The sequence below is a fragment of the Callospermophilus lateralis genome, chromosome 9 (genome assembly GCF_048772815.1).
Source record: "Callospermophilus lateralis isolate mCalLat2 chromosome 9, mCalLat2.hap1, whole genome shotgun sequence".
Taxonomy (NCBI): domain Eukaryota; kingdom Metazoa; phylum Chordata; class Mammalia; order Rodentia; family Sciuridae; genus Callospermophilus; species Callospermophilus lateralis.
The window spans coordinates 19,806,826-19,878,914 of record NC_135313.1 but is presented as its reverse complement, the minus strand read 5'-3'; positions in this window follow the sequence as shown (position 1 = coordinate 19,878,914).

Below are 72,089 nucleotides of genomic sequence, written 5' to 3'. Positions count from 1 at the left end.
GCTTTCATTTAGCTGGGGTGGTTTGCAGTCAGAGCTGAGGGGACGTGGTCAGAGCCTCAGGCCCTGTGTGTGGTCATTCAGCGTTGCTCTGTTTCGTGGCCACAGCCCATGCTTTAAATGCTGGCCAGACATCTTGTAATGCATATGGCACGCTGTTATGGTCTCTGTGGGGATGGGGAATAAGGTGTGGATGAGTCAGTCAGCTCCAAATTCTTGACCAGAGGAACAGTTGAGAACACACGTCTGGAGGACAGTGGAATTACGTTAGGGGTCAAGCATCATTATCCTGTAGGATATTTTATTTTGGGGGTGCATTTCTTGAAGAATGCCATTACTTTCTCTGTAGATCCTAAACATGATTGGCTCTAAGGTACAAGTAAATTAAAAGACTAAGCTGGGCAGTAACTATTAGGACCGTCGGGTTTCTTGTGCTTAGGCAGAACTCTGTCCACCCAGAACAAGTTCATAGATGATCTTTTCAAGAGCTGATTGCCTCTGCACCTTTGGGGAAAATCACTGGCTGTAAATGTGGGGCTCTGATTTTGAATTCAGTGTTCCATTTCATTGATCTCTTCATCTCTCTTTGCACCAGGAGTTCTAGAACAAATCCTGAAGTCAGGTAGTTTTAAGTTCTCCAATGTAGTCTTTTCCTTTGCGAAGAAGTTTTGACTATTCTAAATTCTTTTGTGTTTGCCTATCCCGTTTAGAATCGATGTGCCGATTTCTACAAAAAAAGTCTGCTTGGGTTTTGACCGAGTTTTTGTGTATGCCTGGGATTGAGCTTTAGAACTCTTAGCACATACACACAGATATTGAGGACAATTGGTTTCCATGCTGATTGAAAGCTATTAAGAATAAGCACTTATGTCGAATCCAAGCCCCCTGGAGGCAGGGTTCTTAGGATTTAGTGGGTAATAAGATTATTTACATTAAAGGGGAAATCTCACTGTTGCCCAAACTCCTACTATGAGCCAAGTTCGTAAAAGATAGGTCACATCTATAAATCATTTAATTATTATAAGAAACGCATGGGGTAGGCATTCCTTGCTATGCTTTGCAAATGAGGAAACTAAGGTATGAAGAAGCTGGGCAGTGAAGCCAGGGTCTAGTGGCAAAGTGGTAAAATTGTCATTGAGACTCCGCCTTGTCCAGCTCTGCACTGTATAACTTGCCCCACCTCAGGGATGTTTGAGTGCCCCAGGCCTCTGCCTGTGTCCCAGGATTCACAGGAGAATGTGTGGTGGGCGCAGCAGGAGGGGGATGGTCTGAACTCAGCACTCCACACTTGGCTTCTGCCAGTTTTCCTGGGGCCTGCTTTACAGATTGAGGTTCTGCTTAAAAAGCAAAACCCAAACAGACCAACAACAGCAAAGCTAGGCGTGTTTGTTCCAGTAACTTTGCACATCATGCTGCCTTTGAAATGAAGATTTCTCTCATTTTCTCCTGGATAAAGTTCCTGGACGCTTTGGGATGGTTATGAGCATGTTGTGGCTGGCTGGGGCCAGGGGCGGGATGGTGGGGCTGCTTCTTCATGGGAATTCCAGTCTTCTCCTCCTCGAGCCTGTAGCTGAACACTGCTAGTCCCCTGGTCTGCATTCACTCTGGATGTCAGCCCAGCAGATGAACGTGCTTGTGGACAGTCCAGTTCTTCCCACAGTGCCTGCTTGATGGTCAGGATGGTTCCAGCCGTGCACCCCCTGAGCCCTTCTGTGTTTCACAGGCAGCTCCTCCTGGGTCTTTTTCTTCCCTGTTTCTTCATTAGCCTTGCCCTTGGCAGACACCCCATGAAATTCTGCCATCTTCATCTTCTCTCTCTCTCTCAGAAGTTGGAAAGCTCTCTACCTGAATTCCTGATTTTCTCCTCCTTGCCAAAACCCAAAGGCCCACATCTTCCCTGTACCAAAAAGTGCTGGCCGAGGTTGTTTGGACAAATCCAGAAATGACCCTGAACCTTTACTCCACACTAGAATGACAGGTTCTCTCCTCCTCTACCACACCCCAACACAAGGCTGCTGCTCCCACCAGGAAAGGTTTCATGGCTTCTTTTTCTTTCCCTTTCTCTATCACCCTTCTTCATGAATACTTTCCAGTTACTCTCTCCCTATTACTTTTATGGAAAATTAATCAGATAGCTAAATTCCCAGGAAGAGGCATGGGGAGGGCATTTAACCAAGACTCTGGCTTCTAGGCAGCCATCACACTTGTCTGGGTAAAAGGCTCTCTCTTTCACCTTTACACTCTTATCAGTTTCCCCACACTCTCATTTGAGAATCCCTGGGTTTTGCTCCTTGTTGTATTATTTACTAATTTCGTTTTTAAAAAATGTTTCCTTTATCAGCATGTCAAAGAGTTATCTGCATTCCCATATTTATTTCAGTACAACTCCCAGTAAACAAGATATGGGAGTGAAGGAGTCATTCATTAACAGATAAAGAAAATATGGTGTGTGTGTGTGTGTGTGTGTGTGCGCGCACACACACACACACACACTCACACACACACTCTGGGATATTATTCAGTCATAGAATAGAATGAACCCTGTCACTTGCAGCAACATGGATGAAGGGAGCACATCACGTTAAGTGCAATAAGCCAGGCACAGAGAGACAAATCCTCTATGTTCTCACTCACATGTGGGAACTAAAAAGTGATCTCAGAGAAGTAGAAAGTAGGATAGTGGCCACCAAAGATTGGAGGAGGTAGTGGAAGAGGAGCTAGTAGAGAGGGAGTAGTTAATGTGTACAGGGGTGCAACTGGATAAAAGGAATAACTTCTAAAGTTCTATAGCACCATATAACTGCACTTAACAACATTATATTATGTACCTCAAAATATCTAGCGGAGAGGATTTTGAGTGTTCCCAGCACAGAAATATTGTGTGATTGAGTAAATATGCTATTTACCTGAATTTTATCATATACATTGTGCACACATGTTAAAATATCACACCATATTCCATAAATATATATAATTATGTGCCAATGAAAAAATTATAAGAAATTTTAAAAATGTTTCTTTAATCAGGTCAGGGGTCAACAATGCACATGATATATGTCCGCTGAGAGATGCTTTCATGACTGGTGAATGACTGTGAAAGATGCTGGGCTTTCTTCAGGCAGATGTGCATCCACAAACCCCTTTCCTGGTTCAGCTGGGATTAGGGTATCAATATGATTATGGAGTTTCATAGGTAAGGACTAGTGCTGTCCGTGTTGGTCCAGATGTAGGGATTGAACTGGAGGAGTCCTTGAAGGGCAAGATGGAGGTCACACGAGGGTAAATATAAGTCTACAAGGGCATCTACCCAGACACTAATGCTTGTAAATAAAACCCTGGTGATTCCATTCTAAGTCCAGGTGTGGTGGAACAAATTCATTTATATTGATTGATGATTGATTGGTTGGTTGGTTTTGACTTAAAGAGTACAGGTTGGTTCTGTGCTTTAGGCAGTAACAGATTTCCCAGAGCATAGACATATGGAATTCTTTTTTCCAGAGACTTAAGGGAACAGAGGGGACTCTTTTTCTACTGGATAAATAGGACCCAAGGGCTATTTTTTTTTTGACTTGGGCATATTTTTTTAAACGCTTCATCTACTTTTTTTTTTTTTAATTTACATTTTTACCCCCACTCATACAACTTATTCTTTCCCTTCAAAGATCAGGAGGTGCCCCCCACCCTCTTCTTAGTCCACTCTGAGAAAGGCTTTCCTAGCCTCACCCTCTAATGGCCGGGGGACCTCTCGGGGGCCCTGCAGAGTTCTGTGAGAACAAGCTTCTGTCTTTGTTGCTTCTCCCTCTTGTCATCTGCTGGGAGATGGGAACTGGGCTGCAAGATAGATCACACCACAGACCCCTCAGGAGTCAGCCTGAATTGGGGGTGGGGAGGGAATGGGTATACACTGGGTGTCCACAGATTTGTCTCATTGTCTCAGGAAGTGGGACTGGGAACATGTAAAGCAAGAGGAATTTTAAAAAAACAAAAACAAAAACAAAAACAAAAAAAAAACTCCTCACAGACAGAAATTCCGACTGGATGCACCAGGAAGTAGAGAAGTACGAGGGGTTACTTTAAAAAGTGGGAGGGGCATTAGGAGAAGTGGGTGACGAGGGATGAACTTTCCTCTGGGATAACATCTGCCCAACACAGGAGGAACGCAATTCAGTCAATTCAGTCCTAAGTCCCTAGTACCTGTGCCAGGCGTTCCTTGACCTCAGGGAGGAAAAGCCAAGGAAACAGCATAGGACCTTCTGTGTTCCCTTTTCTTCCATGTTTCAGGGTGGTTCCCTCTAGGACTTAGGGAGGAGTACAAAGGGCAGAGCCGTTCTTTTTGGGAAGAAGTGAGGGCAGGCTCTGTAGTCTTGAGCGCTGGGACTCCAGGAGAGGGCATCCTGCGTTCTCATCCCCACACACGTGCACCTGCAGGGAACAGGACCCCAGGAGAGTTTCCAAGGCACCTATGAAAGGCTAAGGACCTGTGGAGTGTTGAACAGTTAGAGAAACAGAAGCAAGACTTTGTGGAATCTCAAACTGTTCAGCCTGTAGTTGAGCTTTCTAGATACATGCAGCAGAGGTGGAGGAGATACAAGCTGGGCAGGTAGGAAAGGCCCAACACCTTCCCACAGCTCCACTGCAGCCCACAAAAGAAATGCACTCTTTATATGCCGGGCTCCCCTGTCCAAAATGCCAGGATCGGGGGCTGACCCTTTCCCCCCACAGTCAGCCTAGGCCTGCCAGGGACAGGGCATCTTCTCCCAGGCCTACTCCCTTGTCTGCAGGCTTGTCTTCTTGAACATCATTCAATGTCTTGACTTGGGGCTTAGGAGGAAGGGAGGAACATCATGGTTCAGGACATTTTTACTGACTCTCTGCTTCAGTTCTCCATCTTTTGAAATGTTTTTCCATCGACAGGTTAAGATAGCCCCAGAGAAACAACTTGGCATATATGTTGTCAAATTTTGACTGAGTCTTCTTCCTTTATATACTAGTCTTTCTTTCCCTGGACAGTAATATCTGAAATAAAAACACAGTTTGGAATCTTGAAAGCCTCTGAACTTCTTTCCTAGAGGTGGGACCCCTTTGATTTGGGGTCTGACTACTCTCTCTTCTTGGGCGAGATTTAAAATCCTGCAAACCCAGACACCGACTATGAAGTTCACAAGAACTTTGCCACCTGGGTTCCTTTGTTATATACATAGCTCCTCAACAGTGGTTTAGTCCATGAGGGGACAGGGGGTGCTGGCTGGAGCTTCCTCTAGGCACTAGTGCCCCCCTGGACTGTGGGCTTCTCTGGGATACTAACCTCTTGCGCACTAGCCTCCTATTCAGTTGACTGGCTGATCATTCCAAGTCTAGTTCAAGGCTCAACTGTAACCTTGGAATGCTTCTCTTTGGGAGAAGCAAGTGTCAGGTTTGCTCTTGTCTTGGGTCCAGGTGGAGTCTGCTCTCCTCATAGACACTAGGCCAGTGGCTCTCACACTCAAGTAAACATCAAAACCTCCCAGGCACCCACTAAGATGAAGAGGGCTAAGCTTACCACTCAGGCAGTGGAACTACACCCAGGCGCATGAGCATTAAAACATTGTGCAGGTGATTTTGGTGGAAGGAGGCTACCACTGGACTTCAATATCTTGTCTCTTAAACTCTGCCCACAGAAGAGTTCTTATGATGATCATACCTTATGATGTCTCTTCTGTGCTCTGAGCATTTGTCCCTCAGCAGTGGTCTCTGAACAATACCTTCACTGACACCTTGGTGGAGCGCATGGCCCTGGAAATCTGTCTTCTTTCTTGAGGACCAGGAAGAGTGGTACACAGCCCCACTGGGAACAAGGACCCTGCAGCCACACTGGGCTTGAGTTATGTCTTTGCCAGCTGAACAAACTTAGGCAAGTTTCTAAACCTCTCTGTGCTTCAGTTTCTTCTTTTGTAAAATAAGGATAATACTACTATCTGCTTGATACAAAGATGAGCACAATTAGTATTTGTAGAATGCCTGGATCAATGCTTTTCCATTGTTAAAGCATTGCATTAGGATTTGGTAAGTAAAATAAATATCCCTAAATTTCTAAAATTCTGATGAGCATTATATATATGAAAAAGTATCATCTATAGCTATTATACTACAGCTACCACAGCTGTTACACTATTATACAGATGTTTCTTGACTTACAATGGGATTGTGCCCTGATAAACCCAGTGACAACAACATTAAACAAAAAATGCATTTAATGCATGTAACTTACCCCATGTCAAATCTTAGCCCGGCCTGCCTACAACAAGCTCAGAACACTTACTTTAGCCTACAGTTGGGCAAAATCACCAAAACCAAAGCCTATTTTGTAATAAAGTACTGACCACCTCATGCAGCTTGTTGAATACTGTACTGAAAGTGACAATGGTTGTATAGGGACTGTCATGCCACTGTACAGCTGAAAAGCCATCCTACATGGGATCTGTCTGGATGTGGGAGAGGCTGTTGACGTCGAGAGGAAATGATCTGTGAAAGCCACAGCTTGGTGTTAGCATGGCCAGGCCTGGAGTTGGCCCTTCTCACCCACAGCTATATTGGCTCTGTTTTTTCCCAAACTGCCTGTCTCAGACCCTTTCTTTCTGTTAGAGAGAACGCCGCTTTTTGTTGTACGGTTGCCTATAGTAATAGAAAATTTATAGAAATCCTGCTTAGATTTGAGACAACCATTAAGCCCCTTTTCATTCTTCCTCCACCTCTGTCTCAAATCGCAAGCATCTCAAGTTATTGTCACTCCAGTCTTGATACGAACATTTTACTCTTCCTCTTGTCTCTATTGCAGGGAGAAAAGCTTATGGAGTTGGGGGGTGGTGTGCATGACACATCAGTGGGATTTGGAGCTGTGGGTCTCCTGCTCTTGGTACCTGCTACATTAATCCCCACCTGCTTCACCATAATCTACACCTTGTACAAATTGAGCTGAAAGAGTCCCAAGTCCTCTATAAGAAGTTATGCATGGCTTTTCCAGATTATACTGTGGGAATTGTGAAAGCACACAGCATCCACGTCTGGAAGTCATTGGATGATCCACTTCCTGAGTCACTGGCTTTTGTAACTTACTTCAAGCAATGCATGTCTGCATAACCTGGTGCTTTGGACTAGGGTGCTGGATATTCTCATAAGGGATAGAGGTAGATGGGTTAATTTCATCTCTCATCTTATCTCCTAGTTGGCACACCCACCTTGTCCACCTCTCCTGGGCTTTCTGCTCTTCTTTGGCTGACTCAGGACTGAATGCTTTGACCCAAAGACAAGTAAAGACATAAGGTAGACGAAGCATCGGTCCATCTTGCTTTCCCAAACACGGGGCTCATCTGCTTTTCCTCTGGCTTCCTTCTTTTATTTAACCGAGGTTCTTCAATGCCCTTCCTGCATTAGGCATGCTTGTTCTTGCTCTGCTGTTCCATAAAGAAGACTTTTTAAAATGCTGCTGGCATGGAGTATAGTGCCAAGGATTCAAAGTGAGACAAACTAATCTGGTCCTTGACCTTCACGGGTGAAGATGTACCTGATTGCAAAGGGACTGTGTAGACAAATAATAGACTAAACTTCAAACACAAAATTCTCTAGGGTTGGGAAATTTGGGTCCATATTGAAGTCATAAGTCAAAATGACACAATATCAACATTGGGTAAATGAAATTATTTATCTGGTAGGATATATACTTGTGAATGTTAGAATGAATCTAGGGAGGAGAGAATTAAAGGAATTTTCTAGACACCCAGGAACTAGGCCAGGTGCTTTTTAGCACTCGTGCCCTTAACCCACATCTCCAAAGTCCTGAACCCAAGGGCATTGGGTGGTGGTACCACTCGGTAAGCAAAGCCTGGGTGATGAAAACAACTTTCAAAATTAAGATAAACAACAGTTTATCTGTTATTGAAAATTTGGGTGTCAATATTTTATCCCCATTACTTTAATCACAGTTTAACTATAATAAAGGAATTACATACTTAAAGAAACTGTGTTGATAGTATTGCAAATTCCTTTTAGAGTGGTAAAAATAATTATTCTTTTTAAAGATCATATTTTCCCAAACTATAATTTCTTACAAGTAGGGCTTATCATGTTGATGAATATTGACTACAGGTAAAGGATTATAAGCATTTATGGGTTAGTCACAGAGGGATAGGGTACCAGGAATATTATATTCATCAAATATTTTAAACTATATTATTTTGAAGATATGACAATAGCTTTCTCTTGGTACAGAGAGATGGCTGCCCTTTCACTTCTCTCTGAGCCTTCCCAGATGATGTGACTCTCCCTCACTCCTTCTTTCTGGTAGTCCTTGCCCCATTTCCACCCCAAGGAAACTCCTTTTAACTTATTTAATTGACCTAGTTTTTAAATTTCTTACTCAGATGGTGTATTTCAGTGCCAGGCTCTCTATACTAGAATAATCAGGTGTTTGGGGCTGATGCAATGAATAGTCTCCTAAGGATAGAGGTGAGAGGTCAAATGGCTTAAGAGTTCATCGAAGGGCTCTGGCCAAAGCTGTCCAATATGGCATCTGAGTGTGCCCATGAGTGCTTGAAATGTAAAAAGTTTAACTGAGGGTTGAATTTTTAATTTACTTTAAAAACTGACACACATTTCAGTTTTTGGAGAACTTTTAATAAGTTTGAAACAATTTGAACATGTTTCAACTGTAAGTTTTATAAGATCTAAATATAAATCAAATATTTGTAAAAGCCTTTAGCATTTGAATTGAGATATGCTGTAAGAATAAAATACACACCAGATTTTGAAGATTAGTAAGAAAAGAAGAATGCAAAATATTTTATTATTAATAATTTTTATATTGGTTACATGTTGAAATGAGAGGATTTAGGATATATTGACTAAAATAAATTGTATTAGAATTAATTTCAACTGTTTCTTCTTACTTTTTATGTGACTACTAGAACACTAAAAATTATAGCTGTGGTTCACATTATGTGTCTATTGGGTAAGTCTGGTCTAAAATGTGCTATTAGCCTATTTCATGACTTCCCAGGTGTAGCCAAACATATTGGCTATCCCTAAGGCAGGGTTTAGGGGCTTTATGTTGAGCCCCCTTCAGCTGCAGAAAATCCATTAACCTCGAGTTTTATTCTTTGAATTAGCTTCCAACTCTACACTTGCATAACAGTTGCTTTGGGACCTTTGAATTTTCTTGCATAACTTTTTGTTCTAAAAGCTCACATGTACAGTTTATGCTGATTTTTTTTATTCATTTATTTATTTTTGAGTTCATGTCTTGCTGTGTTGCCTGGGTTGGCCTCACACTCCTGGGCTCAAGTGACCTCTGTCTCATCCTCCTGAGTAACTGGGACTACAGAATTGTACCACTGCATCTGGCTTGTTCATGCATTTAAAAAAATAGCAAGACTTTCAGAAAATAATTAATAAAGGTTATTATGCATGGCTACTCTGAATTTCTTACTTCCTACAGATGATGATTGGGATGGGGAGAAGTTTTACTCAAGTACATACTACTCTTCAGTGCCATCTCCAGACCCCAGCTGGTCAGTCTTCTTTCTGTTACATTACACTGGAGGTGACTGGGGCCAAAAACATGGCCATGGGCATTATGACAGATCATTACAAAGCATCAAACTAGCTGGCTATTAATGAAATCCAGATGATTGACCACAAAACACGTCATTCAGAAGGTCGACTGGCTGGAATGGAACATACAAGGTTGAAAAGTGGCAGAGCCCAGGGTAGGAGTTAGGAGGCTAGAAACTGAAATCCGAACTCTGCTCTGATTGGGTTAGGTCATTGGGTAGGTCATTCCTCACACCCAGCCTCTTGCTCATCTATCAAATGAGAAGGTCAGAGCAGAAGGTCTCGAGGGCTCCTCCCTGCTCCCACAAGCCAGATTTCAATCAATCTAATCTCAGCCTCTTCCTGACCTCCAGCTGCAAAAACACCAAGGCACAGCCCCCTGGGCCTGAGAATGCTAAGGTTACAAGCCAGCAATCTTGTCCTGTGAGGCGTGAGGTGCAGTGACTAGACAGCCAACAGGCTCTGCATCTCTGCTGCTCTCAGTCCTGGGCAGTGACCTCCTCCTTCCACGACACACAGCTTTGCATACACTTTTGTGCATCAATTACTTCTAATTAATGGATATTAACACTTTTAAAAGTTCACAGTTATCAGTATTTTTATTGCAAAAATAATGTCTGTACTTTTATACTTTTAAAGTCCCTTCTCCTTCCTCAGATCATTTCACATACAAGAGCTGTCAATTTTTCCTCTTTATGGGGATTTATTTTGGTCGATGGTGTGAAGTGAGAAGATAAATTCTGTTTCCTCTGCATAATCAATGGCTCCCCATGCTGTTTATCAAATCAACTCTCCTATTCCTTCCCTACCCATTATTGACAATTGGCGGTCATCATTCTAGCCTGCCCTGTGTGTGGCTGCTGGGGTGCAGAAAATGGGGTGAAAGTAAAATGAGTTATCACTGACATACATAATGCTGAAAATTTGGACATAAATGGAAGAGTTCAGGTAAATAATGAACTATTTCATATGTCTAATTGGACTTTGAGTTGAGACCAGCTGGGTACACGTACTAGGTGAGTAAGAAATCATCTCTGGAATCAAGAGGGTTTTTCAGGGTTGACCAGATGTTTATCACTGAATGGACAAATGGCCAGGGAGTCTGGTTGGAGTTTGGGTTATTTCTTCCCAATACAGATATAGTGGCTTTTCTTCTGGGTTGGAAGTATGGAGATCAAGTAGTTTCAGTTGGCACAAAAGGTTCTGGCAGGAAAGGAAAGCCACTCCACTGGCTCCTTGGAGCTGCCACCTTCTCTACAAAGTAGGATGCTATCTGCTGCTCTGAAGCCACAGTCCTTTGTAAAAGGCTATGTGCTAACACGGGACACTATAGACTTTCTAGATCTTTCCATCTCAGGGAGGTAGGGGTGCAGAAGGACATCTGGACTATGAGAAAACTTCTAAGTCCTCCAAGTTTATCATGTCTGAGCCACAGAGGGTGTACCCCCTATTCCTTTGAGGTTAGAATTTGCTTTAATTATGGAAATAAAATCCAACACACCCTGTTCACCCAATATGTGTTGTAAGGGGCTCCAGGAAAACCCCAATGCTGTCAGAACAGAGTTAGTAGAGACTTCTGGAATGACTTGGTTAGTGCCAATTGGCCACCCGGCTGCTTCTTTTCTCTGTTTACTCCTTTTCAGAAGTTGTTAATGTCATGCTGGGCATCCTTGAGTGTGCTGATATCAGTCTTGATTTTTGCATTATGTTTTCTCTGTGCTGATGAAAGTAGGATATTTGGAATTATGGGACTTGGGATTGATGGAGAAAGAATCCCCTAGACACAAAACCTCTAGTTCAGAACATGGGCCACACTTTGCTAGCTTGCTCTCTGCATAGATCTCCCAACTTGCCTCCACCCTCCATTTGTTACAGTGTCCCTCCCTTCCCATTCAAAAATCTTCCCAAGCTAATCCCAAACAAGAGAATGTTCCATCTGTCTTATGCACACACCCTGCCTAACCCAACACCAACACTGTAGGTGAAAAATCTAGAGGAATGATGCCCATTTTGCATAACATCTTAAACTTTTATGATTTTTTTCTCTGCATAGGGCCTCTTGGCCAGATTCAGCATCTAATCACTGCATTCAAACACACTTCATAGTGCCTGGCTCTGATGCTCTTAGAAATATTATTCTTTGTAAGTGCCATAATTAAACATTAGTTAAGAGTGTCATCTGTTTCAGATAATTTAGTTACTGATGCGTGGATGGTCAGAAGAATGACTCAGAAGGCATTTTAAAATCCTGATATTACTGAGATAATAGAAGCTCTGCAATGCCTGATGGTGAGGATTGGGAAGAAGTGGAGGGAGCAGGGTTATCTGGGGGAGGGCTTCACTCTCCGACCCACTTCTGTGCCCTCGGGATTTAATAGTAGAAAATGGACATTATCAGGATTCCTAGGATTTCAAGTAAGAGCAAAACTGGATCTGCAATGACCTCTGAAACTGGGCACTCCAGGAGTGGTACTGGTGTTGGCCATAGCTGGCTCGAGTTTCCCAACCTTCTTTCTCTCTGTGTTGGCTCCATTCTTAGGAGACTTTATTCCAGGGAAGGCCAGAGTACTTCCAGCAGCTTAGTCTTATTGCTCAGAAAACCCAAAACAAAAAGAGAATTCCTCTTTCCCAGAAGCTCCTTCTCAGGGGCCCAGGTTGGCTTATGGGCTTCTTCTGAAGGATCAGCTGCTGGTGAAATATGGCTTTTACTAACCCAGCCTTATCAAGGTGCCTAACTCTAGAACCAGGGGCTAAGAGCAGCCTCCCCCAGACCATGTGGATGGCTAACTTGGGGGAACCAGGATGCTGCTCTCAGGGGAGAAGATGGTGGGCAGGAAGACAGCCAATGTTCACTTCCACCGCTGGTAACAAGGCATTCTGATGAGACTTTTCATTCAGCTCTGGGTGAATTTGGGATCAATCTTTACCTAGAACAAACAACTTAAGTCTCCAGAACACACCAATGATGCCAGGGTGTTTTCAGAAAGATTGTCACAAATAGGTATAATTTGGTTGAATTTCGGTCCTCTCCACGGCTCTGCCCTCCCTCTTTCTATACCTGATCATGTGAAGACTTCATTTCCCTCCCTATTTTTACCCCAGCAGCCCCTCACAACCCATGAAACACAGAACAAAGCCCAGTAAGGAGCAAACAAAGCATTTTGGGTGCTATCTCATGCCCACTGGCCTTTCTTCCCCCACCTGGACTGTGGCATGCCTATATGCCACCAGGTTGCCATGTTTTCTAACACATTGCCTGACTCGGGATGCCCACAGGAGAGATGGAGTTGGACATGTTAGTTGGTCCCCTCTGGTGTTGCTGCATCCTGTTACTTCCCAAAAGAATCTATAGGAGGCAATGGAAAAAGTATTTCACCGGAAATTTAAAATTTTAGTTCTAATCCAGGTCCAAAACTTAGCTGGGTGATGTTTGGAATATCTCTGGGACAATGTCTTCCTCTATGTTTGATTACAGTGTATCTTCTTCAAATTAAACATCTAAGATCCCTTCATGATCTAGTGTTAATCCATTCCAAGAATCTGCCACACCACCTTCAAAATTTTCTTCTGAAAATTAGAGAGCATTGATATAGCTCATTTCCTAGACAAATTTCCAAAGAATAGATATAAGGAGTCAGGAGAAGGGTTTCAGATCCAGCCCCTCCATTGAGTGATTTGGGGTATGTTGTTAGCCTCTCTGATTTACTTTTCTCATCTTTAAAAGGGGACAAGAAGATGGTCATGAGAATTAAATGGATTATATCTGAAGACTGCCTGAAACACAGTTGGCGTTTGTAAGATTCAGCTATTCCTATTGTTATGTAATATATAAAATAAACAAGATGTGTTGTAATTTAGGAACTCAATATCTAAGTGCATGAATCATCTGTTCTCATTGTTGGTAGACATAATCATCACCATCATCATCATCATAGTCATCGTCATCATTAACAATTGTTGTCTCTGGGATATTGGAAGGTACAATCATTTCCCCTCTTTAGCACTCCTGTGTGCTTTAACTTTTTTCTATCATCATAATTGTCAGACCAGTCAGCCTCTGCAGAAAGAGGTCTGCTAATGACCCCCTCTTGAAACGCCCCATTCTAACTTAACACTGGATGAGACTGAAGTAGTGACAAGGACATCACTCCCCTCAGTTGTATACTTGTACCTGCATTAGATATAATGGCACTGGATTTTCTTTTTAGCAGCAAGTCATGTTTGAGGCTCACATTTAGAGCTAAAGAAATCCCTGACCTGTTTTCATAGACACCATTGAAACTATTTTTTAGCATCCAAGTTGCAGCTCTGAAGTTTTCTGTCTTCTCCAATCTACATTGCATTCTGGAATACATATTGAAAATCCTTCAGTACAGAATGAGGAAATCCTGACACTTGGCATTTGATTTCAGTTAAATATACCACATTTAATTTACTTACGTTTGAAAAAGAAAGTGAACAGAAGCAGTGAGACCCTGAGCTTGGAGCCAAATGGAGTTGTGATGTTTTCTTCTGAGACTCTGTGCCTTTCTCCAGGATTTAAGGAGTGATTTACCAACGTCAAGAGGGTTTTCATCTGGTGAAGTTGGTGAGGCGATTACTTCAACTCAATAGTCTTGAGTGCTTGGCCTGTTTACAAGATCTCATTATGTCTTTTCTTTATCGCTTTTTTTTTTTTTTTTGGTGGCAAATGAAAGCTATCATTGAACAATGTCTGTTACCTTCCTCCCAACTCCAAAATATCACAATGAGTTTTCATCTGGAGACATCCCTTTTCCATAAATAAATCTTCACATACTACTAGTATTTGGTAGGATTATACTGAATAATATATTCTTGTGGCTAAGTATATTAACTGCCAAAATTGAATTCCCATCATTCATTTAAAAAGAAGCTCTCTGCAAGTTCTGCTAGTCCTCCATTTCTAAGGGAACTGAAGTGAGATTCTTAATGTCCTTTATGTACATATCAAAACCACAATAAGGGCTTTATTATTCAGTCCAGTTTTCTCCATTATATTCACTATGATATAATGAAACACTTGCATGTACACACACAGAGAGAGAGAGAGAGAGAGAGAGAGAGAGAGAGAGAGAGAGAGAGATAAAGCATTTGCTCTAGTTTGGATCTTGAATGTCCACTGAAAGCCCAATGTGTTAGAAGCTTGGTCTCCAGGGTGGTGCTATTAGATGGTAGATGAACCTTTAAGAGGAGGAGCCCAGTGGGGGGGTCTTTAGGTCATTGAAGGTTTTCCCTTGAAGGGGACTTTGAGATCTTGGTCCCCACTTCTTACTCTCTCTTTTGCTTCACATCCAAGAGGTGATTGGTTTTATTCTATCGCACACTGCTCCATGATGTGCTGTCTTGCCACAGCCCCTAGTCATAAACTGAAATCTCCTAAACTGTGAGACAAAACAAGACTCTTTATAAGTTAGTTTCTTAGGTATTTGTTACAGTGACAGAAAGCTGACTAATACAGCATCTGCATGTGTATATACATAACACACAGTTATACTATATATGTATGTGTATACACACACACACACACACATACAAAGCTAAACATGTATATGAAATTGCTGAAGTCACATTATTCCATGTTGATTGTATTCTTGTAATCCACCTGTAATTTATTATCTTCCATAATGTAAGTGGCTGATATTCTCAAAAATAGTTTGCTTATTCCATTCCCAAGATTATATGATTAATTGAAACTACAAATGGGAAACAGAAGCACAACAAGAAAACAAAAATAAAATCAATTCAGGTGAATTGATTCCAATGGCAAGAATCAGGTGTTCTTTAAACTTCCTCTCAAAATTTTAATAGGCTGTGGACTCAGAGAGGGTGGGTGATGACTTTCAGTATAAATTAACCAGGCACTTAGGGTTACTAATGAGGGATGCTGGCTTGCTTGTTGGCAGGAATGATGCAGAAAGAACCCGAGAAAAGACGGTCGTAAAGGAAGACAAGGAGAAAGAAAATATCCAGAATAAGATGAATAGGAAGGGAGAAGACAGAAGAAGGGCTACAATTTTACATTCCAAGGAACAAAAGGAATCTAATGATGAGGCAGCTGACTAATATAGCATCTCTCTCCCCTCTCTCTCTCTCTCTCTCTCTCTCTCTCTCTATATATATATATATATATATATATATATATATATATATATATAAAACAGTTCTACTTTACACATACATACACACACACACACACACACGCACACACAACTAAACATATCTTTAGGCTCGGGGCCTGATTTTTTCTCTGGCTATCACTGTATACATGGGCCAAGGTAGATTGTTCAGAACTGTCACATCTTTCTGATCTTCTAGAATGGGATTTCTGGATGTCATAGAAATTCTTGCCTCTTATATTCCTGGCTGAATGGGTCAAAGTATTAATTAACCCTCACATATTCATTAAACTCTGCTGGAGAAAGAAAAAAAGATAAGCCAAGTCTTTTTCTTCATGAAGCTTCTTAGCTAGATGAAGAGCTAAAACCTATGGCAAAAGATGTGTGAGCCTTCAGACTGTAGTGTGTGCTAAAGAGGTGAATACAAATAAATGCCCAGCCGTGCAGATGGCAGGAGCCCATGGTGAAATCTTCTACACAGGCAATGCAGAGGGGAGAGCATAAAATTTAGGTTGGGACATGGGTGTCCAGATCCCGGTCCTGCCACTTGTTTTGAAAGCTCAGTTTTCAGGCGTGTAAAATGGTGCCTCTGGTGTGTACTTTGAGTGTTTTTCCAATACATTGTGCTGATTAATCGTCTTGGAGATTTTGTCAATGAGAAGCATTGTACAAAGCAAACTCTCCCATCATTATTTTGGAACCTTGGCGAGAACGTTCTCCGATGAGAATCCTCAGAGAGGTGGGATTTTCATGCCTTGGATCCAAAGGAAGCTGTGAATACCAAGGGAGGCAAGGCATTTCCATCCGACTGAAAGAGGCAAGAAAAGGTTCCCAGGAATCTAGATTCTTCTGGAGTCTTCTGGCATCTTGTTCCACTTTGCTCCTTCCTGAACATCCCAGATGTACAGATGTGCAGACATACAGCCTGGATGGATGAGCCAAGATGATTTCAGGGACAAGCAGGTCAGCTGGCTCAGCCTATGGGAAGAATTTTCATCCCAGAGCAAAAGTCTCTGACGCAAATTTTCTTGCACTTACTCACCCTTTCGTCTTGACAATGGGGTGGGGAGTGTAACTTGAAGAGTCCAAGGCCTGGGTCCAACTCACAAGGTCAGGGAGCCATTGGAGATACATATGGAAGATCTTAACAGGAGAAAATACTTGGTTTGGGCCTAGAAAGGAGGAGAGTGCCTCTAACTCACGTTATTAAAATGTCTTTTCTCTGCACTTTCTTTCATACCTGTTTGGTTCTCTGTCTCTATTGTACTCAGTGTGGGACTGGGAGGTTCTTCTCAGGCGAGGGGAGGTTCCTGTCCTCCCCTCTCTATACTCCAATCATGACCACATTGTTTTGCAGACCAAGGATCAGAACAAAGTGAAGAAACTTGCGATGTTGTCAGGATGCATAAACAGGATTAGGTGATTTAGGTGGAATTTGTAGGAAGATGGTTTGTCTTCATTTTGATAATCATCAACACTTCAATGATATTAAAGTCTTCAGAAATAACACCAGCTCTGTTTTTATGTTGACTTTCTAAGAAAGAATACCTAATTGTCAGCTGTTCACAAATGAGAGACCCAAGGTTCAAAAGATGAAGTAAATTGCTCACATAGTAAGAAGCAGTGAACCAGAATTCCAACTTGGGCAATGGGGTACCAAAGTTGAAGCTCTTAAATACTATTTCTAGTGTCCTCTGATTGACTGATGATAAGTCCCCTCCCAGATATATTTTATATCCACCACTTCCGAGAGCATCCCAGTCTATTATGTACCCCCAAACCCATGCGACAGCCCTTTTCCCAACTAGTGTGAACAGGGCTTCGAACCTGCCAGAGCTCCGGCCCAGATCATGGACTTTTGATGCAAAGAACAGAAAAACCAGGGGGTTGATTTCTTTAGCCTTAAGGGAGTACTTCCTCAGCTCTCTAAAAGTGATGAGAAGAAGTAGAAGAACAGTGAAAACCGTGAGGCAAGGAGGGACTTGGGTTCTGAACGCTGCATCCACAGGTCATCACATCACCTTGTTTCCATTCACAGGTCATTGTGCCATTTGGCTTCGCCTCCCCCAGAGATCCTGAATTTCCCACAACTCTCAGCTGCTGCTTCCACGTCACTCTCTTGACACTAATGCTGATAGCCTTCATATTTTTTTCTATGCCACCAGTACTCCTACTCCCAGGACACAGCACTTCCCAGTCACCAGAAGGTATGTAGTGGGAATGTTCTGGTTATGGATATTGCATCAGAATAGGTCTGGGGATGAAACACCAACAGCGTAAACTGAGGGCAGTTGAAATGAAAGGAACTGTTTACAAAATTTTAGCTCGGTGAAGCAACCTAGAAGCAACAACAATGGGATCCTTTTACCGCACCAAGGTCTGGAGGGGCTTGCTTTTCCAGAACCCAGCAGAATAGCTGTAGCTCCTGGCAGGAGCTGTGGTCTTCAGCCCCGAGGCAGTGACTGTTGGTCCATGGATCAGCACTTGCCGCCCCTGGAATATATATTCCAATCTCTCTTCCTCCCTGTGCCCTGTTGGTGCCTCTACTGGTAGAACCTAACCAAAGCAGATGGCAAGGGAACCCAGTGAAGCTTTTCCATAAAGCTCAGCCTCCCAGGGAACATGTAGGATAGAGAATTTATAGATAGAGTCCGTGATCTGGCCAGAATTTATAGATAGAGAAGGGCAGAATTGATCTGGAGGAGGAAGACATGAAAGAGCGCATAGATATTAGCAATTCTTTCTGGTGTAAAGGTCTCAGGCCTACTTTTCAGTACAGCTCACTGAAACGTGTAAAAGGGTCTGTAGACTCAGTTGCCATCTTGTCATTTTGGAAAAATTTTGGATTTTTATTTTTATTTTATTTTTTGCCACTTGAGCTTTTTCACAGCCTGGCCACGGCAAAGCTGTCTCCCTCTGTGTTCTCTGGGGACTTCACAGCTCTGTCTGTTGACATTGTTCCTCCCCAGGGTGGCGAAGGAGCAGGACTCCTTGCCATCTCCTCCTGCTCCGTGTCCTGAAAGACTTGCCTAGTGAAGGTCTTTGTTTCTCTGACACCAGTGTTGTTGTGGCTCCCTCAAAATGGAACCCGAGAGAGAGTTTGAGCTCTGTTTTTTCTTGCTTTCTGCCCTCCTCTGAGCCAAGTTGAGTCACAGTGATCTTATGTCAACCTACTCCATCCTCACATTTCTCTAGTTAAGACCATCAATTCTTTCATTCTTCAAAGTGTGGTTTGTTGACCTGCAGCACCACTAAGGAACTTGTTAGAAGTATAAGATCTCAGGACCCAGCCCACATCTCTGAGCCAAATCTTGCCTTTTACAAAATTCACAGGTGATTCCTATGTACATTAATTTGAGAGGGATTGATGTAGCCAATATACAAGCCTAAAATGTACAAGGCTGTTTTTACTTTTTTCCCCTCAGAATTTATAGTAGCTTGAAAAGTTTCCTCTATTAATAGAGGAAAATTTTGAGATTATTATTTGAAATTTATGTTAATATCACATGTATCCAATAGTTTATATTTTTTTTCAAAAAAAATTTAGATTAACAGATTAGAGTCTCATGAAACATATGAGATGTTATTAATGATTTTATCTTGAGATGTTATGAAATATATGAGATGTTATCATGATTTTCCACATGAGGATCTGAGGCACTAAGTAAATCTTAATTTGAATGAATTAAGTAATTCATTCAGAATGAATTCCAAGATTGTAGGCCTTAGAATTCATTTTGCCACACATGGAAAAGAAAATCCATCCTATACCTCTCCCCTAACTTTTCCCATATCAGTATTTCTCAATACTTGGTCCACAGCCAATCTGCCTCAAAATCACCTGGGGTGAGGGGTACTTGTTAAGTAGATTACTGGGCCCATCCAAAGACATAATCCTTATGATCTTTGAAATTTGAGAATCATTTCCTTATGTGGTTAAAATGGCCATATTTAAGAAAATGGGAAGAAGGAATTTTAAATTGGGTCCACATCAGTGGGACTTAAGCCTATGGAGATTCGACTGCAGAATAGGAATATTTTCTACCAATTGCCCAACAGGTGAAAACTGCCCGAGGAGTTGAGAGAGACCAACAGAGAGTTGGTTATGACAGTAAAGACCGGACAGGCCGTGGGTGAGGCAGTAAAACAGAAAGGAACCCACTGTGGAAAGAAGTGAGGAGGACGTTCTGCAGGATGGGGAAGAGAGGGATTAGAGAAAGTGGCTGATTGGGGGAAACCTAATGAGAGAGAAACCATAGGAGGTGGGGGTGCAAAAGAAAGGATGAGTGAGAAAAGAGAGAGGAGAGAGAGAGGGAATCAGATGGGTAGGCAAAGAAATGTCAGATAGAAAGCAAGAGATAAGAATGGACAAACTGAAATCTGTCAGTTCTTTCCTTTGGGGTCTCTGTGTTCTTTGGTCTGGGGTCTCAGGATCTGGTGATTCTTGACTCTCACTGCAGATGGTGGTGACTGGACCCCCAGAGCTGTAACTCCTAGACAATGTCCTTGAGATTTCCCTCATGTCTGGATCCTAGACATCAGGTTAAATGGATCACTTGTTGCATTTTATTAAATCCCTGACTATAACAAAACATTTTCATGTTTTGTTCACAACGATCTAAACAATATTTTAATAAAATAAGAAAGAGAGAGAGAGAGAGAGAGAGAGAGAGAGAGAGAGAGAGAGAGAAATGAAAGACACCCAAATTGGAAAAAGTACAGATGTCTGTATTTGCTAAAATAAAGTAGATGTGTAGAAAATTCTAAGAAATCTGAAAAATAGTACCAGAACAAATACATACATTTAGATGTGTCTCAGAATATAAGATCAACAAAAAATCATCTCTCTACTTAATAGCAAAGAACATTTGGACAATAAGTCACAAGAGTTCATGTATTTTTAAAAAAGACATAAATTATCTAGGAACAAACTTTATAAAGACATGTAAATGAAAATTAAAGAACATTGCTAAAAGAAAATCACAATTAATGAAGACATTTACTTCATAGATTAGGATACTTAGCATTTTTAAGATGTTAGTTCTTACCAGATTCACTTATATACTCAACTCAACGCTAATCAAATATTATTCCAGTAATATTTTTTGTAGATTTCAAAAAGCTGATACTAAAATTTGTGATCATTAAAAAGTGATCAAAAGACTTGAAAAAAAACTCATCAAAAATAATTACAGATGGAAAACAAACATATGAAAAGACACCCAATATCACTTGTTATTAGGGAAACGCAAATTTAAATAGTGGAAGAACCCAAATAAGGAAGTGGAATAAAATTGGAGAATTGTGCTACATTATTTTAAGACTGACTATGACCCTTCAGTGTTCAAGTCAGTGTAACTTTGGAGTGAGGATGGACACAGGCCAGAGGAGCAGAATAGGTAAGCCAGACATTATCCTACACATGTGTAGTCAGGTGATTTTCAAAAAAGATGCTAAGATATTTAAATGGCCACAGAATAGCCTTTCACAGTGATGATGACAAAATTGGTATCTATATATAAAAAAGTGAACATTTACTTTATGTCACACTATACAAAAGCACTAACTTGAAACAAATCATAGACCTAAGTATAAAAGCTTAAAGTTAGAATCGTCACAAGAAAACACAAGAGAAAAACGTTTGCAACTTTGGAACAGGAGAAAAATTAGTAGGATATGAAAAGCAAGAAAAGTAAAAAAAAATTAATAATTAATTTAAGATTAAAATTCTTTTGTGAAAATAATTAGAAGACCAACACCTCATCAAGGGAGATAACAGATGGAAAACATGCATAGAAAAGACACTTAATGCCACTTGTCATTCTGGAAATGCAAATTTAAATAACAATAATAAACCACTACACAACTATTAAAATGGCTAAGGCCCCCAAAACTGACAATACTAATTGCTGCCAAGGATACAGAGCAAAACAAACTCTCATTTGTTGTTGTTAGGAATGCAGAGTGCCACAATAACTTTGGAAGAAAGTTTATAAACTCACACAGTCTTACAATCAAGCAGTTGCACTGCTAGATATTTATCTAACTGAAAACTTATGTCCACACAAAACCCCCTAAGATAATTTTTTTAGCAGCTTTATTTGTAGTTGACATAATTCAAACAACTAAAGACATTCATCAATAGATGATTAAAGTAAAAAACCCATCAACGCACTGGGATACTGCCCAGTGACAGGAAGACATGAACTAGGAATCTATGCAGCAACGTGGATGAATCTGAAAATTCATCTTGTTAAGCTGAGGGACACAGTGTTAAAGACTGCACTGATGGAATATTCCAGTGATATGACATTCTGGAAAAGATAAACTATAGGAATGAAGAGTGAGTAGATCATAGATCAGTGGTTGACAAGGGTTTTGGCTAGGAGCTGAATAGATGAAGTACAGAGGACTTTTTTTAGGGCAGTGAAAGTATTCTGTGTGATACGTCAGTTGTGGGTTCAGGGCACTATGTATTTACCAAACCACACAGAACTCTGGAGCATAGAGGGTAAACCTTAATACATGCAAATTAAAGAAATTCAATTAGGAGATCCGGAGTTTCCAGGATGAAGGGCAGAAAGTGATAAAAAGAATCTCAGTGTATTACAAATGTCTGACATAACCTCAGGGAAGGGGGTTGGAGGAAGTGCTGACATAAGTAACTGGAAATGAATGAGGCCTGTAAGACCAGAGACCAAAGGAACTGTACATAGTGCGATAGTCTGGTTGGTCACGTTGTTTCCAAGGGATGTAAGGATTAATAATTTTGGAGGCACTTTTCCTAGACATGAGATGAAATAATTATGTAGATGGATAGAGGCTGCTGATAGCCTGGTTCTCACTGTTGGAATGGCAGCTACAGAGAACAAGAGCGGGGATCAGAATGAGTCCTGGGGTCTGGGTCAGAGTTGGTGCCATCAGCATGAACTTGTGCTTAGCTAGCTAGAAAGGCAGGTATGTAGGTACGCTCGGGCTAGTGTACACATGTGTTTTTTCTCAGCTAGCTCTGCTGAGAGATTCTAAAAGCAGTGACACCCATGTAGCACTGAGCACACTTGACACCCAGATCTTAGTGTCCAATACCATTCTCTAGACAGAGCCAGATGGTTCCTTGAAGAATGGCTAATGGGCCTATGCAAGGGGAGCCTTGAGCATCACAGAGTGCCAGAAAATAAGCAAGTGCTCAGTGAGCAAAATGATGGGCTGTGTCCAAGGACATAAGGAACAACTCGAAGAGCTCCCGATGGCCAAATCTGGAACAATTTGAGCAACAAAATAGGTAAAATAATATTATAGTATACCTAAAGTGCAAGATACCCATCTGAGTCCATATTGATACAAATAATGATTGACTAAATAAACAAATGACAGAGCACAAACAATTTTCCCATGCATATAAATTCCAAATAATTTATGTAGTAACTTTCCCCAGGACCAAGGAAGTAGAGTTGAGGCTCTGATTCTTTAAGTGTGAGCTGCACATCATGATTTCCTTTTAAAGGGTACAGTATGGAAATGGGGGGAAAGAGAACATTTATAGGGGAGAAACTGGACAAATGGCCCCTCAGCCAGGTGACCAAGATAAGCATTAACAGTGATAAGTCATGCTGATAACATGTAGCATTGGTGATGTGATGAGAACAACGCTTGACCTCTAGCATCTTCTTCCCTGAAACCCATAAGTTCAGTCTAGCAATGAGAAAAACCTCAGCAAACTCAAAATAAAGGACGTTCTATAAAATACCTGACAATTCCTCCTCAAAACTGTCAAGGTCGACAATAAGGAAAGTCTGGGAAACTCAGTCTTGAGGAGACTAAGGACCCTGATGTCCAAAGATGATGTTGTATCTTGGATGAGATTCTGGAAAAAGAAAAAGACTTTAGGTAAAAACTGAGAACATCTGAGTCAAGTGTGACCTTTAGTTACTAATGATGCAGCAATATTCTACCTTTGGTTTGACATATTTGCCATATTAATATGTTAACCATAGGAGAAACCGGGTGTTAGGTATTTTGGAACTCTTTGTACTGTCCTTTAAACTTTTTTTTTCTTTTCTTTTTTTTTTTTTGCAAATCTAAAACTATTCTAAAATTTAAGTTTATGTTTACGTGGGCAAAGAATTTGAAGAGCTGCTTCCCATAAGGAGATTAATAAATGGCCACATGAAGATGTGCTAGGAATCTGGTAAATGCAAATTGAGTCTGTAATGAGCTCTCCCTACCCACCCATGGAGTCACTTAATTTGAAAGCCCGTCAATGTCAGGTGTCAGTGAGGAGGCGGAGCAGTGGGAACTCACACATAGCTTTGATGTACAGTACAACCACTTCAGAACACAGTTGGACAGTTTCTTTTCTTTCTTTCTTTCTTTTTTTTTTTTTTTTCAGTACCAGGGATTAAACCCAACGGTTGCTCAATCACTGACTGAGCCACATCCCCAACCCTTTTAATATTTTATTTAGAGACAAGGTCTTGCTGAGTTACTTAGCACCTTGTTGAATTTCTGAGGCTGCTTTGAACTTGCGATCTTCCTGCCTCAGGCTCCCGAGCTGCTGGGATTATAGGTGAGCCCCACTGCACCTGGCTAGTTTGACAGTTTCTTATGAAGTTAAACATCTGCTTACTCCACACTCCTGTAGTTCTACTGTTGGGTATTTATCCAAGGAAAAATGGAATATGGGCGCATAGAAATTTTGATGTGATGGTTCATAGAAACCTCATTCATCACAATCTCAATCTGGAAAGAATCCAAATGTCTAAGAACAGAGGAAAGGATCACAGCCACATGTGTGCCTCTGTAACAGAACATGACTCAGCAATAGAGAGAAACAAGATATTGATACATTCAACAAATTTGGATGCTTTTCAAAATTATATGTCAGCAAATGAAGCCAGTTGCAAAAGTATACGTACTGGGATAATTCCACATGAAATTCTAGCAAAAGAAAAATCAATCTTCAGATTGCAATAGTTCCCCCCCCCCCTTTCACACACACACACACACACACACACACAGGCACATACATATTTATCATGAAAACTTATAACTCTCTACACTTAAATAGGCACATTTAATAACATATACATTACACTTCCCATAAATTTGATTTGAAATTTAAAAATGGTGTCCTCTTTTTAAGAAAAGAATTTATGATTTAAAATATTTAAAAAGCCAACATGCCTGACTACAGTTAGACCATCTCCTGGATGCAGCACCGGTGGCTTTGTATCTTTGCTTTGCATTGTTCTTTTTGTCTGGAATGCTCTCCTCCCTTCTCCCTGAGTCCTATCTCTTCTTTTCTCTACTGCCCCATGTGCTGCTGCGTTCCTGTTTTTCTTAATGTGTGTGGTCAGGGTGCTTGAAGACAATAGGCAGCGTCATTCATTTCTTTATAAATATTTGTGGAGCCCTATTATGGGTCTGGCACATTTGATGCATAACAACCCCCTACAGTCAAAGAGCTCACAGTCTGTAGAAAGACACAGGATGGAAGGAAGCCCTTCTGGTTTTAAGTTGGCTTGCGCAGGCCAGGGGATGTGGAGATTCTGTGGAGTAATAATCATGTCTGGACTTCAGTGACAGCTTGATCCAGGCTCTGGTCCAGGCTCAGTTCTAGGTTGCTGCATCTGCCTGTGGGAGCCACACTCCACTTCTCCTTCAGTAGTGTCTCCATGTTTTGGTCTCCTTTCTGCAGCCTCGGAAGATAGACTGTGAGTGAGATGGGGGTGGCATGGGAGATGAGTTCCTGAGCTCTTTCCACCATTTCCTGTGCTACTCGCCCTTCTCCCTGCTTTCTTCCCCAACAATTAATTGGTAGAAATGTGGAAAGCACGAACTCCACAAGGTGCCAGCAGGTTTGGGCTCCCGTCGGGAGATCCAAGAGGCCTCATCCGCTTTCATAAGAATCAGGAAGCAGCTAATGGAAGAGTCCCTTTGGACATGAGTGGCTGAATGAGCAGGTGTTTTCTCATTGATTACCGACTTATGGATGTCCTCCAGGGGCCAGAGAAGCATACCCACCCCCAGAATTCTCCAGATGTCAGAGGCTATAGGAACTCACAGCCACGGCTCAGAAATTTAGCTTTTGATTCTTACAGTGAGCCTAGAATGACAGGACCCCATCCCCAACCCTGGGTAGGAGGAAATGAATACTAGGGGTGTCTGGAAGAGGAACTGAGGAAATACACATGTCTACTTTTAAAGGGACACAACCTAAAGGTGTGGGAGAGGACACTGCATACCGAGGCATGTGGAAGAGGTTGGAGATCATTGCTGAGGGGTCTTGTTCCAATCCCAGACCCCACTGCAGCGGGAAGGGCTGTGGTCAGGAAAGAGACCAGCCAGTGGAGGCCCAGGCAGACCTGTCAGGCTAGATTTATCTGTAGCTGCCTGTTCCCTGCAAATGCCCCCCCCCCTCAAATTCTTCTTCATCACCTTCTAGGTAGAAAGCTGGCTTTTCTGAAAAGTAGTTTGAGAGGTTAAAGACATCTATGGAATACTTAAACGTCCCAGGCACTGACGAAGGGTTGTACCCAGGAATCTCTTTTAGTTTCCCATAAGATAGACACTATTTTCCTATGAGATTCAGAGAACACAGCTCTTGTTACTTCAGGCCGGGTTTTGATCCTGGGGGTGTTAAATTTGAGACCTGGGCTCTCCACCATGCCACGTAGACTGGAATTGTGGCATCGTTACAGAAGGAGAGACACTGGGGGGCTGTCAGATGCTGGGAGACTGACAAAGAGCAGACAGAAAGAGGGTGGAGTCAAACTCTGGGCCTTTTCTCTTGGGGAGCCATTGGGTGGAGTCCGCAGACTGGCAAGGTGCGCCTGTGAGCCACAGATTTTTCTACCAGAATAACCAAACATCAACGTGTCGGCAGAAAATAGGCTCTCTGTGAAGTTCATTATCTTCAGAACCATTCGGCCTCAGTCTTCTTCCGTTCCCACCTTTGACTTCTTTCCTCTGCTTATTTGGGTTGGCTTCTCGGCCCTTGGACTCTCACTTTCAGCCAGAGACAGGGCATCCAGTGCTGGGGTCAGGCATGTCAGCTTTTTAGATATTTTAAATCAGAAATTCTTTTCTTAAAAAGAGGACACCATTTCTAAATTTCAAATGCCACTTCCTTGCTATGTGATGTTTGGCAAATTGTCCCCTTCTTAAGTTCTGAGGATTGCATTATGCCACGTTATATGTTACGTTATGTTACATTATGTTGTGTTGTGGTACAATCTTTTTTTTTTTTTAAGAGAGAGACAGAGAGAGAATTTTAATATTTATTTTTTAGTTATTGGCGGACACAACATCTTTGTTTGTATGTGATGCTGAGGATCAAACCCAGGCTGCACGCACACCAGGCGATCGCACTACCACTTGAGCCACATCCCCAGCCCGTGGTACAATCTTATTCACAGTGTTCTTATGAAGACTGATGAAATAATCTGTTGCTGGGTTTCTAGCTGGTCTCCTACCATATTTCTACCAGTCTACCATGAGTCCTACCAGTCATGACACATAAACTATCTAGGTAACGTCTTTAAACTCAGAGACTTTTATCTCTCACATGTCCCATAATCCTGTTCTTTTGGACTGTCTGTTTGGAAGTTCTAGCAGGGGAGCAAGGCTGCTTGTACACCCTTGACCTAAGAACAGTGGACACTCTCAGGAAGGTCATCCTCTCACCTGCCTCACCAGCCAGATCAGCCCTGGTGATCAATGGGTGACAGATGTCATAGCCAGATCACCTGCTCTTTTCAAAATGTCACTTTTGGACTTCTTTTCCCCCAGAATTCTTCTCCAGAGGAATCCAGTTCAAAATTATTAAAGCAGTATATTTTTTTTTCCTCTCATCCAAATTTTCTTCCAGCAAACTCATGATTGCATGATGCTAGCTATGTTGATCTTTCTCCCCCACCTCCTATCTCAGGTGGTAAAAGAGTGTTGAGCCAGTAATGTGAAGGGTACTACGGGCAAATGGATTTCACTTTTTTGCACCTTATTATTCTCAGCTACAAAATGGGAAATAATAGGACCTTTTCCATCCACTCCATAGGGTTATCAGAAGAGCTCAACAAAGTTTATTGGGTAAAATATTTAGAAAACCTCAGAATGCTTTGTGAATAGAAGACATTGTTATTCAAATATAGAGCTTCTAAAGAGCTTTAAGTTTTAGCTCTGTGATCATTTAACTTTGATGTGGAGTAAGCAACCACAGGGTCTCAGTGGCATACAACAATAAACATTTGTTTCTCACACATGTGTGGGGTTGAGTGAGCCAACTGGGCTTGCTTCCACATCTGAGGGGTAGCTAGAGTCTGGCTGACCATGCTGAGCCTGGCTGGCTCAAGGTGGCTCTGTGTTTCTCAAACTCCTCCAAGGATTAGTGGAGTAGACCAAGCATGTCTTATTTCAGAATTATGGTAGAAGCATAAGACCCTAGCCAGGCACACCTGGTTCTCAAAGTCTAAGCTTGGATTGGCACACCATCATTTTTATTGGCCAAGGAAGTCACATGGAGGAAATCAGGAGTAGGGGTTATGCATCCGCCATATTAGAAGATGTCTGCAAGCTTCCTGAGAGAGTGGATACAAGAAGGTGTGACCATTGGGGCCATCAGTGCAGCCTGCCAAACTCTGTTTCCTGCCCAGTGCCCAGGACAGCATTCTTTGGACATCTTGTAGAGGCTCAATGATTTGGAAAGAAGGATGATAGGCTCATGCAGGAAGACAGAATTTGTCACCACTATTATATCAGATGGTTCCAGCTAAGACCCAATGACAGAACTCCTTCCTTCAGTAAAGGCTTAGAAGTGAAGGATATGAAGTGAGCAGTGTCAGATTTGGTCTGCTTTTATTTCTACCCATTGATTTTAAAAACAAGCCTAGATACGTTCTTTTTGCCTCAAGGTAATTTTACAATAGTAGGAAAATGCGAATATTTCCTCTTTCCTTCTAAGGATTCCTATAGGTAGCTCCTCTGAGTTCCTGAGGATCTGGAAGAGAAATACATGCATCCTAGGACTAAGGAATTCTTGTTCACACTGTCTCCACTCTCAAGTCACGTTCATCCCTACAGTGCTTTCTTTAGGGCCAATTATGTTCCTTAGGATACCAGATCCTCATAAACAGAAGATTCCAGCCACTGTGGGTTCCCAGCAATGAGATTTTGCCTGGCAGGTTTATTTGTAAATGACCTCAAAGAACTGAGTGAAATATCTCGGGGCCAGAAATTCTGGATTAGAAAATTTCAAACAAGAACAGTCTCTTCAAAGGAAGATGAGGATGAGAGAGTGTGAAAACATGAGGGCAGGAGAATGAGTGAGAGAGACTGATTAATGGGCCAACATCCAGGGCTTCAGATGTTCCTGCAAAAGGAATCTCCCCAGTTCTCTGAGCCTAAGAAAATGGTCTGAAGCATCTTTGATTGGGTTTGCATGCATTCATTAAAAGTCGTTGTCAGGGAGGTTTGAGGTGTGGGGAGCATGCACATAAGGATACAGCACACACACACACACACACCACGCACACACACAGTTGTATGTACACACACACACACACACACACACACACACACACACACACACATAAGCAAAGGGCTTGATATTTGTGTTGTCCAAAGTTTTTCTTTTTATCCCTGGAAATTAAATCCAGGTTCTTGAGTCTTGCCGTTTTGGCTACATTCTTGTTTGCTTTTTAAATTAAAATAACGTCTTCTTTAAATATAAATCAATAAATAAAAAGAGTAAAAGAAAAGTAGCAGAGCAGCTATTAATTTGCATTGAACTTAAAATTTCTCTGTTCAGAGCTTCAAGTCCGGGAACTCAGAAACTTGTTGTGAACTCACTGGACTTGAGAAAAATCAACCTCTGTTAGGGTTGCAGGGGAGTGCCTGAAAGGGGCTCAAGGTGGGTCACATGGTGGTTTTATTCCTAGTTTTTTAAAGGAATCTCCATACTGCTTTCCAGCATGGTTGAACTAGTCTGAAGCCCCCCCCCCCCGCAACAATGTTCTAGTGTATTATTTTCCCCACATTCTCACTAGCATTTACTATTATTTGTATTCTTGATAATTGCCATTCTGACTGGAGTTAAGTCTTAGTATAGTATTTGCATTTTCCTAATTGCTAGAGATGTTGAACAGTTTTTCATATATTTGTGGGCCATTTGTGTGTGAGTTTTTTTTTTTTTTTAGCAATGTTTGTTTGGTTCTTTTGTCCATTTTTTTTGACTGAGTCATTTATTTATTTTTGGTGTTAAGCTTTTTGAGTTCTTTATGTATTTCAGATATTAATCCTTTGTCAGAGGAATAGCTGGAAAAGATTTTCTCCAATTCTGCAGATGCTTAATCATTTCCTTTGCTGTGCAGAAACTTTTTAATTTGATGGCATCCCACTTATTTATTCTTAGTTTTATTTCTTCAGCTTTAGGGGTCTTGTTAAGGAAGTTGGTGTCTGTAACCAATATATTGGAGGTTTAAGCCTAAGTTTTCTTCTAGCAGTTGCAAAGTTTCTAGTCTATTTCCTAAGTCTTTGATCCACTTTGATATGATGTTTGTATAGGGTGAGAGACAAGAATCTAGTTTCATTCTTTTACATATAGATATCCAGTTTTTTCCAGCATCATTTGTTAAAAATCCTATCTTTCTCCAACATATGTTTTTGGCACCTTTGTCAAGTATCAGATGACTGTAAATATGTGGGCTTATTTCTGTGCCTTCTATTCTACTTCATTGGTTTTTAAGTCTATTGTAATGCCAATACCATGCTGGTTTTGTTACTATAGCTCTGTAGTATAATTTGAGATCATGTATTGTGATGCCTTTTCCAGATTGCTTGGCTATTCTGTGTTTCTTATTCTTCCAAATAAATTTTAGGACTTTTAAAGATATTTTAATGAAGAATGTCACTGGTATTTTAATGGGGATTGCATTGAATCTGTAAAGTGCTTTTAGTAACATGACCATATTGATAATATTTATTCTGCCTATCCAAGACCATGGGAGGTCTTTCCTTCTTCTAAGGGTTTCTCTAATTTCTTTCTTCAGTGTCCTATAGTTTTTATTGTAGACGTCTTTCATCTTCTTGGGATGTCTAAATAAGTTTTAAATTAGTGACCCTTAATACATAAAAATATGTTCAACTTTCAAATATCCTAAAATAGATAAACATATGTTCCAAGAAGTTTCTCATATAAGAAAAATGAAAATTAAATCTAAAATGAGATACAATTTTTCACCTATCAGAATGGGAAAAAATATTTAAAATGCTTAACACAGACTATTGACAAAGCTGTGAGATGCTCTTGTTGCTAATTAGAATCTCCTCTTCTGTTATATCCCTGTCCAAATTTGTAAATGATCTAATCAGGAGAAAGTAAAAGACAAAACCAATTGAAGAAAAGTTACCTAAGTAATTGGCTTATGCTCTTAAAAAAGACAAGGTCATAAAAGTCAAAGAAAAGATTTAGGAAATAAACTTCTAATAGCATAAGTCCTAGCTTAAGTTGAAAAGCCTAAGAACGAAGAATGCACATGTCTGAGGGCATGAGAAGACACATGTCACAACTTAAGCAGAGAGCAAGACCATCCTTCCTCCACCATGCTGTTCTCTGAAGGCCCTTGAGCTATTAACTGATACCCACCTGCATAGGAGAAGGCAATGTGCTTTATTCAATCTACTGATTCAAATGTTAATCTCTTCCAGAAACATCCCCAGACAGACACACCCTGCTTTCTAGGCATCTTTTACTCCACTCAAGTTGACATATAAAATTAAGCATCATGAGCCAGAACAAATAATGAGTTGGAAATAATTAAATCATTGTGCAAGGGGTTATATAGACTCAGGCTTAGTCTGGAAGGTGGGAGGGATGTAAAATGCATACAGTCATCAAGAGGCTAGAAGTACTAGAAAGAACTAGATAACCTTAACTCTATTATGGAAATAATAATAATAATATCACCAATTGTTACTGGAAATGAACTCTGGTGGGATAAACTATTGAATTGATCAATGAAAGACTTATGTACTTAGTGAAAAATTAGACTTCAGAGATATTTGTTGAACTTGAGAAGAGCCCTATAGTTCCCGATTGTTTATAGAGTGCCCACTATTATAGGTATTGTGGATCCAAAATGTTGGGAGGGGTATAAGAAGTAAAGTGGCTGTGGTCCAACCCTTTCATTAATAGATGAGGAAACAGCCCACAGAGACTGGACTGGCCTCAGGTGACATAGTTTGGGGCGCAGCAAAGAGAAACACCTGCTTGGATTGTGAGGCTTATCTTTTCACTGCACTGTCCCCATTTTTAACCACCAAGAATTGAGGAAAAATTGCAATATAAGAGACAGAAATTGGAAAACTTATGAGTTGCTGTTGCAGATGCCAAACCTTTATAGGTGCAATTTACTGCCAGGTTGCTATTTTGGCATGGACTGAAAGAAACCAACCTAGGGGAAAAAAGAACATTTCACCATTATGTACATCTCAACATCAAAACACAGTTACTGTGCTGTTTTTAAGAGTTCACTACCCCAGTAGATGTTGTCCATGTTGGTCTGCATATTTGCAGACCTTGAATTACTTACTCTATGTTTAGGTGATGATTTAGGGTTCGATTATCTTTCATTCCTGTTTGGTGAATATTAGTGTCATTTATTTTTGGAGTTTCCTCCACAGTTATTCCACTTGCTCATTTCACTTTTCTTTTTGGCCCTACCCATTCTCAGTTAATTCCGCGCAGTAGGCCCTCTGTGGTTGTGTTTTGTCTGAGTATAAGTATGTGGATATGAATAACTAGTGGAGATGAAAAGTGTCTACTCAAATAGCATGCTCCATATTAGCCTTGGCTCAGTCCTGCAAAGCCTCTTCCTGAAGTCATGCTCCCTGTTATTTACCTCCCTAACTTACCCCAACCAGAAGAATCCAGCTCCAAGAACAGCTTCTGCACAAGCTCTCTATGCATCCAAAGTTCTCCCTTCCAATCTGGGGTCACAAGGTATGATGAGTTTGGAGTCATATCGGAGTTCCATTCGGGCTCTATGCTTTATTACTTGTTAGAGTTGTGGACAATCTTAGATGGGAGAACACAGGAGGTGATCCTAGTACAGGGAGGTGAGCCAGAGAGCCCCTTGTTGATCCTATCCCCTTTAGCTTAAAGTGCTATGGATCTTAATTTAGACTATTTACTCTCCTACATGTGGGACACATACACACACACTGACACCCTCTTACACACACACTCCCCATATGAGTAGACATGGAATGCTATAGAATATTCAGAGTTCTGTGAGGGAAACTTCCTGGAAGAAGAATAATGGGAGATGCACTTAGAAGCAGGCAATAGTTTGATTGACCTGGCTGTTAAGACCTCAGTAAGAATGCTTTTATGAACATTCCATTTACCCCCAACTCAGATTAACTGTTTAGTTAGCAACATGTCTCCTGTTAACATGACATTTTGGACAAGAATCTTTTTGGGAGTTTTATATAAGCTATAAAGCCTCTTCCTAAGAAAAAACTGACATAAGCAATTCTAACATAATTTTAAGACTTCACAGATCCTCAAAGGCCATGTATGATCCACCAGGTTAAAGACTTGTGTTTTAAATACAGAAAATATCACAGCCTTTTAAGAGTAGGCATCTCCAGATTTTGAAAGTCTGGCATCCTTTGATAATGCATCTTATTTGTGTACTAGTTTGACATAGCACAGTTCCCCTGAGTCTGAGCATGTGGCTGTAGGTTGATTCCTTCCATTTGAGCTTTCCTACCTTGATTTTGAACTCCAGATATCAGAACGGTACCTTTTCTAAAGTCATGTGTTCACTCCCAAACTCTTTAGCATTGGGACTTTGAGGGTGAACTATAGAGTAGAATGAAAGAGACAGGAGAAGAGAACTAATTATAGAGATCTTGTTAGACCTTTTACTACAAATAAGTGTTTTATCCTTTATTATCAAAGATGTTTGTATTTGCACTTCTAGTATGGCTCTTTTGAACAGTAGCCACCTCCTTTTTGATCTTTCCTGGTCTCTCTTCTCCTGAGTGATTTTTTCAGGGTAGGACAAAATGAGCCAGCCATTTGGAAGAATCAAACCAAGAATTATATCACTAGCATTAAAATATCTCAAGGGTAGTTTAGGTAGCATACAATTCCTTGACTCAACAAGATCATAGGATCACTAGAGTATAAGTTCCATGCAGTCAAAGACCATGTCTACTTCTATAATTCCTCCCAACAGCTAGCATTGCATGGCACATGGTTTCTACCCAATGCATGTTTTGAGCAGATAAATGTACAGGGAGATGAATTGGAGACTTTTATTGACTAAATTAACTTTGAAAATAACATAGTGAAGTCATTAATCTCCATCTGCCAATCCAACAAAGAGTGATGAAATGCTTTTTAGGTGCAGTGGCTCTAGAGGTTATCAAGATGAAACAGATTTGGACCACACCCTCATAAGTTTACAATCTAGTAGGGATAAGAGGCACAAATAACTATAATACTAGAGGGAAAATGAAAAGGAAAGGGAAATATTGCACTATAATTCCACCTTTATCAAAAAAGTTTCAATTACAGGGAACTTCACTACTAATGAAAGTCATTATATATTGAGTGCTTACTATATACCAAACACATTTCATTATATTTCCATTCAGGTGTATATTATTATTGTACCATTTTATAACAAGGAAATTGGGGTTCAGAGAGGTGAAGGAATTTGCTCAAAGTCTAATAAATCTCCTGTATTTTGACCCAGTCCACATATAAACAGGTTTATTGCTAGAACGATCTTGATGGTCCACTGAAATGTGTATCCCCTACTTCCCATTTAGTGCTAATTCCACTCTCCCAAGCCACAAAGATCAAGTCTGTCATTGCTAAAAGAACTAATTAATGACTTAAATTTGCATCAAGTTTAGGAATCAGCAGTTCCTTGTTGCAATTACAGTTTAGGCTGCTACCCACTGAATTTTCTCTCTAGCTCACTGTTCTTTCTTCCTGATCACTCACCCCCCACCCCCACACAACACTGTGCTGAGTAATAGTACTGCAGCAATCTGGTAATTTCTGTTTTTAGACTCATTTACCTACATTGCAATAAATGCCTTTGGATTTGTGGCCCTTTTTTTCTTTGGTCCCCATCTCCACTTGTCTGGTTGTCTCTTTGCTCTCTTAACAAATAGTTGTTATGAATTGTAAGCCCACTGCATTGCAAACTCAGGGCTGGTAATGGGCATAAAAAGAGAAAGATGTTTCTTTTTCTAAGAAGAATATAAACTTATTTGGAGACTAACATGCAAAAACTCATAATAAAATAATGTAAAAATGTAAAATAGAATAAAAAGTATTAATGAGGAAATGTGCCAAGTGTGGCACAGCAGAGCATCGCTTAAGCTGGTCCCAGAGATGCCAAGCAAGTCTTCACTGGGGAGGTGGTACTGGGCTAAGGTCTAATGGAGGACTTGAGGCTGTCTAGATTTGGAGTATTCTGGTGAGAGAAGGAGCATGTGTGATGCCCAGGGTGTCAGACAGCATGAGATAGAGCAAGTTCAAACCCTTAGAGGGGTTGAGTCATTGGGAGAAATGCAGAGCCCGGGGCACATACTGGGGCTGTCCTGCAACAGGCTTGTCTATCATCCTGGTGGCTTTTACCCCAGTAAGTCTGTAGAGACACTGAAGGGTTTTAAGCAGCTTATCTTTAGGATTAGCCTTATGCTTTGAAAAGTTCTCTCTTTGGGAATGGCATAAAGCAGGTGTAGTGAACTTCATGGGGAGAGTTTAGAGACTGTTGAATTCCAATAAAAAGATGTGAAAAGTCTAAAGCGGGCAGAAAAATAAAAATGGTGGGATGAAGAGACAATTTGAGAGACATTTAAGAGGTAGATGAGATGAGATTTGGTTACTGGTTGTATATGGGGAATTAAGAATTAATACTAGATTTTCCTTTTGGACAATAAGAAGTCTCTTGGTTATAACAATAGGAGGGGGAGGGATTTGGAGGTGGTAGGGAGGCATGATAAGTCTGATATTTGGCATAAGTGTGACCTCACTTCATTGCATGTTGACCTTCAGGAGACCTCTGTGCCAGGAGGAGTGGGGTCTCGGTGGATGGTCCTTCCTTATTTCCCTTCCTTTCTCCTCTTTTTCCCTTCATTTTTTTCTTCTCTGTTTCCTTTTTCTGCTTTCTTTTGAGAATGAAACTTAAGAATATTTATATTCAGAGGGAAGAAAGTAGAAAATAACAGCTCAGTGGAGGAAAGGGGTCCTGGGGCTGTGGCTCAGTGGTAGAGCACTTGCCTCGCACCTGTGAGGCCCAGGGTTCGATCCTCAGCCCCACATAAAAATAAATAAATGAAATAAAGGTATTGTGTCCATCGACAACTAAACATTATTTAAAAAGACAGAGAGAGAGAGGAAAGGGAAGAAAAATTCTCTAGTGTGAGATTCCCTAGGAGGAGAAGGCCCAGGATAATGTGGGGGCCGGGATGGTTCTCGGCTCATTATTCCTATCTACCTTTCTCTCTTCAAAATTGATTCTCCTATTTTTTTCTTCCACTTTGTTTCTTCTACCACAAGACAGGGTGCAAATAAGGGCTGGTGCGTGTGTGTGTTCACCTCTGCATGGGCGTGTGTGTACGTAATCGTTCACAGAAGCTCACATGTACCCATCCTGAAGATCTTCAAATTGTTCCCTTCAGATCACGTTGGTCCCATTTCCAGATTGGAAGCTTTAAGGAGAGGTAGGAAGGACATTCTTGCAGGAAGCATTCTGAGCTCAGAAGAAAAGACTCCCACCTCTTGACCAATGATGTCTGCTAAGAGCAGGGGACTCTGTCTCCTCCCTGCCACGAAACAAGAGGATACATTTGGTTAGGTGTGACGTGGGCTTCCTGCTGCCCCAGAGAAACACAATGGATGGGGTGCGGGGGCAGCAGGCACTGTTAGATGGAGAAGATCCAGGGCTCCCTGGCCAGGGGTGCTGAGGAGGGAGTGACCGTTGGAGTGCAGTGGTCCCATGGTCCTAGCAGGTACTGCCGAAGCATAGCGGGCTAGGTTTCTGACCCAGTTTTCACTTGGACAGTCTGCTGGAAACAGCTAGTCACCGGGCCACTGGGTTCTTTCCGAAGAACAATAATGAACAGCGGTTTGGGGTAGGTGGGGGTGGGGGCTGGTTGGGCAAGAAAATCAGAAGCAAATGTAGGTTCTAGGGCCCAAGGTTCCAATACTGAAGAAGCCCCTGTCTCAAAGCTAGGACAACTCAACTTTAAGGGAAGAAGAAACTGGACATACAAAAGACACAAGCACTAAATAAGTTGGAGCACTCCTTAGCTACTCCTTAGAGAAGCAGCTCATCATCTGTAGAAGGAGATGGAATCCTCGTCTGATCTTGCCCCGGCTGTCGAGAAGCATGGCAGGCAGGCTCTCCATGCCAGGATTGTCTGAGTGGACATTATGCCCCAGCCCCCTTTTCTCAGGGTTTTATTGCAGCTGGTGCTCAGGAAGTCGGATCTCTGCCTTCCATTTCTAAAGCTTCTGCAGAAGGTCCTCAGGTTTCAGGGTCCTGTGGAGTCTGAGCCTTATGAGGACATGAGACAACAGCCCTCAACCAGCTCCACTCAGACCCACGGATGTTGGAAAGGCTGGATCCATGCAGAAGCGAGTCATGTTTCCCCACCTAAACTTCTACAGAGTGTCTATAAAGTCTGGAAATGTAGATAATGTTATTTTGTTTTAGTTTTACAGATTTAAAATGTCCTTAGCAACATAATGTCTATTTGCCTACATTCCTAGGGTTTATGGCTGAGTGAGGATGGTTGGTGGCATTCATATTGTTGGGGGGTAGATTATTTTGTCTAGTATTTATCTTTCCATTCACTCAGCCAAACAAACAATGTGTTTGAAACCATATTATGTGTGAGGTATAACAGAGGACACAGCTGTGCACAAGATAAACTGCCCTCAAGCAGTCGACAGCATACTAGGGAGGGACGATGCTTACACTCGCATAAACAGTGCGAGGCGGATCCTGTGTGTCTGCACTCATCGCAGAGTGTGGTCACTGCTCAGGTTAGGGATCTTTTTACTTTATCAGTGGCACGAAACCAACTCTAACTTATGCAAAGAGGGAACGATTTATTAAAAACAAAATAAATTAGTTACTGAAAGTAAACAGGGAATTGATTATGGCTCAATACACCCACTAAGCCCAAAGGCGGAGCTGGCTTCAGATGCAGAATTATCCAGAGACTTGTGATGTTGTCTGGATTCTGCCCGAGAACGAAGCCAACATGCAGAGCAGAGCAAGGTGCTGAGAGATGGACTCCCTTCAGGGCCTGGTCCTTACCCTGCAGACCTCCTTCTCTCAGCTTCCATCCAGCCGATCTTTGAGAAGACCCGGATTGCTCTCGTATGGCTTCATCACCAGATCTGAACCTACCCCTCCTCCTCCTCGAAGTGGCCGTGCTGGGACAAGTACCCCGTGTGAGTGGAATGGGGGAGAAGTGGAATGCTCTAAGACGGGGAGGCTGGTCCAGCCGATGACAAATACAGCCTACTCTAAGCCCGACTTTCAGGAATGTCCATTTGTCAACAGATAGTAGGGGGAAGATGGGATAAAGAGAGAGGAAGTCCCCACAGAGAGAAAGACAAGGCACAGGAAGAAGGAATTTGGGTGACAGTGTGACAGACATGGAAGTGACTGTATCTTGGTATTCATGGAGGGGAACATGGGGTTGGAGGGGACATTGGGGAGTCCTGGATACCAGCTAAAGAGTCTACTCTTTATGGGAGACAGACGTGCAGAACAATTAGGACTTTTTAGAATATGGATTTAAGCCTGGAAAATAAGCCTGGCTTCAGAGGGAGGGAAGGGAAGGGAAGGAAAAGGAAGAGAAGAGAGGAGAGGTCCAGGGTCACAATACCCCCTTCATGGTTGCTTGGACCTCTTGGGTGAGTTGAAATGGAAGAATTGAAGAGGTGAATGATGGAGGAATATTCCAGTGATCCAGCTGAAGGGCCACAGGAGAGGGTTTGAACTGGGTGATGGCAGCAGAACTGGAAGGAACAGACACACTATGGCCAAAGTGTGTCCAACACAAAGACTGAGGAATGGAAAGGAGTTGAATGGTGTTGATGTTTCTCACCTGGGAGATTGGCAGTGAGCAATAAGACTTTATCGTTACTTCTGGCATCTCTCATGGATGTGTCCAGCAAAAGACATTTCCACTTAAAGCTATTGTGTTAGTCAGCCTTCTCTTATTATAACAACATACCTGACATAATCAATGTATAAGGAAGAAAGGTTTATTTTGGCTCATGGTTTCAGTTCATGGTTGCTTGGACCTGTTGCTTTGTGCCTGTGGCAGCACAGTATGTCATGGCTGGAGTGTGGGGTAGAGTCAAACTATTAACCACACTGTGGACAGAAAGAGGAGTGTGGCGGGGAGAGAAAGAGAAAGAGAGAGAGAGAGAGAGAGAGAGAGAGAGAGAGAGAGAGAGAGAGAGAGAGAGAAAGAAACAAGAAGAAGGAAGAGGAGGAGAGGGGGAGAAGAGGAGAAAGAGAAGAGAGTAGAGTAGGGGAGGGGAGAGGTGGGGAGGGAGGGAAAGGAAGGAAAGGAAAAGGAAAAGGAAGAAAAGAGAGGAGAGATCCAGGGTCACAAATCCCCTTCAAGGGATCGCCTCAAACTATCTGCCTTCCATTAGGTCCTACCTCCTAACTTTCTACCAATCCCTAATAGCACTAGGGACTTCAACACATGGACTGTTGTGTTGGGGACATTCAAGATCCAGACTACAGCATTTATATAGAACACTGTTTATTTCTAAGGACTGAGTTTCTGATGCTTTTGCTCCGGTCAGGTTCTCCCTAGATGCAAAAAACTCTTTTTCTTTTCTTCTTTCTTTCTTTCTTTCTTTCTTTCTTTCTTTCTTTCTTTCTTTCTTTCTTTCTTTCTGTGTGTCCCTTAGCAGGAGTGGTATGGACACAACTAGCTGACTATGTAGGTTTTCTCAGTCAAATGCCTTCCTGTATTCACCTTCTTGTCTGACCTAGAACAGATACAAAATTGAGGTTTCTTCTAGCTCTCTCCCAGTATTGGAAAAATATTGATTGTTGCATTTCTCATGACTAAAACACTCAGGGTCACTCCAGGGAACTGGGCTGCACGAAATAACTATATAAGAGACAGAGATACCTTTTTCTTTGGGGGGTCCTGTGATGGCTCCTCTGACCTTAAGGGTCTGCAGAAAGAGAGAGCGAGCACCTGCTGAACCCTGTTATTGAGGAGAAGCCATTCAAATGAGGCAAGGGGTCAGGTTTCAGGGGGCTGAGTCTAGCTTCATGATGTCTGCTGTCAGCAGGTTGACTGACATCTAGAAAGACCACACCCAAAGCAGAGCAAGAGAAGGGGACACACAAAGGGCATTTCCATGGAACACTCTATACCAAACAGGGAAAAGGGGTTATATAACAAAGGAACAGGTGAGCATACCTCAATTCATGGAGCGACACACCTACATCTGAAGAAGTGTCCTCAAACTTCCGGGACCAGGCAATGTCCAGGTCCCTATTAGATGTAGTAACAGTCAGAGCCTCTCCCGCTTGGGGAAGGAGAATGAGAATCATTCAGACTGACTCCCCACAGTTGATGAGCTGATCCTGGTTCTTGATAAAAAATTCTATGTTTTACCTGAAAAAGGGAACTCAGATGAGAGTGTTGGTACCAGGCTTTTACAACACATTCAAAGGCAGCTCTATCATTTCTGCCGGGCCACAACTGAAATGAAAAAGGAACTGGATTTGAGCAGACAACCTTCAACTAATTTGAACACTAGGGATTTGGATATCCTTCCTCCAAGGGCTCCAGAGGCCCAGCAGATGCTGGAACTCCTCACTTCTGCAGGTAGTCCAGCGTGCCGTTTGGGTGTCTCAGAAGGTTGCAGAATTCCATCCTTCTACAATTCCATTGCCACAATTTCTGTTGGACCTGGAGAAAATATATGTATGCAGGCAGGAAGATGCCGTTGTGTCTCACAACAGGAATGTGGCAGGACTTAGCTTCAGATGGAAATGTCTTGGGATAGGAAGAAGAAGGTAAGAAGGCATGGCCTGTGGTTAAGGGGCTGGGGAACTGGCTCAGGAGGACAGGTGGAGGTGCCGAGGTCAGCTCATTCTGCACTGCCAACACCCAGAGAAGTGGCCCGATAAAAGGGTACCAGACAGAGGCTGGTGTGGGCTCTGGGGAGGGATAGACTGTTGTTGTAGCACAGGGGCTGGCCGAGAGGAGTGGGAGAAAGGGTAAGCTCCAGGGCATGGGCCCATTGGATAAATCAGGTCAGAGACAGGGTGTCCCTGAGAGATGGGCAGGAGCAGGGAGGTGCTCGATCTAGAGAGAGATGGACTGTCAGCTCTGAACAGCATCCACACAGGGGAAGGAACACCGATGTGAGGACATCTAACCAGGAAGGTGTTGCCACCCCATTCCCACACCCATCCCACCTCTGCTTAAACCCACAGAGAGCTATTGGCATGTGGATAAGATACAAACCTGTCTTCCTATTACTGTCCTTGAGAATAAGACACCTCGCTCAAACCAGACCACTCTCCTTATTCCCACTTCTTTGCCTCAACACATCTTTCACGGCTCCACTCACTGTCACCTTAGCCATGGGGACTTTCTCTGTGACCTTGACTCAATATCCTCTGTCCCCACTGGACTCTTCTTTTCTGGTCTTCCTCTCACTCTGCCTCAAATTAACTTCATCTGTGTATTTGTTTTAATCCCCGTTGCCTAGTAAATGTTCTGAGTTCGTGTGACAGAATAAATCCCTCCTCTTGCATGCTGCCCAGGACAGTATTCAGTTGCTATTCTGGTTGTTATTATTATGATTAGCTTTTACGAAGAGGGTAGTGTTTGCTTAGTGATGCTGTTTCACTAACTATTCATAACAATATTAAAAGTTAGTTTTGATTATTTTCTAATCATTTAGAACACACACACATACACACACATACATATATATGTGTAATTTTTGCTGTTGTAGCAGATTGGATGAAAACTTGCATCAGGGTGGGGGTGTGCTGAGTGTGTCTTCTTCATTCTTTATATCTCCAACCAAATGAAGGGGGCTTTACTAAAATATGCTCTTGGCTTCTCTTCATCTGCACACTCCTCTCCTGCAGGGAGAAGTAACCTGAGTTGATGAATTTGGAGGAAAAACTGTAGCTCAGTCCCTCTTAGTCCCCTTCCTCTTGCAGTGAAGCCCATGGATGGGAAACACATGCTGTCCTGCTCCTAGAGGTCCTGAGGTTTTCAGAGACAGAAACTGCCCTGCGAGAGACCCTGCTCCATTCTAGGGAGCCCTGTAACAGGGTGAATGATTCTAGAACACTCTGGGGTTCCCAGTTAGTAATCCCATATGCTCCATAATTCAGCCATATTCACAAGCTTTAACAGTAGCAAAGGTGATATTTTGTTTCATCTGCATTATTTTCTTTTCCTAATTGCCCCCTTGTCTCAGAATACTGTGGGAAAAAGGGTGCTACTAATGGGTACCCTAGACCCCCAGATTGCTCCTAGTAGGTTCATCACTTGTGACTTGGGTGTGGAGCAGTATACATGTGTGGTAAGACCCCCCACCCACAGTCATGGAAACACCCCTCTGTGTCAGGAGTGTGTGGTTCTTTTTTTCTTCAGGACTGTGAGAGTGAACACCCCCACCCACCCCTGCCGACCACCATGAGAGGGTGACAGGGAGAAAAGTTGAAGCCGTGCAGACAGAAGATTCAAGACGCAGCTCCACGCTTAGCTTTGTCCCCACCCGATGAGAAGCTCAAAAAGGGATGTTCTGTCCTGGATGTTGGATCAATGCTCAGAGAATCTAGGAAACAACACCCAAGACAAACTTGAGAGGTTTGTGAAAGGGCCTCCACAATTCAAAAGGCGAGCAAGATGCGGTCATCTTGAAAGGAAGAAGCTGGGGAAGAGGGCTGGACATCTCAATTTCATGGAAGCCGTACCCAATCTTTAGTTCACACACCATTATATTTTACACATTAGCAACTAAGGTAGGAGACAGGGAGTGACTGGTCCTGTATTACACAGTAAGAAGGCAGGAGAGTCTGGATTTGAACCCACCAACTGCCTGGTTCCAAAGCCCCTGCTCCTTTTCTCACCCCAGATGGCTGAGGTCAGAGGGACAGTTAGAAGTTGAGGGTAGAATGATACACATGGGATTGGGTCCAAAGAGTAGGAAGATTCAAAGCCAGTCTCAGCAACTTACCAAGGCTCTAAGCATCTTAGTGAGGCCCTGTCTCAAAATAAAAAATAAAAGAAGGGCTGGGGATGTGGCTTTGTGGTAAAATACCCCTGGGTTCAATCCCTGGTCCAAAAAAAAAAAAAAAAAGTGGGAAAGTGGCCATACTGTCTGGGCCTGTGTGGCTGAGCTTTCTAGGGACTGGGGGTGGATAGAGGCAACTTTCGGCTGCCCCATCTCTTTGACTTCTTTAGGATCCTCTCCAAATCAGACAAAATGCTACTCATGATAAACTGAGAGAGCCACCCCACAGCTGCACTACAGACATAAAGGTTGGGTGGCCACAGCAGCAGTTCCATTGCTCATCTTCAAGAGCTGGACTCTGACTTTGGGGTCTCCACCTCCCTCCTTGTTTTCTTCCACCTCCATGGCCAGCTCCCTCCTCTGAAGAGCCGGGGCAGAGATTGGCATGGAGGGTCATGTGCCTGCCTGCCCATGTCTGGTGTGCATTGACTCAGGATTGAGCAGGAGGAGGAGGTCGTCTTGGGCAGGCTGGTGATGAACTTGAAAGGAGAGGGTCTATTGTGCACCTGCAGTAACTCTGCACGGGAAGCTGCGGGCAGCGAAGGGGGACTGGCTTAGTGGGGACATGAGAGGTCCCAGGGGAAGGTCTGGTCCAGGCAGTGGAAGGGTACTGGTCAGTAGTTGTTGGCATCCACACCACCCTAGGGCACAGCCCAGGCCTCTGAGGGATTGTCTCTCAGCTGGTTAGACTCCTTCCCCTGCTGGGAGCTCACAGAGAGAGCACTGGACTCAGAGGGAACTTGGGATCAAGTCCCACTTGGGATCCTATCTGAGCTTATTCTGTGAAGATGGAAGCAAACAAATAACGAATAGACCAAGAAATCTTGACCTCTGTCAGTTTCCCCATCTCTTTGATGAGGATTATTACAGCACCTATAACACAAGGCTCCAAGCCTAAGCGAGACAGCTTGGGCAAAGGCAAGGACCATGCAGGGCACATCTTAGGCCTAAATACATGCAGAGGAGCTGTGGGCTCGAATCTACTGGATCCTTCAACCTTTACAATCCTGATATTCGTTCATCATGGACTGTTTTGCATTGATTCTGATTCTTTGATAAATGCTGTATTAAATTTTTTTGATGACTGAGTTTGTCAGTGACCTCTTAAATTTCCTGCCCAAGGCACATCACCAATGTTACCATAGGCTCAGCACCATGGGCCTTGTCTCTTAAAGCCAAGCCTCTTCGTTCTCTGTGCCTCAGGCTCCTCGTCTATAAAATGGGAAAAACAATAGCACCTACCATTTGGGCTTGTGCTGAGAGGGAAATGTGTGGCTACAGGTGCCTCATCTTCATCTCCAACCATCACTAGTCCCGGTAAGTGCTCAGTTGCTGGTCGCCATTGTCCTTGGTGTTGTGGACATTGTTTGTGTATTATTAATGGTCTCTGCCTAGGACAGAGTCTTTTCCAGAGGAGGAGTTCTCCCGCCAAGGGTGGAGCAGGGAAGAGCCACACTCTGCAAACATCCAGGGATTGGATTAGGCACCTTTCTCAGGGCCCTGAGGCCAGGGCAGGAGCACAAGGGGCTGCTACAGAGACCCGGGGCCGGGAGCAGGAAGAGGCAGGCTCCCCAGGCCCTTGCCGAAAATGCTTGCGGTGTTACTCCTCTCTGGAGACACCACAAGTTGGCCCCACAGCTTTTCCTTTCAGGGCTTGTTTAACATTTCAAACAAAAATAAAATAAATAACTGCAGTGTTTATGGAAACCTAAGACTGAAATGAAGACGACTTAGGAGAGAGGTCGGTGGAGGCAGGCCAGAGGGGTTTGAGGATGCCCCTTTCCTTGACATCAGCAGTTTTGTGATTCCATTTGTCAGCTCTTCCTACTGCCTGTGTATCTCTCCCCTAGCAACCCCTCTGCAGACATGTGCAAACACACATGTGCACACGTGTGTGTGTGTGCAGCCCTAAGCACACATGTGCACACACACACACTCCCACCCCAATGAGAGGCATGCACCTCAGACACTGTCCCATATGGATTTCTCTCTTTCTAGAAAGACCAACACTCTTCTTTATCTTCTTGACTTTAAAAAAAAAAAAAAAACAAACTCATTAATTCATTCTGACATGATGGTGTCCACTACTTTTAACCCCTTCATTCCTGTGAAATCTTGGGCCTGGACTTTCACTCTGGATAGACCATGCTGTTTTTTATGTGGGAAATTCATGCCTGAGTCCCATATCCAGGGTGCGGGAGGGTAGCAGAGGCAGCCCGTCTCTACAGGGACATCTTTTGCATAATGCTCTGCCCAGATCTGCCTATCAGTACTTGATTATACGCAGATCACTCTGTTCTCCTGCCACCCCCTCTTGTTAATCTTCTCCTTGGCCCTGCCAGTCTCACTTTGCCAGACTCCATCACAGGAGAGAGGCTTTTTGCCAGAAGTAGGATATGTTTAGAAAAGTGGAGGAAAGGAATGAAAATGTGAGAATTTCCCAGAAGCTCATGGGCAATTTCTGGCCCTTCCCAGAAAACCCAGCTACAAACGTCTAGTGCTGTGTTCCTGCTGCTCAGGACATTTCCAGGAGTCCTAGTGTCCAGAAGTTCTCTCTGTGGGGAAGGGACCATGATGCTGCTGATGGCACACATCCTGGAAACCCTAGATACCCAGCAGGGCCCTCCTGTGCAGGGCTCCCATACATAGCAATAGAAGAGGTTCTCATCCTAGGGCCCAGGGCCCACCAAGGGGACAATCGGAAGATGCACATTTTAGATTTGGAGAGCAGAAGCTTTGTCTCCAGAGGAGCTGGGCTGACTCTCAAAGTGTGTTAGGAACCTGCAGATATCCGACTATTGTTCATTCTGGTTTAGTGGGTGACCTTGAGAAGTTACTTCTTTTGCATCTCAATTTCTTCATAATGTCTGATCTAGGAAGCTACCTCACAGGACTGTGAAGATGAAATTGAAACAAGGTATTTTTTTTGTAGCCCATACTATGGGGCCAGCACCATGCTAGTTGCTTTTATATGAATTTCTACATCTTATCTTGCCCTTACCCCTTCAAATAGTGATTTCTGAACAATAGTCTATGAGGAAAACCTTGTTATTTTTACATACTGTGCAAAGTAGAAAAATTGCATTGATCAATTTGCAAAGTGTGACTTTCAAGATCCCAAGGGACTTAGATCAATTTCTGTGTTCCCAGCTTCCATATTCCCTCCATTCCGCCAGCCACCAGGCAGAGAATGGGAGCTATTTCTCACTCACCTCAGCCATTAATTTGTCATGGTTCTTCTTTGTCCTGATTTAAGCTACATTCCAGTCTATTAACTACATGGTCTAAGGGCACCAAGGCAGGAGATCTCTCCTCCACCCACCCAGCCCTGACCTTTCTCATGCACGGAAGAGAGCTCTGCTCTGTGTGAGACATAGGAGGTTCAGGATGCAGTCCTCCTTCTCATCTGGCTTGCAGAGGTGAATGCCAGCATTAGAGAATTGCAGAAGACATCTGCAGTCAGGGCCACCTTGGAGAACATTTCAAGGAGAACTTGGAATTTGTTAGAAAGTTTGGAAAGTGAATAACCTTTTGAGACAGCTGTAGACAGGTGAGCCTGAAGCAGAAAGAGGAAACGGCTGGTGCAGGAGCTGGGCTTCATGCTCACTGAATCTTCAGGTTCCTGCAGCAAGCCATGGAGGGTAAGGGTGTAGAGGTGTTTTACAGGATGGTCTGCTCTGCCCCCACCCTGAGCCTGGCACTCTGCCTCTCATACCTGCTCTGTGTTCTGGAGGCTACCTCTGGACTGCACCAATGGTCTCCCTCACCTGCTGGCAGTGACTGTCTCTTACACCCAGTGTTCTTGTTGCTGTCCCCCTTCCTAGCCCTTTGGGCTCAGGAGAGGTGACGGCACCTTGCACTGGAAATCATCAGAGCAGGTGACTCAGTCTTCCCCCAATTCTGCCCTGCCTTGTCAACAACCCCCTCCTTAAACTTTTTCCATGTCCCAATTGTTTCAGCTGGGACTATGGTTGATGCAGATGCTTTAGGGTCACATTGGGGAGGTTGCAAATGACAAGGTGATGGGACTGGAGGCAGCATGTGGCGAGTCACGGCTCACAGCTCCTCGTTAGGTTCTGAGCACAGTAATGAGGACTCAGCACATACCAAGTGGCCAAACCTATGGAGAGCTGAAAACCCCTAGGGCTGATCTTTAAAACCATCATCCCAGGGGAAATAATTTAGGTCAAAGAGGCTGCTGTGGGAAGGGTGCAAGCCGGCAAGAGGAGAGCTGACGAAGCAGCGAGCACTGCTCCCGATGCAAGCGGCCAGCCTGGTGGTGATGGGTGGGTGCAAATATTCCAAGTCTTGTGTAATTCCGTCCCCTAACGTGGCTGATTTGACTCAGCACTGCTGGGGAGCCACAGAGCATTACAGAGCATTCCTCATTAGCATTATGAGCTCATTACAAGCTTCTAAGAAAAACAAAAACATGGGGGCTAAGTTGCTTTATAGCAGCCTTAGTTTTTTCTTTTTTTTAAATACTATGCTTCAGATAAAACCCTAATTTACAGAATTAAGACATGGCCAGGCAGCTCCTGCCCATAATTTTGTTATTTCAACTCCCCTTGGAACAGTTTCGGGAATGAGGAGAAAGGCACGGTGGGGGGGGGGGGGGAGGCCAGGCCACGCCCACACCTTCCCTGACATTGAGGACAGTCCCAGCTCTTACACTCACCAGCTTTGGGTTTTGGGTTCTGTTTTCACCAGCTTTTTCATTGCTGTGACCAAAAGACCTGACAAGAACAATTAGCAGAGGGAAAGTTTATTTGGTTCATGATTTCAGAGGTCTCAGTCCATCATCAGCCAGCTTCGTAGCTCTGGGCCCGAGGTGATGCAGAACTTTATGGCAGAAGGGTGTGGCAGAGGACAACCGCTGAGGACCTGACACCAGGAAGCAGAGAGAGAACTCCTCTCAACACGGACAAAATAGAAACCCAAAGGCACACCCCCAGTGACCCACCTCCTCCAGCCACACCCTACCTGCCTGCAGTCACCACCCAGTTCGTCTCTGTCCGTGGAGCAATAACTGATTGGATTGGAACTCTAATCATTTCACCCTGAACCTTCTTGAATTGTCACACATGAGCTTTGGGGGACACCTTATAACAGGTTCATTTCTCAATCTCTGAGCTTTGGCTCCCTTGTCTATAAGGTGGGAATGGGAAATAGGTGCAGCTCTCTGTTCTGTTGTGATGAATTCATTGGTGGTGACTGAACCAGACCAGAAAGAGAAGCAGAGATCAGAGAAACCCTGGACTTCCTTGTGGAATTGAATCTTCCTTTATCCTGTTGGAAGATCTCCCTATGGGATGATGCAGAGAACAACTGGATTTTTAATCAATAGCTCTATGCACCACAGTTTGTAGGAATGACAGGCAATCGTGCTAGAAAGCTTGGGTTTTCAAAGTGACTATGCCGGTGAGTGCAAAAAGATGTCTGGCACAGCCTCCTTCCTTGCCAGATTGCCCCTGTGCAGGTAGGATGAGGAGAGTTGGCGTTATTATCCCTGGCGGCATTCCATCCTGGCCATCTTCTTCCCATAATCCCACAGCTCCCAATCATCAGAGTCTTCCCAGTGAAACTAGTTCCTGAAATGTGTGTATCAAGTATGTGCCAAAACCTGTGTGTGGTTCTCTCATCGTTCTTCAACAGTGCTTCAAAGTGTGGATCTTATGGTCCACTTTTAACAGATCAAGAAACTTGATACCACGTCCAGTAACTGTTCCACGGCACAGAGTAACCTGCACTCAAATGCTGTGTTCTGAGAAGGAATCATTGGTTGAGAGGTGGAGGGTCCTTCAGAGATGAGAATGCTTCCTACAAGAAAGTCTTTTCTGCCCCTCAGCAAATGGACATGTGACCAGTGTGATTTGAATGGAACAACTGAGGGTCTTCAGGGTGGGTACATGTGTGTGTCCAGGAACATGTGTATACACACACACCCATGCACAGGTGAACACACACACGAGCCCTCATTGCACCCAACAACCTCAAAGTTTATTGTTTGTTTTGTTTTTTGAAAATCCATAGACTGAAGATGAATCTCAAAGCACATGATTATATTGTTCATGATTATTTTCTAGTTTTCAAGGTGATTGACTATTTAAAAACAACAACTTTGACTGTAAAACAAGCTTAATTCTGTTTACAGATAAGCAAAGGGGACTGGGTCTTTCACGCATTTTGTCTATGAGGTGCTCCAATATTCAATTAATTGAGTTCTTTTTGTGCCCTGTAATGTCCAGATATTCTTTACTATCTGCATGTCTGCCTTGGGTACCTAAGGACCCTACCCTGTACTGTGTGTCTTGGAACAGTGCCTCTGCTCTGGGCCAGATGATGGGACCCCTAGGTAAGGCCTTTGAATAATGCTGAATAATGCTGATCTGAGGACTTATCCACAGAAGGAAGTCCTTTAAGTCCCAAAGATAGAAACCATGAGACAGAGTACTTTGAATAAGTCAGCCATCCTCTTCCAAAGTTTCACCTTTTTTTCTCAAAACAAAAACCCAACCCAATCTGCAAAACAAACAGGTATGTTATAGTAGAGGCATTTGTAGACTTTTTTTTTTTTTCTATTTGCTTGTCAAATATATTTTAAAACATTGGCTGCTAATGAAGGTCTCAGAACTCAAATCTACCCCAGGCTCGTGGGCTTGTTCTTCAATTTCACGTTAAGACTCCCCAGCTGGCTGCCAAATGTAGGTAGTTGGAGGCACCAAGATCAGGGACACAAGTTTCAGGTTGGCAAATGTGTTTTTGTTCAATTCTTTTTTCTAGTGTGGTTAAGTACTTCACAGTAGTCAGATGAAATCTGATCCTGGGGTCTAGGCATTCTACTTAGGAGTCAAAATCTCCTGGGATCCTAGTCTTCAGGATCCCAAAGCTCCTAGAGCTGAAGCTTCAAGAAATGTCTGAGTTGTTGGAAGCCTGGCTCAGAATAGATGCTAGGTCTCTCTTAGGCTTGAGACGGGACTAGAAAGAGATGAGTGCATGGTGACAGAGGGGAAGAAAGTGACAGGCCCTGGGAGCTGGTGGTAAGGATGCAAGTCTGATTTCTACCTCTTACTTAACTATGGGGGTCTCTTCTCTACCTCGCTTCCCCCTTCCTTCCTCCTTTATTCTTTTTTTCCTTTCTATTTTTCAATTAGCAATAATCATGCCATGGAAAAAACCTCATTGGCTACCATTCTGCCACTTGCAAAACTCCTACTTTTCATTTATAACTGGGGTAGAAAAAGTAGTGACTAAGGTACAATTTGAACCCAGTTTAGATTTCTAGGCTCACATTTTTTTTAATGTAAATCATGCAACCTCCTTGTCAATTTCTCCCCCTTTTTATCCTATCTATTTATTTTCTCCCCTTTCTCCTTTCCTCCTTTATGTCTCTTGAATCTTCTTGTTTCTCTTTCCCATTCTTTCTCCTCCACTAGTAGATAATCCAGAGCCCTCACATTAAGCCAAAGTTATTAATGGCCAACCATTAGCCACCAGGTATGCTTCTGAGATAGTGGGAAGTTTAGGTAGAAGGAAAGATCTAGATGACATTGGCCCTCTTCAAAGGAGCATGTTCATAGTGTGCACACGTTGGCCAGCTGCCTGTCAGGTTTGACAGCCTCGATTATCCATGGTCCCTGGAGAACAGGGTGGCATGTTTATGGGCATTACATTTTTCTTCTCCTCTCCTGAATGGCAGAAGGTGCTTACCCCAAGTTGGGTTAAAGTCTGGGCTTCGTATCATAAACATTTCCCTCAACTGATCAATGGAAAGAGGGTGAGATATACTTGCTTGAGCATTGTGGGACAGGGCATTTAATGTGAGAACGTGCATCTTTAGAGCAGAAGGGACATTTCAGAATTCCTGAAAGCACTGTTCTTGGAAGGCTTGAAAGAATCTTCTTCATCCCACGGTATCCTCTCCCAACCCCATGGCATGACATCAAGCTGGGGTGGAGAGCACCCTTGCAACCCTGTCAGATACCAACTAAGCCACTCTTTGAACTTCTGACTAAGAATGAGCATGTGGGTGGCCAACCGCATCCAACCTGCCCTGACTCAACCCAATCAGATGTCTGTTGTTGGGAAAGAAATGTGGGGAAGGTCTGAGGAGTTTAAAATGGGTCCTCTTTGTCCCTCTCTGTCCTCCCTTTCAGCCAGTAGTCATTACTAAACTGAGTTTCAGGAGAAGTCCCTCTCTGACTTCATGCTCAGTAACAGCCTGGAATGTGGCTCCGCGGTTATTGTCCTTAAAGGGGAGAGTCACGGCGATCCTTTCTATAACTTCTAAGAGGTTGTTTAAGCTCCAGCACTTCAAAAGATTCACTGGCAGAGACTTCTTCATTTCTTTTGGCTCTAAACTTCGGTGATCCTAAAATAATCAGAGATAATGAAACTGTTCATGCATCTCTACCTTCGGGATCTGGTCGGCAGGACCCGAAAGCCCCCGTTGGTCTTAGCACGGCACTGATCCTCATCCGAAATCGCGCCATGCCTCCAGCTTTCATCGTGTCCTCTGTGGAAGAGCGCTAGAACTGCCCCCACACCCCTCCCCTGCCGTGGTGTGTGCTAATCAGATTGTTGGCAGGGTCACCAACTCTTTTCCAAGCAGCTTGGATGCACCACAGAATGATTCCCTTTCGGTGCCAATCTAAACAAATGCCATCAGCTCTCATCCCAGGGAGTATTAAAAACAGAAGAGTCCCTTTGTGACTCTGATTGGCTTTGTGACTTCCTTCGGGCAAGTGCTGGTCTCAGGCTTGTGTCTCCTAGTCATCCAAACTGTGGGTGGGCCATGTCCCACCACAACCGTGGCTGTGAGCTCAGAGGATCCACTCCATTTCCGTCATGCAACAGTTCATCAAAGGCAGTTTTACGGTTCACAAAGGGCCCTCACAGTCATCATTCCATCTGATCCTCCTGACAACCCTGTGAGCTCAGAGAGGCTATGGGACTTGTCCCATGTCACATACCCAGCAACTGAAGCACATGGTCTCCGATGCCAACTTCCATACTCCTGTTGATGGGAGAGGGAATAAAATACAACTGGGCAAGTCCATAGTTTGCACAGTCCTCCGGGGGATCTGCTGGTTTGGGCTGTCTGCTGCTATGCTCCTTTTTGATTTTGGGGTTAACTGAATGCTCAGAGCTCTGTCTGCACAGGGAGAGAAGGGGAGGCCCAGGAGGCGAAGAACCAGGACCCAGAGCTGAGGGCATTTGCCAATCCTTTCACCACACTCTCCGCTAGTCCTTAAGCAAAAAATGCTTTGTAACTATTCCCTTTATGATTTAAAACAAGAGCTTGTGTTTATGAAGGGATCTCTGTGTGCCAGGAACTGTGCTAATGCTTTATTTATGCCCAGGGCTCCCAGACCAAGGTGAAAGGGGCTGGTTCTCTTGGCCATCCTCCCCATGGGGCTGTGCACCAACCCCACCTCCGGCAAAAGAAGAACTCTGCCTCTGCTAATTCCCTCTTCTATCTAGTTCATCCCAATCATCTCCTTTCCTACCACACTGTTTACACTCATGGATTCGTGTTGATGCATATCACGGTCTCCTTAGTCATTGTTTAGCCATTATACTTTGCAGGGGTAATTTTCCATTCCTCTGTTTATATTATATTTTTGCTTCTCCCTCCATGCACCCTACCCCACCCTTTCTGATTTTTAATGGCAGAGAAAGACTGTTCGGTAACACCAGCAATAGCACAGTTATAATTAAGATGAAAACATTTTGCCAAAAGTGGGATTTTGCTGTGATTTGTTGAATTCCATGCTGCCTGGATTATTTACGAGCAAATTCGTGGTTCCTTCCTGAGCTTTCTTGAATAGTTCTCAGTGGCTTCTCTCTCTAGGTCAAGGTGGACACCAGGAGCACAGGTTTAGCAAGGCCTATTGCTGAATCATCTTCAATCTTGGGGTGATCCAGGAAGATCACCCAATATCTCCTCTCTGCTTCTGTGTCCTCTTTTGTGGAGTGTCCTTGCTCTTGTATAGTTGGAGACTCGGCACCCTCCATGTAAGCATTCACTTCTAACCCACCTTTGGTTAAAAAGTCCCCTGAGGGGTCCCAGTAATAGCCAATGCTCTGCCTGGGACTCACTGCATTTCCAACATCCCAGAGATTGAAGAGGAAGGTGCCCAGGATCAGAGCTTAGGGTAGAGCCGACTTTGGGTGTGACCTTGACCCTCAAACCCAAGGTACCTTTCCTGTAGTCCCAAATTTCATCCCCTCCAGATTTCATGTCCTGCTGTATTGATGGCTGGATGGTAGCAATGACAGTGGGGACCTGGTAGAGAGAGAGGCAGGAGGAGGCGAGAGGAGCCTGTGTGGATGGGAGCCTGCTGGTCCTCAGCAGCATTTCCGGTATTCCCCAGCTCTGCCATGAGCCTCGAGGGCTGACCATTTTCAGACTACATTTCTGAGGCTCCTCGGTCAGCAAATATCCAATAGGGTCCAGCCAGTGACATTTTTTTTCTTCTTCACCCTCCCAGCTACTTGTATCTGCAGTAGCATCTGTCTCTCTTTTTGAATTCCAGATCCTCTGAGACAGGTGTGCTGTGGTTCCAGTTCCTGTCTGATGCCCCCAGCCCTGGGCTCTGATGACTCTATCTCCTCCTTTGTCCTTGCAGCTGCAACCTGCTGTCATTACCCTCTGATTCGCCTCATTGTCCCCTGTCTGGCTTCTCAGCTCGGCTGCTCTATCGCCTGGGTAACTAATTCCCTGTTCTCCAATCCTTCTGTTTTAGATATTCAAGCATGGTTTTCATTCTCTTCAGTTGGACAGTGACTGATACAGAAAGATTTTTGTGTGTGTGTGTTTAGAAATAAAGCTGGATGAGCATTTTCTCTGGGTAAGTTTTTTGTTTTCCCTTAATCATTAGAAGACGTGGCAAAACAGACATGAGCTCATCTGCATAAGTTTATGCGGTTGTATAAATGTGTGTGTTTTTTATTTTCACACCCAGAGCCTGATGAATCAAGATGGCAAAAGTTCTTTTAAAAACATATTATGTTTTTTAAATAAAAAAATCGAGAAGAAAAAGTAAGAAGTCAAAATGGCTAGGCATGTTCTTGTTTTCGTCTGTTCCCTTTGAAATCAGTTTATTTCACTCTGATTTGGGGGTGACTCAAACTTTCTCTTTTACCCCTAGTCCTTGATTTGTTTGGGGGGGGTGGGGGGACAATGGTGGCAGGGAGAGGTGTTATCCAGGAGGCAGCAAACCTGCCTTGCAAATGTTAATGTAATACAGCTCTTGGGTGAGCTGGATTATGCAGCTGGGCAGACATGAAACCTCCTCCCCTCCTTTAAGTTTTGAGATGCGGCTTCACTGGAAGCTGAAATTCCAGAGGAGAAAAGAACTGGGTAAGGAGAGGGTAAAAGGAGAGGGGAGTGGGAGCCCCAGCTCCCTCTCTCTCCCTTGCAACAGGAAGCTCTTTCTTTGTCAGGAAAGCCTTTGGTTCTGAGGCCTGGGTGCTGTGTTGATGCTCAGCTGTGAGGCTGGTTTACCAAGTGAGTTGAGTTGCCCAGTGTGCTCTCACAAACGTGTTGGTTGCTCAGCAAATTCAGGATGGAAACATTTTAGGTAAGCAGAAGAGAAGATTATATAAGAAAAGTTGATTTAGTAGAAGGTCAAAGTATGGAATTAAGAAGGATAAACGAAGTGTCTATATTCTGGGCTTTTAAGTGTGTGTGTGTGTGTGTGTGTGTGTGTGTGTGTGCGACTAATTTAGGCCAGCTGGGGTGATCTCACAGGGACCCCAGGGGCCAGCATGCTGCTCCTCCATGGAGAGCACATTTCCCCTGGAAATGTGTACTCAGGTGCAGCTGAAGGGTCTGAGGTCATGGCTGAGACCCTGGCCAAGAGCCTCCCAGGCTTCAGCCTCTGTTTCCTCTAGAGTGCGTTGATGGAGAGCTGGTTCAGAGGCCAGAGCCAGACCATGAGTCAGTGAATCGTGCATGAGGACAGCATGGATTATCTTTAGAGCCTAGTGGCCCCTGCCCATCCAGACAGCGTCTTTCTTCTTGGAGAAGTTAAAAGTCTCTTTTCCATCTTCCTTCTTCTATGGCTTCTGAGCGCTTGGGTGGTCCATGTCTCTGGGGCAACTGGCGAGGAACCTTTTCAGAAAAACAGAGATGAAGCCCTCCTTGTGCTCTTCCAAAGCTCTGGTAGACTCAGGATTTATGTAGAACCCAGGGCGTTGCACTTCCTAAAAGGGCCAAGGCCTCTTATATTGGATCCATGCAATAAAGTGCAAGGAAAGGAAGGGATATGAAAGAGAAGAAACGGGGATCTCTTGGTGGGGTTCCATTATAGACTCCTATGACAAGAAGGGACGAGAAAGTTCATATTGCCCCGTGCACTGCGTTTACTTAAACAGTATTCACCTTCTTGAGTTTACTAACCAGGTGGCTGTGAACCTGTGAGAGCTGGCCTCAGTTTCTTTTGTTCACAGTTGTATCTCTAGCTGAGCCTAGTGCTTGAGAATAGAGGGGAGGTTTGGAGTCATCCCAGGATTCCAAGAATACAATGAGCAAATAGAGAAAAGCATTTATTTGCAAGAGATGCACAAAGCCTGAAAAAACAATTGGTGGTCCCCTTTTAGGGAATGGAGGCCAAGCAAGAGAATATTGAATGCCTATGTTGCACCAACTCTTGGATTTTTGTCTGTGGGACTCAACCAGAGGCACAGAATCAGGGATTCCTTTCTCTTTGGGGCCACAGCAACCACTAAAGATGTGAAAAGTTCTACAGTTCAAAAATAATCAAAGAGAAGCTTACAGCACCATTTGAAAATTGAAATGCCAGGAGTTTAAATTGGTGGAGTGGCCTATGTGGGGCCTGTGGCAGAATGAGCAGCACATGTCTGAACATGAGAGAAAGAGACGGCCTACTGTGTTCTAAGCAATGGTCAAGGTCAAGGTATGGATACTGTGTAGCCAGATCTTTCCATACTTCAGGGCAAACCAAAAAAGTTTATGTGTACTTGAAATACCCCAATTTTACATATTGGTGACTCACTTAAAAAATAATACAGTTCATACACACAACACATACACACACACACACACACACACACACACATACACACACACACACACACACACACACACACACACACACACAATGCTTAGGAACTATATTCTTCTTGCTAATTATTGGCCTCTGCCCCAGTGGAATTCAGGCTGTCCCATTATAATCCACCCCAAGTAGAACTACTTTACTCCCTCTCTCTCTCTCTCTCTCTCTCTCTCTCTCTCTCTCTCTATATATATATATATATATATATATATATATATATATATATATTTTTTTTTTTTTTTATCATGGAATGTAAGAGAGGTTTTTATGAGCTTCCGGAGCAGGAAAACCAGAAATGCTGTGGTGGTGCTGAGGTTTTGTTTTCTTTCTTTCTTTCTTTTAATTTGTTTTAATTAGCTATACATAACAGCAGAATGCATTTTAGCATATCATACATAAATGGCATAAATGGAGTATAACTTCTCATTCTTCTGGTTGTACATGTTGTAGAATTCCACTGGTTATGAAATCATATATGCACACAGAGTAATAATGTCTGATTCATTCTACTATCCTTCCTACCCACATACCCACTCTCCTCCCTTCCTTCCCCTCTTCCTAATCCAAAATATATCTATTTTCCCTAGCTCCCTCCCCTTATTTTGAATTAGCATTTGCATATCAGAGAAAACTTTTGGCCTTTGGTTTTTTGGGTTTGGTTTATTTCACTTAGCATGATATTCTCTACTTCCATCCATTCACCTGCAAATGCCATAATTTCATTCTTCCTTAAGGCTGAGTAATATTCCATTGTGTGTATTTACCATATTTTCCTTATCCATTTATCTGTTGAAGGGCATCTAGGTTGGTTCCATAGTTTGGCTATTGTGAATTGAGCTGCTATAGACATTGATGTGGCTGCGTCACTGTAGTATGCTGATTTTAAGTCCTTTGGGTATAGCTGGGTCAAATGGTGGTTTCATTCCAAGTTCTCTGAGGAACTTCCATACTGCCTTCCATAATGGTTGCACCAATTTTCAGTCCCCAGCAATGTATGAGTGTGCCTTTTCTCCCACATCCTCACCAACATTTATTGTTGCTTGTATTCTTGATAATTACCATTCTGACTAGAGTGAGATGAAATCTTAATTTGTTTTAATTAGTTAAAGATAACAGCAGAATGCATTTTGGTTTTGATTTGCATTTGTCCAATTGCTAGGGATGTTGAACCTTTTTTAAAATTTATATTTGTGTATCCATTGTATTTCTTCTTTGGTGAAGTGTCTGTTCAGATCCTCAACCCATTTATTAATTAGTTTATTTGAGATTTATTTTTACACCTGTGGAAGGTTGCTCTTTCACTTTACCCCAGGTTCCTCATTTCTCCTGCATCCTCCGTACCTTCTGCGGCAGTGCTGGGCACTGAGAGGGCACACATTAGGTATGTGTTGCCTTCCTCTGAGTCTTGCTACATGAGTAACGGAAAGATTTGGGGCAGGTAGGAGTCAAATTTTTCTGCCTGTTTGTCTTCAGTTCTTAGAGACTTGTATTAGACCCCTACAGTTGTATAACAAATTATCCCCAAATGATCCCCTTTAAAAAACCAACCATTTATTATCTCCCACTTGGGCAGGTCAGGAATCCAGGGACCTCTCAACTGGGCATCTCCGAAGATCTGCCATGAGACTGCGCAGGAGGTACCAGCCAGGACTGCAGTCTCCTCTGCAGACTAGACCCCAAACTCACTCACATGGTGCTGGCTGGGTTCAGTTCCCTGTGGATGGCTGGAGGAAGGGCCACCATTCTTCACTGAGTGAGGGTCAGAGATCTGCTTCAGTCCTTTGCCACAGGGACCTCTCCATCACGTTGCTGCTAAGATGAGATGTGGCTTTCCCAAGAACAGACAAGCAAGGGACAGAGCAAAGGAGCGCAAGAGAGGAGCAGTGTCTTGCTGTCTTCTTGTCGGGTTATCTCAGAAGTGACGCCATGGCTGTTCCCATATTCTCTTCACTAAGGGAGACTCATGGGGTGCATCCCACACTCAGGGGAAGGGAATTCCATAAGTCCTAGGACTGTCACAGTGGTGGGACCTTTGGAGACGGTGTTTTGAACCTTCCTTCCTGAATATTTTTCAAATTTCCTTTCTGGATCTAGAAGAGCCATGACCCCTAAGACTTCTGACTTCTTATCCCCTCCCTTTCCAAGAAATGACAGAAATTGCAGGCATTTGTTTTTCCTTTTAATTCATTTCAATATGAAGAAAACACCAGAATGAATAAATAAATTTCAGAGCTGAAATTCGGGTAGTTTGGGGGGATACATGAAAAGGATTATGTTCCTAAAGGTACAGTAGATTGTGAGCCAATTAAACATCAAAGTTTTCTACCTGTTCTCAGATCAGGTGAGCTTGGTCCTACAGTGACCAGCCTCTGACACAGGAGAAACACAGTGTTGGTGCGATGGGACTTCAGTTCTGATGCAGGCGTTGGCTGGTGGAATGGGCAAAACCAAATTAAGTTTTGAACCTTAGGCAAAATTTTCTTTGGATAAATCAAATAGATCTGAATAGGGAGTAAGGCCAGAAGTGAGCATCCAGAGATGTAAATTTATGAATCTGAGGTTGTTGCAGAAACAAGAGGCCAGATGCACCACTGGTTGAGGTAGACATGGATACCAACATCTAGAAAGTGCTGCAAATCTGCAGAAACTCAAATTTGTTACAAATCAAGCAGATCAAAGGGACCCTGAAAGGCACTTGGATTTGTTTTCTAGAATGTCCATTGAACTGTCTTATTGGGGAAGGTATCTCTTAACTGCATCTCCTGTAGGCAGAAGGGATACCTTAACTACTGGAGGTCTAAGGGAAAGACAGTTAGTAGATCCCCATAGACAGGAAGCTGGCATCAGGGATGATCTAGCAGGATGTGTATTAGAGGTCAGGGACAGGACACCCCATCAACTGATGAGACTGCACTCCAAGAAGGCTCCCTGGAGAGATGGTGAAACAAGCCTGAATCTTAATTACTGAGGACCAAGACTCAGTCCAGCAGGAAACCAGGGTTTAAGACAGGCTTGGTCCAGAAATAGGCAAGAACCTGATTATTAGGGAGCAAGGGATTCCAGGTCAAGCTGGACCAGCAGCAAGAGAGCAAGAGCAGACAAAAGTTCACCAGTGCCAGAAACCAGGTTTGGGCTCTGGGTTTGGCATGGGGCTGGGTGAGACTTCTGGTTGACATCAGGCTGTTTCACTTGCCAGGGGCAGAGTAATGCAGGAACCCGGAGCCAGGCTGGACGTTAAACCCTGGCGACCCTGTGACCAATTGCACTCAATACTCTGATAACTCATGGGAAAATCAGACAAATGCTCTTCTGAGAGGCAATTGGGTTTCAAGATTTCCTTCCCCCATCCAGACATCAGCATGAAATTGGGGACTTGGCTTCCAGAGCTCTGTTTTCCCTCCCCCTTGTGAAGGGCAGGGTGAGGAAAAGGACACACAGGACAGAGCAGCCCTCTGCTTCCAGAGCCTTGGGAAGATGAGATAGGGGTGTGCGCTGGGGTCATGTGTGCGAGCCACAGAGCCCTTCTCCACCTCTTTACAAGACACTTTCCCAGTCTGGGAAGTTTCTTCTCCCTTTTCTGCCAAGCCACATTCTCCACAGGACTCAAACATTTAACTCTACTTTTGGCTTTTCCAGGAATCTTCCCAAGTCTCCTCTCCATGTCCTCTCATCTCCTCCACACCACCACAGCCCTGTCCCCTGCTGCCACACAGCATACTGCTCATGCTGACCCTGCTTCTAATATGGAGGCCAACTGGTTTCCTTGGGTATTTTCACAACCTATTTTCCTACCCGGTCCCCGGCTACCATGGGATGGAATGCTGCCCTAGCCCACAGTGCCTTCCCCAATAAGACAGTTCAATGGACATTCTAGAAAACAAATCCAAGTGCCTTTCAGGGTCCCTTTGATCTGCTTGATTTGTAACAAATTTGAGTTTCTGCAGATTTACAGCACTTAGCACTCCTACCCCACCCAACATTTGTGCTATATCAAAGGAACAAGTGAGGAGCAGCTTCAGGGTAGGGGTCAGAACACATTGCTCATACAAACTAGCATTGCATAGAGCCTCCAAGATGCTAAAGGAATCCTCACTGGACTAAATGGAATTTTCCTGAAGCGAATGTCTTGTGCCTATCTTTAGAGCTGAACTTTCATGATAAAACAATCAGGAGATTTGGCCGAATCTCCCATTATTTAACTGGCTATGTTGGGGTCATGTCAAAGCAAACATTTAGAACATAATGACCTTTTAAAAATCCTTCTCTAAAGCCTAGTGCTTGGTCACTAGTCTGTGAGCAGACTCTTGCTTACATCCTGCATTTTGCTCTGTTCTTCCCAGGGAGAAGGAAGATTCTGGGAACAGTATCTTCAGATCACTTTCCTGGCTATGTACAAAGTTGAATTATGAATTTGCCTCTTGCAAATTAACTGACGTTTCCTATGACAAGTTGAAATAATGCCAACACAACCAGGGAAAGGCCCAGGGATGCTTCAAGGGAGGCAGAAGGTAAGTCTTCTTAGTCTTCCCCGAGATGTTGACTGATGATGGAGGATGCTCCCAGGAGATCTTGCTGCCTCTGAAGGTGCATCTCTCACTCAGCTCACAGGCCACCTTTGTTTGCTGAACAGATTGTATTAGGGACATGGAGGCTGCAGAGATAGAGCCAAGCATGACAGCAAAGTCATCTCTGGCCCCGTTTTACTTGAGTGACTTTCTGTCTCATGTGAGCAAGATACAAAGTCCTGCTGTTTGAGTAGGCTGTGCCCTACTCCAAGATTTCAGCTCTCGGTCTCTGCTCTCTGATGAGTGGGCTCATTTCTGTCCTCTGAGCACTATTGTTTTTCTGACTTGAACAATCATCCAGAAAACCTCAGTAATAAGGCCTTTGTATCATTACTTACTTTTCTAATTATATATGTCTCATCCCTAATGCTTAAAGACATCAAATTGCAGTTTGAAGTAACTGCCTAGGGAAAAGTAAGAGCAAGAATAAACCACTTCTCTCCTCTGTGCGGAAATATGCAATTGCACCAAGAGAGATAAGGAAAAACTGCTCATATTTGGAGAAAGAAGTTGGAATAAGGGAGTGAGATTAGGCAAATTACTTTAGCATCTCATGCAGGGAATATGAGAGAGCAGTTCAGTGCCTCCATTGGACAGGCCAGAGAAGACCTTTAGTATAGAAGGAAGGCCTGGACTGACTAAGGTTCTCTTCCTGGGCTCTGGGTCCCTGAGGTGATGGTGGCTACTCCTGGAACCTACCCCATCCTACTATCCTGGAGGCAAGACAGAACTTTGGGAAACTAGTTTTGTTGATGCAACTGACCCTACTGAGTACAAACTCAAGAGTTGAGCATTGATACATATTCCCAGTCACAACGGCATTAAGCAGGATGATGCAGAAAGAGTTCAAGAGGGTGCTATAGAGGGATCTCCAATCACAGCAATGATGAAATTCTCAAGGGCAGCTGGGCCTGTGGCCCTCTTCAGAGCTTCAGGACTTTCCATGACTAAAGTGCTTGGTTACATTCCATAGAGGACATCTGTTGTTCTTGTCTCCTTCGAGGATCCCCCTGCTTTTACTGGAACATCACACCGTGACTTGCCTTTGAGAAACCCTTTCTCTCCAGTTCTCAGTATTTTTGAGGTCACATGATTCATATCTGACCAATCAGTCCACCTCATGGTGCTGGCAATGCTCACTCATTTAGGGATAGGTAAAGCATTCAAATATGTCCATTGATATTTTGCCTCAGAGTTTTGATGAGGAGGGGAATAAAGACTCTTAATGTACCCGGGTCTATCCCTGTCCGAACTTTTCAATTACTTTGCCCAGTGAATCTACTTATTCATTTAAATTAGTTTGAGTGTCTATCCCTTGTAACTGACAGAGGGACATATAAATGCAGGTCACTGAGACGGTCGAGTTCCTCTTTTGGTCTTGTGCTCCTGCTCTCAGGTGGGATTAGTGTTGATAAATGAACAAAGAGCAAATTACCAAACAGTGGAAGATGTGGTGGTTAATGGCTGGGACTATAATTTTCTTGGTTTCACACATTTTATTCTGGCTACCATCTAGGAAGTGGAATCCGGATCTTTCTAAACGCCAATTTAATTGTGGCTCTGAAGGGAGAGTTCCGGATCTTAAATGATCTCCAGTGGGCTTAGGGTAGGATGGGTGGTCCCTGGAAGCTCTATGTGGGAATTCCCTTTGAGAATTAGTTTCAGAATGTACAGCCAAACAAGCAATTGGATAAGAGAGGTCCAACAGTTTGCTCTGAGTGCTACTGAAGATACATAACTCAAGTAATACACACCCAAACATTTTTTATTATAATCTTTCAGAAGCTAAGTTTGCACCATGACCAAGGATCTCTGGGATGGGAAGAATGGATGACTTTGGTTGTGATCTTGATATGCTACACATTTCAAGTTTACAGCATTATTTTAAATTCATCTGTTGAAATGTTTCTTTCCTAAAAGCTATTACCTTGAGCTCTGAATAAGAGAAGTGTAGCAGGTCCCCCAACTTAAAGGACTGGGTGTGTTCCAAATGTCACTTTAATTTGGATCTTTCTATGAGACAATGGATTCCAAGGGATTATGAGGGCCAATATTGTAAATAATTTTTGGTTTCCTAATATTATGCTTTAAATCTCAACAAAACTGTCTCTGATCACCCTAATCAAACGTAACTTTTCTTTTCCTCTTGCATGTTATACAAATGTTATACAATGTTCAGGTCAGCTTTGCTTCAGTGTGGGAGAATACCCGACACAATAAGAAGGAAAAGTTTATTTTGGCTCACTGTTTCCGAGGTTTGAGTCCATGGTTGTTTGGCCTTGTTTTGGGGGCCTGTGGTGGCCCAGTGCATCATGGTGTGAGCATAGGGAAGAGGGGACCCACTCACCTCGTGGCATCTGAGAAACAGAGAGAGGAAGAGAGAGAGAGAGAGAGAGAGAGAGAGAGAGAGAGAGAGAGAGAGAGAAGGGGGTTCAAGGACATATCTCCAGTGACCTAACTTCCTTTCACTAGGTCTATCTCTTAAAGGTTCAACCGCCTCCCCACATTGCCAGGTAGAGGACTAAGCCTTTAATATATGGAACTTAGGGAACATTTTAGATCTAAACCATAGTATATGAGTTTTTTTTTATGATCAATCTTCCACTAGGTGGGAGCAATAGATGTGTTTCTGTCATTGCATGTTAACAAATGGAAGCCTAGGCCACAATATGCATATTGTTCTATTTCCCAATGTTGTCTACAGTGTGTCCCACATATGAGGTACTTGGTAAATGTTTTTCTAATGAATATACAATGTTCTGTCACCTAAACAATTTTCTGTCTGTAGAAAATATGGCTTCTGGGTTTTAGCTTCCGGTTTGAAAATGATAACCCCTCTTCTATCTAAGTAGTTCATTCCCAGAATTAATTCAATGAATGACTCCTGGGCATTTTCCTAAGTTTCATATATTATTCTAGGACTGAGAGACTCAAAACCAAACAAGAGAAAGATGGCCCTTGCTTTCAAGGAGACTGAGTTTCAAATCACAGAACAATGTACAATAGGTCATGGAATGGCTACGTTCTGTTCAACTCCATCCTACAGATCCCGAGTTAGAGATTTGCCCAAGTCCTTTACAATGAGAGGGGACCACTCTTCTGATGCACCTAGGAGTTCCCATAATATCATTATTGACTCTCAGCCAAGATTCTTCCTCCCCTGAAAGGTTCTCAAAATACTTTTGAGACTTCACTAGGCCTTATCTAGGGGTTGGTCTTAAATGCTACCTGATTTTCTTGCTTACTTATTTTCTCATTAATTTGGGGATATTTCCTCCTCAGCTTTCGAAACAGAAAGTCACTGTTATTCTTGCCCCTCCCCCTAAGTAGCTAAAACAGTGAGCATTCTTCAGGGGAAATCAGGTCATGCCAGTGAGGACCTCGGCAGCTCTGTATCCTGGATATACATGAGCTCTTTCTTTAAAGACATCCTCACCTAAGCCAAATATAAAACTGGCCTTTGGACAGCTTAAAACTCCCTTAATGCTAAATTATGACCACCACCATTACCAAATGGGCCATGATTCCATTTGCATTTTTCTGAGCCTCTGTCCTTCTTTTACCTCAATGTTACTCTCATCTCACCAGGATCAGAGAATACCCAATTGTTTCCTAAGCCTAGTTACCAACTATAGTTTGTTTTTCCAAACGCATGTCTACCCAGAACCTTGTTTGGAAATAGGGCCTTTGCAGATATAATCAAGTTAGGATGAGGTCGTAAGGTGGACATTCATCCAATGACTGTAGTCCTTATAAGAAGAGACGAATTTAGATCCAGAGGCATACAGAGGGAAGGAAAGCCTTCTGTGAAAATGAAGGCAGGGGTTGAAGTTATACCTCTGCAAGTCAAGGAGCATCAAGGATTGGCAGAAACTAAAAAAAAAGGCAAGAACAAATACCTCATAAAGTTTTCAGAGAGAGCCTGGCCTACTAAGACCTTGATTTTGGACTTTTAAGCTCTAGAACTGCAGTAAAATAAATTTCCATGTTTTAAGTCACCTGATTTGTGGTAATTTACTACAGCAGCCACAGGACAACAAATGAACAACTAATCACGGATTTCCACAAAAATCCAACAAAGGAGAAGTGGACAGTAGGAAATTAAAAACAGAGGAAATGTAGCTTCTTTTGAGATGATTTTCTCTGTGTACCCCCAGATTCCACTATGCACTGGAATTAGGGAAGAGAATTGTTCATTCTGAAGAGGTCATGGCATGTTGGTCCATTAGGACTTCTTGAATTCAGCTTGAGTCTACTGTATTCTGGAGAAGACCATTTGAATTAGAATCTATTTGCAAATGGAAACACAAGATTGGATCCATCTTGATTTTGGAGGTCCTTCCTTGAGAGCACATCATCGTTTTAATCAGGAGCATCATAGCTCCCAGTGTCAAAAATATGATTTTTCTCAGTGGGTTAGCCTGGCCCCCCTGGATTGCAAGTGTGAGACAGGTTCTTTTCTTGGGAATCCTTGGACAGAAAAACAACAGGGGAGTGAAATGTGGAAGGATGGAAAGTGATTCAGAAATATGTTAAACAACTGGCCACCACTGCAGGGAACCAGTGTTTGATGCCACCAGGACACTGAAGAATCTTATGCAATGTGTCTTATGAGTATTTAACTAGGAGATAAAATGGGAAGAATTTATCCATTATTTCCCATTCCCCTTTGATCAAAAGTGTTCCTGCCATCATTAACTTCCTCACCCTTCCAGTGGGCACAAGCTCCAGGGCGACAGAGTTCTTGCCATTGACTTACCCCATGGCACCAGGACAGATGTGAGAAGGATGGAACAGGGGGGTAAAATGAGACATGGTTCAATGTGCCTGTACAGAGGCAGCCAAAATCCTCATGCTGGAGATTGATAGGGCAGTGAATGAAGAAAGAGACGTGGCCAAGCAGAGCATTTGGGAATGGAACATAACAAGTGCCCAAAATATTTCATGTCACTGCAGTCGATGTGTACTATTTTTTATTGCTTTCTTTCGTGTTTGATAAGAAAGCACCCCCCGGCTCCCCGACACACACACTAGTTATTTATTCATATATGAACTAGGAAAGTTGTGTCTGACTCATTCTACTATCTCTCCTACTCCAATATTCCCTCCCTTCCCTTCATTCTCCTTTATCTAATCTAAAGAGCTTCTATTCTTTCCTCACTTATTAGCACCCACATACCAAATAGAATGTCTGCCTTTGGTTTTGGGGGATTGGCTTATTTCATTTGGCATGAGAGTCTCCAGTTCCATCCATTTACTGGCAAATGCCATAATTTCATTCTTCTTTAAGGCTGAATAATATTTTATCATGTATATATACCACATTTTCTTTATCCATTCATCTATTGAAGGGCACATAGGTTGGTTCTATGGCTTAGCTGTTGTGAGTTGAGCTTCCATCAATATTGCTGTGGCTGTATCACTGTAGTATGCTGATTTTAAGTCTTTGGGCGTACATACAGAGGAGTAGGATAACTGGGTCAAATGGTGGTTCCATTCCAAGTTTTCTGAGGATTCTCCATACTGCTTTCCAGAATGGTTGCACCAATTTACAGTCCCACCAGCAATGTATGAGTGAACCTTTCCCCCTACATCCTCTCCAACATTCATTTACTTATAGAATACCACCTTCCATTGCAAATTGTGCCTACCATTGTACCAATCAAAGGTCCCAGCCTCCTAGAAGCTAAGCATGCTGGGAAAGCAAGTGAGAACCCCCATCAGATGGAGCACCTACCCCAGACCTAGACAGGAAGTCAGATAAGTGAAAAAGTAGAAACCTCTCCTCTAATTCTTGAATCAGAAATGCAGCCACGTCTCAGGTAGAAGAGGGAAGAGAGTCGCCCTCTCTGGCAGTTCAGTGGCTTCATTGTCCGCTGTCTCCTGAAGGCAGCTCACCAGTCTCATCTCACAGGAGGCTCCTGCCAAGTCTTCCAGGGCTGCTTGGCTTAGGCTTGGAGCGCAGTACCCCCTTTCCTCTGTGGTCCCTGGCACCAATCCCTGACCCAGAGATCTGATTGGTTTACCTATTATTCTGAGTCAGGCTACCACTCCCTCTACAGCTCATGGATGGACTACGCTTAGTTCAGGGGTCCATTCTGGTGCCATTAGTTATATTTGGGGGTGGGGTGAGAAGGAATAAAGCATAGCACTTAGAGAATTGGAGCTAAGTTAGAGATTTCCCAGAAGAGAGGGCAGAGAGACAAAAGGCAATATCAAAGTGAACTTGTTTGTGGCTGGCTATGGTGGTCTGAACCAGGAAGCAGAATACCTGAGTTGGAGGTCAGCCTGTGCCACACACAGTCCCTGGGATCCCAGGGGAATATTGGCTCACTTTTCCAAATCTTCAAATGAAAAAGTAAGGGGCATTGACCCGCAGATCTCTAAGCTCACTCCCCAGCTCCAAGACCTCCAAGACTCACTCAGAACTAAATTCATCCTTGCGAAAGGAGGTAGAGTTGTGTTGTCATGGTGGTGACCTCTTTTAGTAAAGAGGGGTTATCAGAAGACTTGGGTGTGCAGGAGAGCTCTCTGTTCAGCTCCTCATTTACATCTGAGTAACTCACTCTCTCTCTCTTTATTTCCTCTACCTTGAGAGTATAAATAAGACGCAGACCATTCTGTTATCCACACTGTAGGAAGACTTCAGTGTATTCCAGCCTAAATCCCTGCTTTTAGATTTACTCTGAAGAAAATGTACTCACCTGCTTTCATTTTATGCAGTTGACCCCATTTGGGCCATTAGTGAGATCTTAGGCAGGAGGCTGTTTAAGAGGAGTTGGAGCCAGGGCATTGATGAGAAAACCTGACACTTTAGAAAGGCCAATCTGTCCTTTCCACCCAGCGGCTACTGTGACTGTAGTTTAATAAGGTTCCTTTTTCACTTGTGTAAAATGATCTCCATTTTCCTTTTCTTTTGGACTGGTATTAGCTGAACTGAAGCAGCCATTATCAGTGTCTTAAGACTGTAGCTTCAAATACCCCTCCATTATCTGCACTGGGAAAGGGCCCTTCCCCCATTCTCTGTGCTGAAGGAAGTCTTCATGGGTCACAGGGCTCAACAAAACATTTCTCATTAGCAATTCTCTCCTGTAAGTAACAGTGGCATAGAGAGTTGTCTTGTTCCACGGTCTGAGCCCAGGAATAACAGCATAGCTCTCAACTTCTAAAAGCAGGAATAGGAGCTCAGACCCCTGTTTTGCCGTTGATGCAGGTCACAGCTTCCTCTTCTGATCTCTCCTAAGGTGCAGGGATCATTCATTATGTTCCACAGAAAGCTGCTCCAGGCGGGAACCATGGTGTGCTCTGGTTTCGAAGCCAGAGATTACACTCACACATCCAGGTAGGGGGTCAGTTGTTCTCAACAGAGTCTGTCTTTTCTCATACTGATCTTTACGTGTCTTAGGAACTTCATGACAAGGATCTGAGTAATGCATGGAAAGTTCTTTTCTAGAAAACTCAAACCTACAAAAGACAACTTACCTAGCTACAGCCTTTATGGGATTCTTGTGGGACATACTCCCTCTTGGTAATACTCCCAGGTGATCCATTTGCCCCTGCAATGACCCGTGTGGACAGCATTTACTTCCTTCAAGAGCCTCTTGCCTGCTAAGTTCCTTCTCTAGGAACTCTATGGGAAAAGGTGGTCATAAATCCTGGGGGTCTTTATGAATGGTACCACCCAGGGAAGGGATCCTACTGTCCCTACTCTTCTACTGTAACTGCTAAAGTAAGGGAAAGACTGCCGGGAAATAAGTCTGATGGTCTGAGTAAGCAGTGAGGTGACCTCAGTGTGCATTGCCTGTTTCCGCCTTGCAGCTCTGTGCTGAATGGACAATGGTGCCTCTGGTAAAGCCAAGTACCCAACGTGGGAGAATCTTGAAGCTTGAGTCTCATTACACTCATGTGACTCTGAGGCTCAGAGATGGGGAGTAAGTGAATGTGGCAGAGCCTGGCTGATAGTTCAGGTCCAGCTCAGGTACAGAGTTCTACAGGACTACACAGCCTCTGTGTCATGACATCTGCTCCCAAAGGACAAGGAGGGTCAGGAGGCACCAAGTGGCTCCAGAAACACTGCTGACCCTTGGCTAGCAGCTCTCAACCAGGGGCTCTCCCACCCATGTGCACTCTTGTGCATGCCCAGGTATTGAGAGAACCTCAGATGCCTGCAGGTACAGGGAGGTGTGGGACCATTTCCTCAACCCTCTCCACTCTCCTCCCTTCCTCCACCCTGGTTCTCCTTCCCCAGGAATCAGGCTATGCCAATATGAAGGAAAATGAATCTCAGCAGTAAGGGATTTGGCATTGTGAGGGCAGGGTGCTCAGTAATTTTGCCTATTTCACCATTCTGCTAAGCACAGAACCTAATTTTAACCCTGATTTCTACCTTCCCTTCCCTACCTCCCCCATCTCTGTTAGTGCCTATGACATTTCATCTCTTCTTATTCTCTCCCCTGTAACATCAACCTTGATTCCAAGGAAATACTCACCCAACCCTTCCTTTCCCAGATCTTGTCAGAAAGATTGACAAGTGTAAGAAGGAATCTTTAACAAAAACACAGGTAGGTGAATAAGTGTCCTCCTGGAGTGCAGGGTAGTGTGGTCAGGGCAGGGCTGTACATTAAAGAGCCTCCAGTAAAGAGGCTCCAAAAATTCCCTGATGGGGACAGGTAGTTGTACAGGGTCAAGCACTGAGTATCACCAGCGCCTCATCTTTTCCTATAAGGCCGTGGTTAGCAGCCCAAATAAACATGGTGCCCCAAACAGAGATGGTCCCACAGCCAAATGGCTTTCAGCCTCTCAGTGGCTTGAATCAAAGTCACCTAGTCAGGCCTGATGGAAATGCAGGATGGCCCAGCCCTGCCTTTAATAGATTTTCCAGATTCCATCCATCCTTCTGCCCAGAGAAGGGGAAGAGGAAAATCAGACCAGATGCCCCGTGATTGCAACTGTGCTTCCCTGCAAGTGCCAGCAGGTGACGGGGAGGAGGCACAGCTGGGAGCGGGATGGGGCTCCGGCAGATGCCACCTTTCCGGGTTCAAACAAGAAGGGTGAGATGCTGCCCTGGAGGAAGCTGGCACTGGCCGTTTCCAGGCAGGACTTTCTGGACACCGGGCAAGGCCCGTGGCTTTGGGAGCTGCCCCAAGCTGGGGGTGTTGCCAATGCTCCATTCACTCTGTGAAATGTATTAATTAGCAAGTGGTTTTGGCCCAGAGGAGGCTGCCGTGGCTTCAGACGGATATAACAGAAAAGAGGCGAGTCCATCTATGGGCATCTTTGAGAACCCTCAGGCTTTGTCAGCCGGACAAGAGCGTCCTCTTGAGAAAAGGCGAGACTCAGCAAAGCCAGAGGAAGACCATCCAGACAGCCATGACGGCGAACGCAAGACTACCCACCCCGTCAGCCAAACCCACACCTAGTCCCGCAGAGTCCGCAGGGACAAGGAAGGGTACTGGGCATGAAACAAAAACTGGGCAAATGCTGCTTCTCGAAGCCTCTACCGTTCTCTGCTCTCCTTCTTGTCTGAAAATGGCTGCAGAAAGCTGGTCTAGTCCAGCCACGGCATGTCAACTGGAAAATACCCTCAAGACGTCTGGTCTCCCTTCTCTTGTCAGAGGGTGAGATGAGGCCCCAGCCGGTGAGCAGACTTTCCCTGGGTCTGTTGTGGGCTACTGGCAGAGCTCACGGGAGAGGAAACTGGTCTCTCCATTCCCAGAGTTTCTTCCAACCCACACCTGATGCAATCAATATTTCCAAACCTACCTGCACATCTGGGCTAAGAAAAGTGACCTTTCCAGAATAAGCAGGGTGGCTCTTAAGGACTGCAGTTCTTCACCCCAAGTCTCCCAGCTGCTGCGTGGACTCAGTCCCTCTCCTTAGCCTCCCCTGAGTCTCACTGTGGTCCCCACCCTGCAGACCCCTGTGGCTTTTCCTCCTCTTGCATCTGTGCCTACCTAACTCAGTCCAGGTCCAGTACCTAAAGCCTGCTGATGACTCCGGCAGAAGCTTTATGAACAGGGAGGAAAGACTGAGACAAAGGCAGGGAAGGATGTTCCAAGGAAGGAAGAAAAGGAGAGGAGAGAAAGCGAGAAGAATGCAAAGCAATCAATTCAATACTTAATCTACGTCAGGGCGATTTAATTAATTGAATGCTTAATAAATGGAGGATTTTGTTTAATTGTTTTGAAAACAATCCTATTGCCATCCTCAAATTTACAGTTGTACAATGTAAGAAAAGCGCACAGCCAGAAAGTGGCCGGGAAACAATTATACCCAGGAGTGAGACTGCGAGGGCCTGATATTTCCCACTTTAACAAAGAGGAGAAAGAAAAGGAGTAGAACCTGGGTGAGAGGCATGAGGCATGGAGATGGCTGGGGAGAGAGAAAGATGGCCTCGGGGAATCGGGCTACTGATGCTGACCCCCGTGTCATTCCTTCAACCATCTTCTTTTTATGGTGTTTGCTGGGGGATTGAACCCAGGGCCTCCTGCGGGCGAGGCAAGCACCTACCACTGTCGACACCCCCAGTGCTCCTCTGTCTATTGTGCTACATTTTTCTGAAAGTCCACTACACATCAGGCGGCTGCAGTCCTGTGTCACAGTCTGAGAGCCTGGTGCAGACTTCGTTATTACCACAGGCTGGGTCACAGAAGTAGCTGGTCCTTAAGTCAGGGTGAGCCCTGCGAAGGAAAAAAAAAAGAGGGGGACAGCTGGGGAAGGGAATGAAGTGGATCACCTTCCGAAGGGTGAGGGGAGGGGGCTTCCTGGGGAAGTGACATTTGAACTGAGACCAGAGTCACTAGAATAACGGGACATGGGATGTCGCACACAGAGAATTTTCTGGGAAATGGAACAGCAATGTAGCCTGACTCTATTTGGGGGCTGATTGTCTTGGATTGTGGTTTACAAAAGTGGGGGATGGTGATAGATCCTCCCTGGGTGTGGCCAGTGGGAGGACAGTGTCTGTAAAGAATTTAGAAACAACAGTCAGATCTAAGGGTGTCCAGGATAAAGGACTCCTCCCTGCAGGACTGACCCTTCCCACGATGCCCCCCACTGAGGACTGGAGAAGGTGCCTCTTGCTTACAAAGGCAGATCCAGGGAGCAGCTAGTACCTGGCTGCTGAGCAAAAGCTTCCAAAAGAGCAAACCAGGTAGGAACACCAGGCTCCTTCCTGATCTGGAAGGGAAGACTCGCTCAAAGTGAGCCTTAGAGAGTCGCAGTCATCTCCGATCAGCCCCAGTTGGAAGAAAAGCAACAGGGTTGGTCCTGTTCCTGTGGCTGGTGACGGAGGCCCACCTGCTCACACAGCTCCTGGGAGTCCCTGCCATGAGAATTCCCCGTTCAGGAAAGGAAGTCTCTATTTGCTCCTTTCCGC